The 72,089-nt window shown below is 38.9% G+C and overlaps 2 protein-coding genes and 1 pseudogene across 3 annotated transcripts in view; 2 read left to right on the top strand and 1 right to left on the bottom strand.

Annotated features, from left to right (window-relative positions):
* The first annotated feature begins 5,422 nt into the window (after positions 1–5,422).
* On the top strand, positions 5,423–59,991 carry Abcd3 (ATP binding cassette subfamily D member 3). 2 transcript variants are annotated; one of them, XM_027395630.2, is made up of 23 exons: positions 5,423–5,624; positions 18,243–18,279; positions 25,505–25,603; positions 26,413–26,501; positions 31,451–31,520; positions 33,104–33,201; positions 33,543–33,666; positions 35,199–35,255; positions 37,143–37,285; positions 40,257–40,326; positions 41,632–41,701; positions 41,793–41,890; positions 41,982–42,073; positions 43,398–43,489; positions 43,573–43,645; positions 45,217–45,280; positions 48,385–48,462; positions 48,560–48,625; positions 48,726–48,815; positions 49,248–49,367; positions 53,424–53,528; positions 57,556–57,612; positions 58,543–59,991. In XM_027395630.2, exons 1-23 carry the CDS (start codon positions 5,515–5,517, stop codon positions 58,618–58,620), a joined length of 1,980 nt encoding a protein of 659 aa, XP_027251431.1. In that variant the 5' UTR covers positions 5,423–5,514; the 3' UTR covers positions 58,621–59,991. The 2 variants fall into 2 exon arrangements, with proteins under 2 accessions (XP_027251431.1, XP_027251432.1); XM_027395631.2 differs by lacking the exon at positions 5,423–5,624 and adding an exon at positions 5,745–5,862.
* Positions 18,286–20,768, top strand: LOC100769178 (annotated as a pseudogene).
* An 11,113-nt stretch (positions 59,992–71,104) lies between the features above and the next one.
* Positions 71,105–72,089, bottom strand: part of F3 (coagulation factor III, tissue factor) — a 9,764-nt gene continuing 8,779 nt past the window's right edge. The window contains exons 5-6 of the mRNA XM_027395628.2: positions 71,936–72,089; positions 71,105–71,463 (exon numbers count right to left, since the gene is read on the bottom strand). The exon at positions 71,936–72,089 is cut by the window's right edge and continues 6 nt beyond it. Coding sequence (XP_027251429.1) covers positions 71,327–71,463; positions 71,936–72,089 — 291 coding nt within the window. The 3' untranslated portion in view covers positions 71,105–71,326. The remainder of the gene's footprint in view (positions 71,464–71,935) is intronic.

The following is a 72,089-nucleotide window of genomic DNA, read 5'->3' on the forward strand; positions in this document are numbered from 1 at the left end:
GTCCCTTACCCTCTTCTGCTGTGGAGTTCTGTCTTTCCTCCTAAAGCAGATAGTTTAGTACGAGTTAATGTATATAGACATTTCATTGTAAGACACTTTGTATGTTTATCTCAAATGCATTACTATAACATGTAATTTTATTGGGGAAACCATGGTTTTATATTTTTAGAAAGTTATAAAAGTGGAAATAATAAAGAGCCCATTGGACTTTGTATGAACTTTACTTTAAAACTGCCTTGCATCATTATTTATTTTATTTAGGCTGGGGATGTAGCTCAGCGCTTACCTAACATTCAGAAAGCCCCAATTTGATTCTCAGCACTACATAAATTGAACATGGAGGTGCAAACCTGTAATCCCAGTGCTTAGAAGCGGGAGGATCAGAGGTCCAAGGTCATCCCCAGCTACACAGTGAGTTAAAGCCAGCCTAGACTTATGTGATTTTTTTTTTTTTTTTTATTCTGGGAGTAGTGGTGGAGAATGTGGGAGTCAGATAATGGGCCCATGCCTTATGGAGACAGTGGAGCAGGATTTCAGCTGAGGAGGGTACTGTGCCAAGTTCTGTTTCTAGGAAGTTGACCTGCCATAGCTCAGTGAAGAATCCAATCACAGGTGGGTTGACTATAGCAATCTAAACTCTCAAAAGAGGATGATGATGTTGAACTGAACAGCTAGTCAAGCTGAGCATTATCTACTGATAAGCAGTGTTTGGTTGCATCACACAGACAGATGACCGGGCACTGAGTGGCTGGACAGAGCATGAAGACTAACTTCAATTTGCTCTGATTCTGACCGAGTCCACAAACGAAAGGAACTGAGCAAGCAAGTGCAGGCATGATGAAGTGAAATGAACAGAAAGATCACAGGAAATGTCTGGCAGCGTGAACTTGTTTCCTCACAAGTCCCTAGCCTGGGTTAGTTTCTTCTTGCAGATTCGTATATAATTTTGATTATATACCTAGCATAGCTTCTATTATGATTCCTTTTGTCATCTAGTCCGGATTGTTAATCGCAAGAGGGCAGGGCTGCTTTATTTACTTTTAGGTGTGTTCTCGATGTGTGACTCACAAGATAACTTCTTGAGATTATCAACTGAACATTTTCTTCTTCCCTTTCTCCTATTTGGACAACAGGCTCTATCTGTGCATCGATTGCCTTCACTGTTGGAGCGCTTCATGACTTTTTGTCAAAACTTGAAGTCTGAGATGACTCAAAGGGTCATCCCAGAGGCTGGATGAGCTGAGTTGGAAACAGGGACATCAGGGTAGAAAGGATCTGGTATTTAAGGCAGAAAGAATAGTATATTCCTGGGAGGAAGTGACTGGTGTGTCCAGGTACTTCCCGAAGTGGTGGGAGATCTGGAAAGGTAGGCAGAACTGCTCTTGCAAATTGCTTTGTGTGGGTGTTGAGGACCCTGGAGTTTATCCTGGTGATGAGAAGACAGTAGGGATTTGCTCATTTGCATCTCATTCTCCTTCATAACAAGTGGGTAAATATTATCCTCTCAACCAGGAGATATCACAGCCAATTAAAACACTTTCTTCCTACTAATTAACAATATCACCCACCCCATATCCAAATCAAAGCCACAGAATCCTCCTCTTGCTATTTTCGAGGTGCTCCCTTGACTCAGTTCTCATTAACCTTTTACCTAGCTATTTCACACAAGTGTGTAAACTGGTCCCTGGCTTGGCATCTCTTCCTTCAGTCTGCCCTTCATGCTCTACCCTAATGAAAAGCCAAGGCACTACTCTTTCCCTAAACTTCCATGTGATGTATATAATACTTACCCTTGCATGCATAATAAATCACACCTTGTTACCTTGGCCTTCCACAAATTTATACTAAACATTTCAACTTTTTCCCTCATTTCACACCCCTCCTTCAACCTCAGCATTTTATTTTTGTTTTAAAAAAAAAACAGACCTCCTCTGTTTTATTTTTGTTTCTGTGACTTTGATCCCATTCTGCTAAGTGTCCCAGTTTTTTTTTTTTTTTTTAAGGTTGACCCAAATCAATCAGTTGCAAAAAGATCACCCTCAATATTTAGTGTCTGAACACAGCAAACACGTATCATATTCCACAGCTTCTGTGAGTCGGGAGTGTAAGAGCATCTTAGTTGAGTTGTATGATGAGATCATTCATGAGAGTGTAGTTTCTGAAGGTTTGACTGCAGAGAAAAGTCTGTTTCTCAAGTGACTGTCAGGCTGGTGCTGGCTTCTCTAGGACTTCCAGAGAATTCTCCATGGCAGTTGGCTCTCTCTATAGCAGTGGTTTCAACCTTCCTAATGTAACCCTTTAATATACAGTTCCTCATGTGGTGGCAACCCCCAACCATAAAATTATTTCATTGTTACTTCAGAGCTGAAATTTTGCTACTGTTATGAATCATAATGAAAATATCTGATATGGGGCACTAAGGGGTCATGACACACAGACTGAGAACCATTGCTCTATGGAAAGCAGTCCTGGGGATTAAGGCAGAAGTCATGATGCTTGCTGGGATCTCAGACAAGAGTCACATACCATCAAGTTAGTCTTCATACCAGCTCTGAAGGAGAGACACAAAGACAAGGACACCACGAGGCAAAGCTCAGGAGAACAAGCATGGCCGCCACATTTTTTTCAGGAGGCTTTCTTGATTCTCCAGCTCCATATATCCCCTCCTTTCCGTTCTCAGTAGCTCAAATTCTTTTCCTGGAGACTGCTTAATAAAATCCTGTTTTCTCTTTAGTATATTTATTTGACATGATGAAATGTGAATCTGAAAAAAAAATCACATATCAAATGACATAGTGCTAAAGAATTTCTCCCCCCTCAAAATCCTAAACTTTGAGTTCTGATATTGTATCACTAAGAGGAGAAAAGTGCTAAGAGGGTGTGAACCACCTGAGACTGACTTAGAGATGTGGCCTTGTGCTGGATAGTCTTATGTCAGTTTGATACAAGCTAAAGTCATCTGAGAGGCAGGAACCTCAATTATCAAAACGACTCCATAAGAGATATAAGGGCAGTCCTGTAAGTCTGTAAGGCAGTCCTGTGGTTGATGCTGGAGGAGGACCCAGCCCATTGTGGGTGGTGCCATCATTGGGATGGTTCTATAAGAAAGTAGGCTGACCAAGCCAGTAAGCAGCACCTCTCCAGGTTCCTGCTGCTTGACTTTCTTCAGTGAAGGACTACAATACCGATGGACGAATAAGCCAAATAAACCCTTTCCTCCTCTACTTGCTTTTTGATCAAGTGTTTCATTGAAGCTATTGAAACCCGAACTAAATCAGGGAAAAATTTAGAGACAAGGGGTTTATAGACAATACTCTGCACTGATTTAAAATGTATGTTTCCAAAGGAATAGAACCTGGAGTCTACTTTCCAATTCAGGTGTAATATTGGAAGTAGATCTGATTTGCTTTGAGTCCCCCAAGCACTACTTTATTTAGATTTTATACTTCTCTAAGTATAGAAATTTCTTCATCCTTTTTGGGGGATCAGGACCGTGTCCCTTTTTGCACCAGCTTGGTAAAGCTAACTATGTCGGACTAACCCTCAGTGGTTTTTATCAGATGGGCGTATCAACAACTAGAAAACATTGCAGTTTGTATAATTTTCCTCCCGCCCTCCCTTCTTCCCTCCCTCCCTCTGTCCCTCCTTCCCTCCCTTCCTTTCTCCTCCTGCCCCTTAGAATCTTCTATGCTTCTTGAGCAAGGTATTTTGTAGAATATTTTGTCTGTGGATTATTCTTACCTTTTTTGTTTTTTTTTTTTTCTGAATGTTTGAAATCTGTTTCCTCAAAGATTATGTTTTCAATCATTTCAGAAACACTTCTTTCATTATTACAAACTCATTTTCTCCCCAGGTTCCCAACACTTTTACACTACACTGTTCAATAGCATTCCCTCCTCCCATCTGCTAGTAGACTCCTTTGGCCTTATGGTGTAACTTTGAAATCATCATATTTGTCAAGCCTTAAATTAGAAGCTCTAGACAAATTCTGAATTTTCTCATTGGTATTCTCATAGCACCTGGTTCATTTCTCTAACACAGCACTTAACTCATCCATATTTTTCTTCCTGTTTTTCTTCTGTACCAACCTCTGGAGAATAAGGGTTTGATTGTCCATACTTGTATTCTCTGTGCCAGGCATACTTAATTACCTAAATGACTCCCTGGGTAATGGGAAACACACCAATGGCTTATGGAGAATTTGGTAGAGGCTCTACTTTTTTGTACTTTAGACTTTTGACTCATTGAGTACCTGTACACAGCATACGCCGCTGCGTCTGGTCTTTGCCATTCTCATAACCCTTCATACAAGCACCCTTTCACACAGAGAAAACACCTAGGGCACCACTGTTTCATTGGTTACTTTAATGCGTAGGCAACATGTAAGTATTGTGAGAAGTTTTGTGCGCTTCCTTTCTGACTGACACTTGCTTCTCTAAGTTGCCTCGACTGAAAACAGCCATTCATTAAGTTATTGTGCATGGGCTAGACTAAATGCTCGTGATAACAATTCCTGCATGATAGGGGAGGGACTGGAGAAGAATGCTGTAATCTGTAAAGCCCTTATGCTTCTGGGAGTAAGGCCAGCATTAGTACAACACACAATTGTTATTCCTGAATGTCCCTTTGCAAAGAACAGCGTTTCTCAAACTTTCTTTGGCCAAACCTAACATAAAGAAATACATTTTAAAAGTAGCCATTCCTGGCACATATCTATTAAAAAAAAAAAAAGAATATTTTTTTTTTCCTTAAAACTCCTTTTTGCCATGCACTCTGAGCTTTTTTTCTACTACATATTCTTATTTAAAAATTGAATGATGGGCCCGTTCTCCACAGAACTCTAGAGATCATAGTCCATGACGACTTGGAATAAGGTATTTGATCCGTAGTCTTTCTTCCCAGGTCTGCCTTCATTCTTTAAGATGCAGATGAAGACCGTGCCTCCGGCCTCGCAAGTGCTCGGTGATGGGGCCGTCGTCGTCACCCCCCCCCCCCCGTAGCCCCGGCTTCTTTAAGAGGGTGGCACCGACTCCTCCAGGGGATGGCGGAGGGGCCGGGCTCACTGAGTCTGCGGCGCAGGCCTGGCTCGCTCTTCCAGGTCTTGTGAAAGCTAGGGTGTGTGCACGCGGAGCTCACAAGGCCGAAGCGGGGGCAGCGCGGGACCGGCGCCGCCGAGGACCCGGTGCGCCTGTCCGCCGCGTTTCCGGCGAGTCCGCGGGGGTCCGCGCGTGCGCAGAGCGTCCCCCGGGGGGGGTGTGCGCGCGTGGGGGACCCTGTGGACCTGCCCGCGCCCGCGCGCGCCCGCCGGAGAAGCCAAAGTCCGCGGTGGGCTCGGGCGCGGCGGCGGCGGCGGCAGCGGCGGCGGCGGCGCGCGCCAGGGGGCGTTCCCGCGCGGCCGGCCCCGCCCTCGCTCGGCGCCGAGCTATCCTCCCAGTTTCCCCCGCGCTTCCTGCACTGAGGTAGTCGCCGGCGCGTCCCCTATCCCGCGGCTCGCTCGCCCAGCCGGTGCCTGCCATGGCGGCCTTCAGCAAGTACTTGACGGCGCGGAACTCCTCGCTGGCGGGGGCCGCGTTCCTGCTGCTCTGCCTGCTCCACAAGCGGCGCCGCGCCCTCGGCCTGCACGGGTGAGGCTCGCGGCCGCGCCGCCTTCCCGGGCCCGAGCGGGCGCTCCTGGCGCGCGCTTTGCCCTTTCCTCCGGGTCCCGAGCTGCGCGGGTGCCCGCGGAGCGAGGCCAGCGGTCCCCAAGCCCCGAGGCCCTTGGCCTGGTGGCAGACGCGCTATCCCCGGACCGTGGGAGGGAGGAGGGCACGCCGTGTCCCTGCGTCCCCTCTCCACCTCCCTCCCGTGTGCCAACTTTTCTGGGTGCGTTCTGGTTTTGCCATCTCATCGCCACAGAGAGCGCTAAGGATTTGTTCGCTGGGACGTTTCATTTGAGCTCAGGATGGGCATTTTACTCGCCAGGCTGCACGCTCTTGGCTAAGTCCCCGGGACCAGCTTTGGCTGGACCCCGGAGTAGTGGCGGTGCAGAATCGCCAGGGCGCTCCTGGGGTGGGGTGGGGTGGGTCGGGGTGTGTGTGCTCTGGGTTCACTTGGCACGACTGTCCTGTAAAGTGGTGCCCTCCTCTCCGGAACTAGTCAGCGAACGTCCTGACATTTCATTTGGAAAAGCTGAATTGGCTCCGCGGTGTGGAGGACAAAGTTTTCTCCCTCGGCTTTATAGGTGAAAGGTGAAAGTGTGTTTTAGGTGAAGATCACTTGTCGCTTACACCGTACTGCATCCTGCCTGGAAGGAACGTTAACTTTTACTTTCAACTTTTGGGAGATGCGGAAAGAAGGGAATTGGGTTCTGGTGGTGGGATTACAGGCACAATTTTATTTCTTGTGCATTTGATTTCAGCGAGTAAATGAGAAAAGATTACTTCCTAAGCGTTCTTGCTAGTCTTCGGATATTTAATATTCAGTCTTAGAACAATGCTTCCATGCATTTTATATCATCAACCCTCTGGGCAGGTACTGTTGCCTCCTGCTTTTGATTTGTCTGAACTGTCTATAATGTGGTCCAAAATATCAGCACGGAGTTCCTATTACCCTTTCCATAAAGTATTTTCTGTCTGTCTCCTTTAACTTGCCTGTTGCCTGCAGCATTGTACTTTTTCTTTCTAAACCAGCTTTACAAAATAATGATCTGCATCACCTTCATACACCAACGATTCCTCTTTTTAAAAAATATTTTTTGGGGGAGGAAAGGATTAACTCTTAAGTACTTTTTTCTGTTAGATTGTGTCCTTTTTGAACTACCATTTGCAATTAGAAGTTATTTGGGGATATGCCGATAGAAAATATTAAATGCTTTATCTTGAATTATTTTTTTTCTTTTTTCTTTTGCAGAGAAGCGTTTCTGTGCATAGAACAGGCATTTTAATAGGGAGGGAACTTGACTGCTAACGGCTCTGACAGTTTAAAAACAGTTCTCTTTACTAGGACATTACATACATACAGAAAACAACACACAGCATAAATGTCAGGCTTATAAGACTTCCAAAAGTAGAACATACCTGTGTAATCAGTGCCCAGATCAAGAAGCAGCATATTATCAGCACCCTAGAAACTTCTTCATGTCCCTCTCCAGTCACAGTCTAATCCAACAGCTCTACTGATTATTTATGATGCTGTAAATCTACATTACTCCCTGAGTACAGGAAATAATGGAAATAGCAGTAGAGGTGGCATAATATAATTCATCTTCCTAAATAATTGAAACTGTTCATCTACCCTGCCAAAAGCCTTTTTGAGAAACTTTGCGAACTTTCTGAATAGAATTATGCAACAGGTAATTTAATGAACAAAATAGTTGCTAATCTTTCATATTGGGATGAGTAGCAAAATCTTTGTTGTAGGCATTAAATATTTTGAGGGGTGAGAATGCAGATTATGGGCAGATAAATGTGAGACATAAATTCCTGAGATAAAATGATTGAACTTACAAAAATCACTAAGAATGATATATACATATGAATGGTATTCTTAGTGATATATATGTATTTAATAATGTATTAGATATTGTGTACTATCTTTCAGTCCCCACTTTTGGTTTCACAGTTTGGAGGTTAGAAAATTCTGACCTATTTTACCGGCCTATGCATGTGTTTGGTAACAGAACTAATTATTTTAAGGTCTGGTGCTTAACTAAGGGATAAGTGGTTGCTAGACCTTATTTTGTTCATCGTGTGAATAGTAGGTTTTTTCTTAGAATATATATTCTTTTGGAATTGGATAGGTAACAGAGCTAGTAAAACCACTTCAGGAGTTATATTGCAACATTAATCTAAATATTAGAGTGGATAAGATTCTGTTACTTTAAAATTCTGTTCATATACTTTTTATCACCCTATTAAACCACACACACACATTCTCTTTTATTATGGAAAGTTTTACATATATACATATAACATATAAATATAACAAAGTTAATCTCCCGTTAACTTTACCCATATTGTTTCATCTATATCTATTTGTTTCCTGCCCCTTTTTTATAGATTTTTAGGTAAAACTTATATTCATTGAAATGTGCAATTCTTAGTTACACTTTTTTCAAACAAATAGACACATTTGTATTACTTTGCTATCTTTCAAATTAGAACATCTCCATCTCCCCAGAAAGGTCCTTTGTATTTCTTTCTAATCATTTTCTACCACTATTTTGCAAACTTTTCCCACTTTATTCTTTTTTTTTTTTTTTTTTTTTTTGGTTTTTCAAGACAGGGTTTCTCTGTGTAGCTTTGGAGCCTATCCTGGCACTCACTCTGGAGACCAGGCTGGCCTCGAACTCATAGAGATCCGGCTGCCTCTGCCTCCCAAGTGCTGGGATTATAGGCGTGTGCCACCAACGCCCGGCTTCCCACTTTATTCTTAAACAATTTTTTCCTCATGGACAAGAGTCATTTAATCACTAAGAAGGAATTGTTTAGTGTGTTGTATTTTTGTGCTGCATGTTGTGGGAGACAGGTATGTGTAACATTTAATAAAATGTGAGCCCTCTTAAGGAACTTACAGTCTTGTTAGGGAAAGGAGACTCGAACATGAAATGTTAAAAGTATAAGATGATACAGTGGTGCGTACAGTCACTCTCCTGTCTTAGCTTCCCTGGGTTAGATTTGGTCCTTGCTTTCCTGTTGTACTTATCCCACCATGTGCAGTTAACTTGTAGGCTTTCTTTGGAGGTCTCATTGTGATCTATGCAGTTTCAGCCATTTCTCTCCACTGTGTTAGTTATTTTTCTTCAAAACTTAGCTAGGTAAAAAGCTTTCTGCTGGGTGTTTTCTGTCTTTACTACCCCGACTGATGTATTTGTCCTTTGTTTTTCTGGCACTGTAAGATTCCTCTTCTCTAGTACTGCTCTTTTCTTGGCTTCTGCTTATACCTGACTCTGAATTTCTTGAGGCTTTGGACTGAGTCATGCCTATTTTTCCAGTTTACTTAACTTTTATTTTTTGCTGTGCTGGAGATCATACCTAGGCCTTGTGCATGCTAGGCAAGTGATTGACTACTGAGCTAGGGAGACTTTGAGTCATATTTAAATCCCTCATTTAGATATATCCCAGGATAGACACTCGGTAAGTGTTACAGAGGGAATCCATGATGCAGAACTATAGAAGAACTTTTAAGAACAGTTGGCAGGTGTTGGAGAAGCAAATAGAGGTCTTAGAAGTCAGGAGTGTACCCATGTCTGTAATATGATCTGAATAGTGGGAAATCAGAAGGCTAGTTCTAATGCAGGGAAAGGGACCAGTCTACATTGCCACAGTATTTTACAATGCTAAATAAGTAAACCATCAAAACAGAAGGAAGCAGTTTCCCTTCCCATCAGTGCTTGTGAAATAAAGTTCAGATTTCTCATCCTAGGTTTCAGAGCTTTCCTCTATCCAGTCTCATCTTACCTGGCTAATCTTATTGTGGTCTCCCCTGCCAGTTGGTACTCTGTTCCAAATAGGCCAGTTTCCACACTATTCTCTGCGCAGGCTACCCTCATTTCTGGCTTTGGACCTTTATCCATGTGATCAGTCTTGCTGTAATTTCTCTGTCTCCTTTGTTCTCCAGTTCTTTAACATACTTAAAGGGTTAGAGAAGGGTCACTCTGACCTGAAGTATTATCTGTTCTTGATGATCTCAGTGATGAGCACCCTGCTTTTTACCTTTCATTCAAGTGCCTTGCCTGCTGTACTCTGCTTTGCTGGGTGTAATCTAGCTGGGTGTGTCAAGTACACCTTCATCTTTTGTCCTTTAAAGTCAGTCTGTAAGTGGTGGGGCACAACTTCCTCCCCGGATATTTCTGCAGTTTCAGGCGTCGTATAATTCTCTTAATCACATCTTCTTTGCTTCTGCTCTATTTTAGATCCCACTCACTTGTCTTTTGAGTCTATCTCTACACTCTACATGCTTTCTCTATACTCTAAGCATGGTCCCCAAAGCAGCTATTTGTAGAAGAGTTCTGTTAGAAAATTGGAATTTGTAGCAAAGGTTGTATCTCAGATTAGTTAAGTGTTTATCTAAGATTACTTTAGATAAGTGTGTATTCCCGCTACTGGAAATGTCTTTGCCATTTCCCCAACCCGAGAGTCTTGTCTCTGCTTTAGCATTGGATGTGCTCCTGTCTACTTCTTGCACTCCTTTTTGTAACCCCTGGTGACTTTTCTGCAAACTTAATTTGTCCTTTCCTTATACCTGTCTGTCCTTTTCAAATCAAGCTAGGGAATGACTTCATGCTTCTTAGTTTTACAAGTTCACTGAGGGTTTTGTATAAGTATGAGTCCTGGGAGGGGCTGGGTCTGTATGACATCCTTAGAATTAACTGTTGAGTAAGAACTGTATGGCTGGCCCTGTTTGGGTTTCTAGACTCAAAGGAAATACCTAAGGAAACATATATTAAACAAAAGGGTATGTCATCAAAAGCAGCAGTGTATTGAACCCAGCTGGAGCAGTTAAGGCCAGAGCAGAGTGGTCTGCTGGAGCCACTGGATTAGGGTTGTCCAGTTCATTACAGCTCTCAGGTTTGGTACATTAACCACCTTGGCAGCCTCTCTGTTTCAGCACTCTTGCACTTGCTCTCTCCTCTGCCTGCAAAGTTGTTTCATGGATGCCACACTGCTTATTTCTTCCCCTCTTTCAGTCGTTGATTGGTTAGATCACAGTTAGACCTGTTGCTATACAATCTAAATAACATCCTTTGTGTGTACATATCTGTGTCCCTTCCTAGCTATACTTTTCTCCTTAGCATTTAACTATTCTCAGATGTGCTGTTTATTGTACCCTGTATATGTCTGTGCTGCTGGGATGTAATTTAGCTCCACAAAGGAAGGACTTTTTGTCTGTTTTGTTCATTGGTCTAGCCCTAGTGGGTAGAACTATACCTGGCACAGTGTACTCAGAAAATACGGTTTTTTACCTGTGATTAGGGCACAGCTACTGCTAATTTAAATAACAGTTTTCTTGCTATAAATGTATTTTATTTTAAGCTTGTTATTTCTTTAGGAACTAGACCTCATATGCCTTCTATTTGTAGGTTCAGAAACTTAATATAAATGATAGCATTAATTTACAGTTTTTTAAAACCAACTTTTAACAGTTAAGGAGTGGAAATATTGAAGATAATTGAACTAAAAATTACTCATATGATGATAAATATAAAAAACATTGTTTTATTTTTGCTTACTCTTTATGTATATGCCCTTTACATATATCTTCTTTGCTTCTGCTCTATTTTAGATCCCACTCACTTGTCTTTTGAGTCTATCTCTACACTCTACATGCTTTCTCTATACTCTAAGCATGGTCCCCAAAGCAGCTATTTATAGAAGAATTCTGTTAGAAAAACTGCATGTTTTACAGTTTTCATTTCAGGCATAAATCCTGTTTTTCTTTATGGCCTTTACGACTGTAGTTTGCATGACTTTATCCTATTTTATTTTATCCTTACATGTTGCATATTTTGATTGCCTGTAAAAGATGTTGTTTTTTCTTGTAGTGCTGGAAATGGAATCTAGAGCCTTGCTTGTACTAACAGGGGTTCTACTACTGATCCATGCCTATTAATTTCTATGGATAGTACATTTTTGTTAATAGACACTCAGATCTCTGCTGGATAATTTCTTTGGGCTAAATTGTAGAAATAGGATTAATAAATGGAAGTCTATGGATGTTATTATCATAATGGAAGGGCTGTGAACATTCTGAACTATGCAAATTGACATGCCTTTTAAAATGAGTCATTCAAATTTGTAATGGTTATGAATGAATGCTAGTATAATATTGTTGGGATTTTTTTTCTCGTTTAGACATTCAAAACAATGTTGAAAAGTTAGTTTACATGTGTTTTATAGATTGGTAAGAATGAGGTTTTGTTTGTTTTCATTCAGTAGCAGCATGTTAATCATGAGGTAGTTTGATATGGTTAAAGGACATGATCTTTGAGGTCAGCTAAGGGTTTAGAGGTTTACCTAGCCATGCCTTAGATCCATGGCTTCTCATCAGTTTCCCCACCCTTTGTGAGCCTCTGAAGAATAAGGATAATAGTATTTATTTAAGCCATCAGTTACATGAAGATTGAATAGGAAAACTTCTTAATCCAGTACTCAACTCATAAGCCATTATTATGCCTGCCAAAAGAAAACTAAAAAGATAACAAAATACTCTTTGCTAGCTTCTCAGAAATTATTGAGGCTTCCTGAAAATGCTGTCAAATATGTCAGTGAAAATGTTCTTAAATAAATTTTAGGTTGGTAAAATCCATTTACTATTAGAGTATTACATTGGTTTCAGAGACATAGTTTCAGGACTTAAATGTTTCCAGTTGCCATCTTCTAAATAGATACTCTGTATTTCTCCACCTGATAAAGAGGTGGTCTAAACTAACAGTATTCAAAGTGTGGTCTCATAAGTGTAGAATAGAACTATGACCTACTCTGTAGACTATAAGCTTTTGTTGAAATAGCATGAAGTTGTATGCATTTTTAATGACAACCACATATTCTACATGACTAGCTCTTTTCAAATTGTTCCTTCATTGTTATTGATATTTTTGAACCTTGGGTATTGATTGTTGCTGGTCCTTGTGTGTCTCTAAAACTTTTTTTTTTAATTCTTAGTGTTTTTTCTGTATATTTCCTTAGTAAATTAAAAGAATCAGATTAGAGTAAGTAGAGGTAAGGTGTAATCTTTTTGATAATAGGCACCATTTGAGAGTTGTTTTGGTTTTTATCTGTAACTTACCAGCACATTCTGGTAACAGATTTGCCATTATCTCATCCTTACTGAGTAGAGTCCTCCTTTAGCATTTTTCAATTGGAGCCAGAGGGAAGGGTCTTTCTGTTTTGGCCATGGAGCTGTCAGGATGATGCCATAGAGCCAGTGGTTCTTTTACATTGAAGAGGGAGAAAAATCCCTGATCTAGTCTAACATTAAGTGCTGTGTACAAGGACATTCAACTCTTGGTTAAAAAAAAGCAAGACATCTTGTTAGAGTCACTTTTGTTGTAGACATCTGTGTCAAGAGGTAAGCATGAGGACACAATTTATATGTTTGTTAGTGGAAACTAAAACACATTAGGATATTTTTACAGGTCTTGTTAGGAAGAACCATGAATTTTTTGTTGTTGTTGTTGTTAATGCTATAATTTTTTTGAGAGAGGGTCTTGTGTAGTCTAGGCTAGCCTTGAATGCTGGGTAGCTGAGGATGACCTTAAATTCCTGAGCCTCTTGTCTATTTCCTAAATTTGGGGGTTACTGGCATGTGCTGCTATGGCTTTGTATTTTTTAAAAATAACATTTCTTAACTGTTTGCTAGTGTAGCAGACCTGAATGGATACAAATGAATAAAATATAAATCGGAAATGAAGCTTACCAGAGCATCATCAGCTATCACGATGCCTATAAATGGGCGTAGAAGCCTCAGCATTGTACTGTTAGCATAAGGCAGACATTAAAGTGGATTGTATGATTACCCATGTATAAATCATCTTGATGACTCCTTTTTATTATCTATCTATCTATCTGTCTGTCTGTCTGTCTGTCTGTCTATCTATCTATCTATCTATGGCTTTTGGGGGCAGCTTTGTGTAGCTTTGTGTATCTCTGTGTAGCTTTGGATCCTGTCCTGGAACTCACTCTGTAGACCAGGTTGGCCTCGAACTCATAGAGGTCTGCCTGCCTCTGCCTCCCAGAGTGCTGGTATTAAAGGAATGCACCACCACTGCCCAGCTTCTTTTTGTTTTTTAAGCAATGCATAATGGTGGGTTGTTTTTTTCAGACCACAATTTAATATTATTTATTCACACATTTTGAGACAAGACCTTATGGAATACAGGCTGGCTTTGAACTCAGCTATGTAACCAAGGATGACCTTAATTGAGTTTTCTGCCTCCTCATTTCTCAGGTACTGAGACTGTAGGCATGTGCTACCAATTCTATCTTAATAGCTCACACCTGTTGGCATTAACAAATAGATGCCCTATGAGCAACAAAGTAGTCTCTTAGGTATATAATAGTTTAGATAGTATATTGTGTTTATATGCCACCCACTGTATGTTCTCATTTTAAAAATATTTATAAAACTTAAACTTGTGAAGTAAGCAACATGGTGTCTTTGAAGAAAGAAGTGATTCTTTATTTTAATGTAGTGAGTAGCACTAGATCCAAGAAATAGCTTTAAAATTATTCTTTTAATGCTTCATTATTTCAAATGTTAAACATTTTTGAATAACAAAACTATTTAATTAAATTTGAATACTAAGCAAAAGGAGAAAGTACTTATCGTTTATCATTGCTACATTGTATTTCATTGATTCTAAAATCTACTTTTTTCACGTTATAGCATCCATTTTCACATTTTAACTTCTGAAATTAAGTAGCAAAAGATAACTGATATATCTTAGCTTTGACTAGAACAATATTTAGGTTGTTGCATTTCCTCTTTATTATGCATGTTTTTATCTTGTTTGTAAAAATACTGTATAGCAGCTTATGTGGAGGACTCTTAAGTTCAGAGTTATTACTGTTCCTCAGTATATCATAAGCTTAGGAAAACAAGAAATTGTAAGAGAATCATGTATTTTCCTCATTCCAGACCAAGAGTTGGAGGAAGCAGGCTGACCTGAGATCATCAGTAGGTAGATACAAAACCAACTTCTCAAAGGATGCTGAGGTTTTAGCCTGTTAGTAGATTATCATGGGGTCCTCTTCTTGAGAAGGGGTATGGGCTAACTTTGAACCTTAGTATATGAGAATATAGTGATCAAGGAAGACACTGGCATTAATCTCTGGCCCCCCTATTGTATTTAGGCCAGCTGAAGGTATTGTAAGGTAATTGCTGCAAGCAGAGAATGCTGTGGAAACTTAGAGGAGGAAAGTAATAGGGAGAGCAATAGGTAGAGGACATGCGAGTACAGGCCCAGGGAGAGGCGATTGACAGTGGATTTGAGAGTATAGGCTTGGGGAGAGCTGATTGGGCAGTGAAACCAGAGTACAGGCACTACTTCATGGTACTGATTTCTTGGGTTAAATACCCACAAGTAGAATTGCTGGGTCATATGGTGATAATTCTTCTTTAATACTTTTGAGAAATCTGTATCTTCTCTTTAATGACCTTATTTACATTCTTGCTAGCCATACGAGAGTTCCCTTCTTTGCACATCTTTACCATCATTAGTATCTTTTGTTTTTCTGGTAATGTCCTACTAGGTATTATGTAGATCTCATTGCAACCCTAGACAAGTAATTATTTGTTTATTCATTGATTCATTTTTATTTATGTATACGCACCTGTGTGAGTTTATGTGTACCTTGTGTGTGCAGGTCAATGGGGAGAGTAGAGGGCATCAGATTCCCTGAAGTGGAGTTGTCGGTTTGTGGGCTCTCAGAAATGAACCGGGCCCCTTGAAAGAGAAGTGAATGCTTTTAACTGCTGAGCCGTTTCTCCAGCCCTCATTGTAGTTTTTATTTGCATTTTGTTGATAAAGAGACGTGAACATTTTTTGATGTGTTCATTAGCCATTTGTATGAGTTTTGATTAATGACTAATGGTTATATCTTTGATAATTTTTTAACTGTTTTCTTGCTTTTTTTTTATTTTTTGGTTTTTAGAGACAGGGCTTCTCTGTGTAACAGCTCTGACTGTCCTGGAACACTCTCTGTGGCCTCATAGAGATCCAAATGCTTCTGCCTCCCAGGTGGTGGGATTAAAGGCATAGGCCACCACTGCCCTGTGGTGTTTTCTTTCTTTTTTAGAAAAGTTCTTTATGTTTTGAATGCTAACTCCTTACTAAATTAATGTTTGCAGATATTTTCTCTCATTCTTATGCTGCCATTTATTTCTGTTATTACCTTTGCTGTGCTAAAAGGCACTTTGAGACAACTCTATAGTTTGTAATGTGTTTTAAGCAATCCTATAATATACTAAATTAAGAACAATAATAACCCTAGGTGCTGTTTTCTTTAAACTATGTATTTTTGTTTTATGTGTCTAAGTGTTTTGCTTGCATATATAATAAGTGCACTGCATGTGTGCCTTTGTGCCTGTGGAGGTCAGAAGAGGATACCAGATCCCCTGGAATTGGAGTTACATTTTTGAGCAACCATGTGGGAGTTGGGAACTAAACCTGGGTCTTCTGCAAGAGTAACCAGTGCTCTTAACTGCTGATCTATCTCTCCAGCTCCAACTCAAGCTGGAAACATCTTTTGACTTGTCATTAGGTTTGTCTTTGTAGCTTTGCTTGGTCTTGTGTATCTTAATGCGGAAAATGAAGTCTATAGATTCATTGAGCTCATGAGGCCTTGAGTATACATGGCCCTTGAAAAAGACTTGGAGATGTGCAACAAAGATTCCCCTTTAAAGAATGACTTACAGCCTGCCTCTGAGGAATGTGTAAGCCAGGCAACCCCCTCTGCCCATGCTTTGGAGCCAGTCTGCTTCAAGCACACAGACTCTCAGGTTATGACTTAACAAGAGCAGCATGCATTTGGATAAGCCTGAGCAAAGCAGAGGTCTAAAGACAAATGTCAGTTTATGACAGAGCATTCTTGACAGTACTTACTGAGAATATGTCTTATTTTGTTCTCTACTGCTGTGATAAAACGTTATGACTGAGACAACATGTGGAAGACCTTAATTAGGCTTATGATTCTAGAGGCGAGTATGGCAGCAAGTGGCAGGTACGATGGCACAGGGACAGGGAGCTGAGAGCTTACAGAGTGAATTGCTAGCAGGGTGAGGCCCTAAGTTCTCTGAGCCTGCCCCCAGTGACATGCTTCCTCCAGCAAGGTTGCCTTTTCCAATAGTGACACAGAGGACCAAGTATTCAGATGCCCAAAACTATAGGGGACGTTTCTCCTTCAAAGCACCACAGAACATCTATCTGACCTGCTGAAATTTTGCTGGGTCTGTTTGAGTTCTACCTAAACTTGTTTTTCCCCCTTTATTCACCAGTACAGATTTCATTTTCCAAATATGCTGTACCATTAACTTGAGACAAACCAATCTGCATTAACTTGTCATCTCTTCAGACCACTTGCCTGGGAAGAAGTACACATGAAACAGGATTTTAAACGTGGTTCGTGTTTCATTGAAGAAGCACAAGGATAGTGTGTTATAACAGGTTGTAAGCCAGGCTAATGATGCTGTGTAAACATGGACTATTTATTAATCAGATCATGAACCTGAGCTACTATTTCCAGGCCACTCTCCTCACTTGTAATACGAACATGACAGATTCTTTTCCTTGACACATCTAGTTTAGATTTGGTTACTCATGTGATTGAGGGGTGCAGATTATGAGCAGCATTCAGGAGAACCCAAATTAGAAAGGTTTTGTAGTGTGATGGCTAATCTCAGTTGTCAGTATGAATCCAGAACCGTCTATGATGAGGGTTTCTGGAGGAGATTCACTAAGTGGGTGGACCTTCCCTGAAAGTAAGAAGCACCATCTAGCAGACTGGGAGCTTAGATGGGGTCCAGGAGTAGGGAGATGGATGCTCACTGTCACAGGCCCTCTGATAGCTTCATGGTACATGCTGTTCTGCTGTTGTGCCTCTCTGCCATGGTGGACTTGAAGCCTCTGAGACTCTGAAACAAAGGAAATCTTCCCTCCAGCTTCCTCCCAACCCCCAGTGTTTTAAGTCTCAGCACATGTCAGTTGTTAAAGTTCTATTGGCTAAAACAGTTAATGTGGCCAAGCTTTTATTCAAGAATGGAGAGGTAAATTGTCATCATTCTGTGGGAAGATTTATAGGAAGAAGTATACATAGTGTGTGGGAGTTTATTCACATACACACACACACACACACACACACACACACACAGTATTTGTTTATAATACTAGTAAGCTAATATTCATTGATTACTTTCTCTAAACAATACTTAGTACAGGTTAAACATGTCGGCCTTGAAATTATCTGAAATAATGCAACTTCGAGCACCCTAGGTTTTTGCATCTAGTGAAATGTATGAAACAGATGTTCCAAATTTTGAAAAACTGTGAAATCTGGAACACTTCTGGGCCCAAGCATTTCATGCAGCAGACACCTGTAAAGAGGCAACTGAACTATTATTAATGAATGAATTTTGCCTCTCTAGTTTACAAATAAAAAAAAGCAACCATTTGGAGAGTTTGATATATTTTTTGATATCTTAGAATAATTTTTAATTATAGAATCATATAGCAAATAAAGTAAAGCTCTTTTATTTTTCCTTTGCAGTAAGAAAAGTGGAAAACCACCATTACAGAACAATGAGGTAAAAATTTTAAATCTACTTTTGGGGATGGTTAGCATTATTTAGTTAATTTTGTTGGGTAATTCTGAATAGTTCTTCTTTAAGAGTCCCACCTGGTGTCTTCTAGTATTACTTGTATCTGTTCATGGAAAGCAGTCTGCTGAGGAAGCAGTCAGAACCCTGTTAGATATAGCTCATGGTAAAACTTACTGCCCATGAAGCTTTGTTTTTCTTCTTTTTATTGAGACAGGCTCTCACTATATGTATCGACTTGGAAGGCCTCAAACCCTTTATCTTCCTGCCTTAGCTTCCTTAGTGCAGGATTTAACTTACGTCTATCACTGTGATAAGAAACTGTTTCTTTAAATATTTATCATATGGCATCATTTTTATCTTTTTAAAATTCTGTAAACATGCTTCTGGACTTATTCTAGAATTTCCTTAGACATTGTGCTTAAAATAGAATGTAGTTACCCAAAGGAGGTTTAACTAGCATGAAATACATCAACTCTGTTAAATTACTTGATGTGAACACCATATTGCTAATACTTAGCCTAACATTGATACTATTTTTTAAAACTATTTTTCACATTAAATTATTGGTAAATTATAATCTTTAGGTATCTTTTGATGTCTCTCTGATCCTCTATTTCTGTACTCACAAATTGATATTTTAAATAGCTTTATAGTCCTTATTTTAATAGTCATCATTTAAGTGTGCAAGTCAGTTATTAATATATTCATCACAGAGTTGAATGGTTGTTACCACTCTCTTAAAATTATTGGTGGTACCAAGTGGGCCTTGAGGTCATGTCTTTTCCAGATGGGTCTCTGCAGTCCCCATTGCCTATCTGTGTGGTCCTACCACATCTTCCTGGTATCCACAACGCCTGTCTCAGCTCCAACTCAGCTGTGCCAGTCAAGTGGATTGCAGCCACTATATTTTCTGTGGAGACAGCTATACTTGGTTACCTGGCTTATATAAAAAGTTCTATGTTAAAGATCATCACACCAAAGCTATGGTGAACCTTCAGGTCCAGAAAGACAACACCAAGGTTGTACATGCCTTTGACATGTAGAATCTGGGAGATTAGGTCATGTATTAGTCCAAAAAGTTCCCTTTCTGTCATGGGGCTCACATAAAACACAATGCAGAGATTAAAGACAACGTGGGATCTCTGATCATCAAGAAAATAGAAACTTAATGAAGTCCTGATGCTGCATCTCACTGTGTTATGATGTCACCTGATCATTTAATTAGAATGGCAGCCACTCTATCTGATTGGCCTCCCCAGGTTCTAGATGTAGAATCTTGCAAATAGCAGCTTTCATATTCATGGCATCAGCCTTGGTATTGAAATATGTTGAACATTTGTTGAAAGAAGAGAAAAAATAGAAGGTTAAACCAACCTCATGGTATATGAGTTATTTTGGTCTTGTAAGGATACATTCCTTTAAAATAATGGTTTTAGAATACAGTTGTATCTTGAGGTTAACATAGAAGATTATTTTCAAAATCATGTACCATGTCCATTGTACTTGTAAATTTAAAGAAAAATCACCCTTTCATATTACTTAGTTAACCTGAAAAAGTAAAGAGTGTGATGAAGTTGCAGTGATTTATTATAGCATAGGAGATAGACGATGTGACCTTGACTGTCCTTGTGGCTGAGGTGATGACATGAATTCAGCTTGAGTGTTTTAATGTTTTCAATGTTTCAGAATTAACTGAATGTTACTCTCTTTAAAGCCTGCCAGATCAGTTCAACAGTAAAGGAGCAACAATTTAAAAAGAATTCTTTTTGTTAACTTCCACCCCTAAATCTCATGCTTAGTAGCACTACTCTTTGTTATCATCCTCTTCCAACCCTTAGCAACCACTGATCAACTGTTAGTCTATTAGTCTGCCTGCCTTGGGGCATTTCATATTAATAGACTCAGGCTTTGCATTTAGCAAGAGGTTTCTTCATGTTGTTGCTGTTTCCATATTCCATTCCTTTAATGCTGAATAGTATTCTATTATATAGGTTATAGCACCAGTGAGGGACTTTTACATTGTTACCATAAACATAAACATTTATGAGTAATGCAGCTGTGGACATTCATGTACCAGTTTTGAGGTAGATGCATGTTTTTATTTCTCTTGGATGGTCTATAACAGACCGTAATTTATTACTGTGTCAGTTTATTGGCTTTAACTGTCTGTACTATTAGTATTGTTTTGTATATAATTCTTATACCTAGTATGTTAATACAAGCTATTATGTACAAGTTTAATTTGCCCTCTCTTTCTTCCTTAAAATTATTGCTAGAATTGATTAAGCACTAAAGTGATTATTACCCTGTTAAATGCCTTAAGCTCTCCCCTCCCTTTCTCTCTATCTCAGTTTGTCTTTCTGTCCACTGTGATTGTATCTAATTGTATCAAAGCTTGTATTACTCCATTAAGGTCACTCTTTGTCACCTCCCTTTTTCTTTTGAGACAAGGTCTCACTTTGTAGCCTTGGCTGGCCTGGAACTTTGTGTGTAGACCAGGCTGGCCTTGAACTTACTGTCTGCCTCTGCCTCCTGGGTGTTGAGATTAGAGGCAGGTGCCACTATGCCTGACCTTCTTTTAAGTGTTTTAAGAGAAGGATGGAGTTAGGAGGACAACTTGAGGGAGATGGTTCTCTTTTCCACCATATGGGGCCTGAGGATTGAACCCAGTGCCTTTACCAACTGAGCTGCCTTGCTTGCCCTCTTTTAATTTTTGTGTTGTTTGTTTTTGTTTGAGATATGGTCTCACTATTTGCCTAAGTCTGGTCTTCTGATACTCTGTCCCCATAGTCTCTCACATCTAAATTATCTATCTGGAATGTATCTTAAATTCTAGGACAGCTAATTTAATTCCACTTATTTTGTATCCACCCCCTTTTTTCTTTTTGTTACAATTTTGTGTTAATATAAATTAAATAAAATAAATTATTTGTAGGTTGTATAGTGTAACCAAGGTAGATTTAAGTTAGGTAAGTGATTGGTAATGGAAATACACATGTATCACCTTCTTCTTCTTCTTCTTCTTCTTCTTCTTCTTCTTCTTCTTCTTCTTCTTCTTCTTCTTCTTCTTCTTCTTCTTCTTCTTCGTCTTCCTCCTCCTCCCCCTCCTCCCATCCTCCTCGTTCTTCTTCTTCTTCCTTCTTCTTCTTTCTTCTTTTTTTTTGCAGTGATAAAAAGCCATGACCAAGATAATTATAGAAGGAAAAGTTTATTTAGGCTTATAGTTCCAGAGGGGAGTCCATAATGGCCAGAAGGCACAGCAGCATGTAGCCAGCACAGGAAACTGTCTGGTAATGCTTTTGTCAAATAGGAAGTCAAAAGAGAGCAAATCGGAAGTGGGTTGAGGTTATAAACTGTCAAAGCCTGCTTCCAATGACTACTTCCTCCAACAAGGCTCCATCCTTTGCAGACTTAATAGCTTTCCCCAAATAGTACCACCAACTAGTTACCAACTATTCAAAACCTTAGTTTATGGGAGACATTTTTCATTCAAACCACCATAACACTGCATTGACACATTGTTAGGAAGTGCACAGATACGCTTAAAATGAAATGTGATAGGAAACATTCCAAATATTAACAGTTGAGAACTGCAGATGGTAGATACAGATTTCTTACTTTGCTGATCAGAATTAAATTTTTTTTGTACAGTGACTGTTACTTAGGAGAGAAAACAAGAATATTTTTAGTGAAATTTTATATATTACTCTTTGGGATTCGGATAACTAAGACAGTTTTCATAAGATGAAATTTAAGGTGTAAAGCTGTTAATTAGGGAGTTAGAAAATAGTACAGTATATTTTATTTTAAAATATTCATTTAACTTGATGTCATGTATAGTATAAAGTTAACGCTCTGCTGTGATTAGTGTTTAGCATTCTTTTGGGTGATTATTATTGTGTGGGTATGTATGTATCTCCAAACAATGTACATAGAATTATTTTACATATTTAGGAGATTTATGAATTTGCTTTTAAAGTGAAAAACATATCATTCTATTTTTTCTTGTATAATGCTTTTTTAGATCCATCCATGCTGAAAACAGTAGAGCCTAGTTAATTTTTTTGTTCAGTTTTTGAGTAAAGTCTTACTCTGTAGCCCAGGCTGTTCTGAAACTTACTATGTTGCTGAGGTTGGCCCTAAATTTGGGATCCTTCTCCTTGGCTCTCAGAATATTAGGATCACAAGTGTGTATCATCATGCTCAATGTAAGATCTACTTAATCTAACTGTCAGAACTCTGTTCTATGAGTAACTGATCTGTAACTTCCTGTTCTGTTGTAGAAATGTGAGCTGCTTCCCTTTCTTATAATGAAGTCACCATAACTTGTGTAGTAATGACGTACATTTAGATTGTTTTTAATTTTATTATATAAACTATGCTGTTTTCCTCATTAATGTTGTTGAGTGAGTATGTATGTATGTATGTATGTATGTATGTATGTATGTATCTGGAAGTCAAAGTTGTAGGAGTCTTGTCTCACCAGCCAGCTCCCAAATACTCACACAGAGACTTCTTATTAATGGTGAAAGCTTGGGCAGTAGCTTATGCTTGTTTCTAATTAGCTTTTAAACTTAAAATAACTCATATTTTTATTCATCTACATTCTATCACATGGGTTTTACCTCGATCCCATTTTGTGTGTCCAATTCATTCCATATCTGTCTGGTTTCTCCTTATCTCCACCCTTCTTCTCGATAGTGTCCTCCCTCCTCCCAAAATCCTGTCTAGCTGTTGACTATTCAGCTTTTTATTAAACCAGTCTGAGTGACAACTTTTCACAGTGTACAAAATGATTCTTCCACAACATAAGTTTCTAAATAAATTTGCTGGATTGTTTTACATATTGATAAATAGTGCATAATTGTTACATTTACATGTTCACAACAATGTGCAGGAATACTGTAGTCATTACCAAAATGCTTCTTAGCTCAGTGTTTCAAACATCATTTGCAGTTTATAATTCACTTTTCTAAGTTGGGTGACTATGAGGAGGGGCTTCTCATTGCTCTTTGACTTTGTTGCCTCCTGAATGTTTTTCCTAGTTTTATTTTCCTAGTTGTGTGAAATGTATTACTTCAACTTCTGATCTTTATCTAATGCTTCGTTTTCTTTTTATGATTCCCATGTTAAATATATCACTGTTTAATTTATTTTAAATACTGAAAAATAGGCTAAGGTAGGTGTGTGTGTGTGTGTGTGTGTGTGTGTGTGTGTGTGTGTGTGTAAATTATAGAACACTGAGGCTTTACAGTGAGATCCAATTAGCCACTACTTCACTACTTTTAGTTGTTTATTAGTATTGCTGGCAAACTTCTGAGTGCTGGGAGCAGGCACCACCACACCTGGCTTAAACTTGTGTCTGCCTGTCATTGTCTTTCCCTCTCTCTGTTGTGCAAATTAATTAGTTTAGCTATTGATATTCTTCAAGTGCTTCAATATTACTCTCATCATAGTTTTTTAGCTCCTTCATTGTACAAACCATTTCTTGGGGTCCGTTAGAAATAGGTATTTCTAAGTTTTTCTAGGTAGATGGCCATTTTAACCCAAAATTCTGCTTAAAGTTCAAGTTAGAAATGGAAGAGGATATTGAGATAGCTCTGTAAGCACATACTGGCTATAAGTGGACGACAGAAGCATGATTTGAAAGTAGTCATTTCACTTATGGTGGTTATGGAATGCTTACTCTGTTCACTTCCTGTATTTTCTTAGTTTTGGTAAATAAAAAGAGATTTAGGTTGAAATTATAAAGTTAGGCTTCAAAAGAATGATCTAGCTCAACTGATAGACTGAGTAGGGTTTTGTCTGTCCTTTTTACTAATAATAGGTCATCATTGTTTGGATTAGTGCTTAGAGAAAATGTTGAGTGAATGAATGCAGCTGTGTGCGAACAAAATAGACTGGGTCTGTAATTTACTGGGAGGTGGTTTGAGACTGAACTAGTTACTTTTCTTGTTGTGGCAAAATACCCAACACAAGCACCTTAAGTACAAGTTTAGTTTGGCTTACAGTCTGAGGGTAAGTCAGTCTTCTAGAAAGAGAAAGAGGAGTCATGTGAGGCACTGGTCACACTGCACTTGGAGTCAGGAACAGACAAGTGGGTGCTAGGCCTCAGCTCACTTTCTCCTTTTTCTTCAGTTGAGGAACTCAGTTCATATAATGGTGCCACCCACAGTTAGGATGGGTTCCTCCCCCCCAGATAACCTGATCAAGAAGTGGAGGCTAGGTTGTAGGACTGACTGGTGGTGGTGGGGGTGGTGGTGTACGTGTTCACCATGAGGCCCCGGTTTCAATACCTATTGCTACAAAAAATAAGTCAGTAAATACTTGACTACTTACTCTGCACTCTCAGAGCTTTATCCACACTGACCACTTTGTTGTCCCTGGTGTACTTTGACATGCTTGACATGCTTGTTACCACTTGCTTTTCATTCAATTATGCTCTTCTCTCAGAGAGCACACCTCATTTCTCTTTTCACCTTTTAGGAAATTGTTTTCTTGGAATCTGTTTGAATGTAGAGGGCTGCTCAAGTGTGCACTCTTCATACTCCTCTATGTAACTGTCTTAAGTGGTTCTGTAATCATTGCATTTGTTGCAGCTTTCTTAAATATGTTTCTGTAATCACTGCATTTGTTGCAGCTGTCTTAAGTATGGATCTGTAATTACTGCATTTGTTGCAGCTTCCTTAAATGTGGTTCTGTAATCACTGCATTTGTTGCAGCTTTCTTAAATATGTTTCTGTAATCACTGCATTTGTTGCAGCTGTCTTAGGTGTGCATCTGTAATTACGGCATTTGTTGCAGCTTTCTTAAATGTGGTTCTGTAATTAGTTTGCATTTGTTGCAGCTATCTTAATGTGCCTCTGTAATCACTGTGCATTTGTTGCAGCTATCTTAATGTGCCTCTGTAATCACTGTGCATTTGTTGCAGCTATCTTAATGTGCCTCTGTAATCACTGTGCATTTGTTGCAGCTATCTTAGTGTGGCTGTGTAATCACTGCATTTGTTGCAGCTTTCTGAAATGTGCTTCTGTAATCACCGCATTTATTGCATCAGTCTTAAATGTGGTTCTGTAATTATTTTGCATTTGTTGCAGCTGTCTCTAGTGTGGTTCTGTAATCACTGCATTTGTTGCAGCTATCTTAAGTGTATCATTGTACATATTTTGCATCTGTCATCCTAAAATGGTCTTTTTCCTCTTTAATGTAGAAAGAAGGAAAGAAAGAGCGAGCTGTGGTGGATAAAGTGTTTTTATCAAGGCTCTCACAGATCCTGAAAATCATGGTCCCTAGAACATTTTGTAAAGAGGTAAGCCTTCTGAAATTATAATACTATATTTTCAATTTTCCATATTCATAAGTATTTAGAACAATAAGTCATAGCAATTCAGGTAAGATATTTTCTGTGTAGGTAAAGATGACTATTAAATTTGTCTCTAAATTAGCACCTGTATTGCTGATGTAATACACCTGTTTTACTTAGTAGAAGCTTATGAAAATTATATATTATTTGGATCTGCTATATCAGCACACCTTCATGCTCCATGTGGTTTTAATCTTTTTTCCTGCCCTTAGCCTACATCCTCTCCTGTTCCCTGTGATCTGTTTAATGTATTTCTCATGCCTCAGCTACTTTTGATAGTATAGACTTTCCCATCCTCTCACTTCCACAAAGTTACACAACTCTGACTAAATTTGTTGCTTTTTTATGTATAACTCTTGCCTTAAACACTCAAGTTGAAAGTCCTAAGAAAACATGGACAGTGTTAGAGACTTTTTGTTTAACAAGTCAATGTGTACAAAATTTTAAGCTTCGGTACTTATTGTTAGTTAACACAGTAATCATTACCAGTGTTCTTTATTAAAGTAGTATATTAAGAATAAATAAGAAAATTACAAATTACCAAGCCAGATAATTATGTTACATGTCTAATTTCTACCATTGACTTTTTGTGGGGTATAATTTTAAGTTTCTTTTAAACTTTGTTTAAACTTTATTATAGATAAAATACACATAAAATACAAATGAATATTGTTAGAATAAAACTCCTTCGCCAAGTTATTGTTTCTTTTCACATTTTGAAATGCATTTAGTTTACTCTACATGGTTTATTTTAGACAGGCTACTTGATACTTATTGCTGTTATGCTGGTATCTCGAACATACTGTGATGTTTGGATGATTCAAAACGGGACACTCATTGAAAGGTACTTGTTCATTCATGTTTTTCTTGTGTGTGTGAAATAGTAGTTTGCCTTGTATCGCCTTTATAAGCAAGATTAAAAGAATGGGGTAAAATATACTGGTCTAGTTGTGTGTTTATTCATTTACTGTAAACAGTTTTGGGGATGCTCCCTGTGCATTAGGCACTATGGTACATGATGATAGGGGTGTGTACCAGTGAATAGGAGAATTCTGTATCCAGCCTTGCTGAGCTGACATTGTGTAAAGGGGTACAAGCCAAAAATTAAAACGCAGCGTAGCAGGTGCTGTTATTGAAGCTTAAAAGAGCAAGCAAGTATTGAGTGTCTAATAGGATAATGTGGAGGGAAATGTCAAATTGCTGAATCATGGAGTGTGCCTTTTTCTTTTTAATAGGAAAAAAATCTTAGACTTTTCTGATTTTAAACTTAATTTTTCATGTTTTTTATTATATTTCTGACATATCTTAATCACTGCAATTGAAAATTTTGGATTTAATATTGAAAATAGCAGTTGGGATCTCTCAAGTTGCAGCACACATTTGTCTGTTAAAGAATTAACTATTATAATGTGAATGACAATGTGAAAATTTTTATTGGAATTCTTTTTGGTAGTATGCAATGTATATTAGATATGTATTAAAATACATAATCTAACATTTTGGATAATATACACAAAGTTTTGAAATCTTTATTTTGAAAAAATAAAAAAAAATTTTCATTTATATCCTTGATCTGTAGGAAGTATGCTTTATGCCCATGTTTTCCTACTCATTTGTGAAGGAAAAGTGAAGAAGTGATTGCCTAGGATAAAAGCCCTTTGTAAACATGTATGCATAAATTATGTAGGCTTTCAAATTCAACAGGGATCTCCCTGAATGTGTATGCATTTATTTTTGTAGACAGTGTAGATTTAGAGTGTTCCCTTCTTTGAAAGGGGAGAAGTTACTTTCGCTTATCTTCTTGGTGTCGTTCTCTGGTGTTTGGTTGTCTAGATTTATTGGTTACTTGATACTGTGTGTTGCTGGGAGCTAAGCTGCAGGCTGTACTTTGGTATTGCTCTTTCTGTAAAGCATCTTGTTTGTCCTGCCATTTATTAAGTACAGGTTTTTGTTTGACTCAGTATAAGGTTTTTGACAGTACTGTAAAATCTCCACAGTACACATTATGTAATATAATATTGCCCAGCACACCAGGCAATCTAGTTTAAGTCCGTTTTCACCCCCACCCCATGCCTCTGTAGTTTCCTGTGTGCCTGAATCTTTGTTGTTTTTCCCTCTTTATCATTTTGATAGACACAGTCTTTTTCTGAGAAGGAGCCAAGGAAAGTAAAGTTTTGAGACCTTGTGGTTCAGAAAATGTCTTCCATGCTCACACTCAGTCAGTGATTGTGTTTAAACATTCCAGTTTGAAAATCATTTGTCATCAGACTTTGCAAGTGTCACTCTGTGGCTTTTAGTTCTCAAGTTGGCTGCAGGTGTAGAATCATCAGTACCATTTTGAGTTGCTAGGCCTCATCAAGAGTTCCAGTTTAATTAGCTGTCCCTGATTGAGATATCCCAGGTGATTCTAATTTGCAGCGAGGTTTGAAAACTACCTCTCATGTCTGACACTTTAATTCTATTAGCTAGAAAATTTCTCCACACTTATTTTCCAGAGAATCTTTGATATAATTTTATTTCCAAGAACCATCTGTTGTAGGGATCCTCATTATTATAGTAGTCATACTTTCAATTAAAGTTTTTTTTTTTATTTCTAAAGCTGTCACCTTTATTTCTTAGTTGTCTTGTTTGTTTTGCCGTTTAGTTCCCAGTATTATTTCTGTGTCCTTAATAGTCCTTGTTTATGTTAGAGGATTTTCTCAAGGAGCTTTTGACTCTTGTCTTGCTGGTTAAGGCTTATCGGTCATGTGGTTCCTGTTGAAAGGTGTCTGTTAAGTGTGTGGATATGTGCGAATACAATAATATTTTTGGTCATGCTGTTTTATAAGCTGTAAGCCCAAGTAGTTTGAGGCCTTAGTATGATAAATACACAGAAGACATTTCTAACCTTCCATATGATTTGTAAAATTTCATATAATTTCATCTATAATTTTAAGTGTCTCTCCAATTATTACAGTTTCCACAAATGATATTGAATTGATTTTCTTACATACTTAGTAACATGGAAAATGCATTGCTGAGTGTAGGTAGTATATAATTTTATAGGTGATGATGGACATGAGTCACTTTATAAGTCTGTTAGCCTGTTGGATAGCAAGTTTTACATTTTAATTGTGAAACTAAAAAAATTCTTTCCTATAAGTTTTCTTGAAGTTTTATTTTGTTGAAAACAATTCTTTATGAGTTGGGTGTAGTGGCATACACCTGTAATCCCAGTTCTCAGGTGACTGGGGCAGGAGGACTGCATATTTGGGGCCAGCTTGCACTTTATTAAAAGACCCTATCTAAAATAAAATGAAAAGGTTAGTAACTTTTCACTGAGAGTGGGCTTTGAGGTTTCAGTAGCCTTCAATTTTAGTTAGTGCTCTGCTTGCACTGTCTCTGGTCATGGCATCTCTTCACAGGAGCAAGTAACTAAGACAACTTTCTCTGCAGTATACTTCTTGAGCTTCAGTAATATATGGGACTTTGACAGTTGGTTAAATAGAAATATTTATTAGTTGTTTAGTTTAAAATAGTTTAAATATTGCAGGACAGTTTTATTTGAAAAGTCAACACTTTTTTTTTCTTAGTATTCAAGTTATACTGTGAACTAATTTATTTGTCTTTTCCATTTTGCCTCTTCTAAGTAGATTTAGAGTTTCCAGGAACTTTGTTAGTGTTATTAATGTGCTGCATTTTATTCTCTTTCATATTTAAGACTTATTTGTTAATAATGGCCAAAAAGTGTGTAGAATGAGCAAATTGTAGTAGACCAGACATTTGTAAGGTGGAAACTGGAAGAGGACCTTAATTGTGGCAGGTTTATCCAGCCATAAAGATTTATTTTATTTTCCATCTGTTTGGTTATAAGCATTATTTTTAAAGTATCAAATAGTCTTTCATAAATGTCATTATATCTTTGGAAGTAAAAGTAACTAGATTACTCGTTGTTAATTATTTTTCTTTTGCAGTGGAATAATAAGCAGAAATGTGGCTTTATTCGAGGAACCATTTTTTAAATTTATAGCAGCTACTCCATTGGTAAACAGTGCTCAATGACAGATGGCATGCCCTGTACCAAAATGTTAGATATGGTTTTAAGTGCCTCACAGCTTGGGCAGCGCTAAAGCATTTTGGTTTTCTGTAGTTTAATTCAATTTTAACTGAAACTTAGAAGCTTTTTGCACTGCCCTAATTGCTTCATATTTCAAGTAGAACTGTTGCTATAAACCGTATCTTGGAACTCTTCCATTTTTCTCTTATACTTCATCTTTTAAAAAGACCAATATTTCTTTCTCTTCAAGAATTATAGAAAAATTGCACATTTTATTTTTTCCATTAATATAAAATAACATTTCCTAAAAGGTTTGTCAAGAAATAGAGCATGCTCTAAAGCCCTTTTAGAGTTTTATATATTAAAATCTTTGAGAAGATTTGTAAAGATGTTTGATAGCTTTGTTTAATCCAAATTTTCCCAAATTTATTTACCTGCTCCTATTCCCTCATAAAAAAATAAATTATTTTCTTATCATATACCAATCAGGTATTTGGGAGAGCTAGGCAAATTATTTACTGCTTTGTTTCTCAAAAAATTATATAGTCAATGACATTTGGGAATATTAATAAGAATTCTCAGAAAAGAAAGTTCTGTGAACACACATTTATCTCTTTAATAAATACATATACATAGTATACTCCTATCATAATGGGTTTCAAACTCCTATTAGGATTTATTTTTATTTTATGTATATGGGTTTTGCCTGCATGAATGTGTGTCCACCACATGCATGCCTAGTGCCAGCAGAGACCAGAAGAGAGTTACAGTCAGTTGTGACCTGCTGTGTAGGTGCTGGGAATGAAACCCAGGTCCTCAGTAAGAACAAATGCTCTTTACGGCTAAGGCATCTCTCTAGCCCTGGCTTTCAAACTCTTAAATAATGTAGTAGAATCCTTATTTTAGATTCATAATATGTATTTTAAAAGCAGATAAATACGTAAATCAGAACATAAGTAGGTAAAGAGAGGAACTGATTTTGTTAACTGTGTCAAGGGACCTTAAGCTTTTACCAACCGATTTTGATGTTTCTCTCATGTGTCAGCCAGTCCCAGGATTGGCCAACCAGAACCTGCAGGTGATGATTACTCACCTTTTTAAAACAAGAGACAGGGTCTCAGTATGTAGCCCTGGCTGGCCTGAATTCCATTATGTAGACCAAGCTGGCCTAAAACTCACAGAGATCTGCCTGCTTCTGAGTGTTGGGATTAAAGGTGTGAGCCACCACACTCAGCCTCAATCTTAGGTTACTGATACTCCATGAGTTGGAAGCATTAAGCAACAAGAACTTGGACCCACAAAGCCTGCACTCCTTACCTCTACCCTTTCAAGCTGGCTAAGGTATACACCCTCTTAGTCTTTCTGCTGTCATTAGTTCATTCCATTGAGAATCAAGGATGATACAATCTTTAAAACAAGCAAATACTACTTTGGTTTATCTGTAATATCCCAGAATTCCAGGGTTCTGTAACCTAGAACCTTGTACATGCTAACTAAGCACAGGTTCTATAGTTCTTACCTTGAGTACATCTGTAGCCTGTAGTTACCATTTTTACTTCATTTTATCATCTGCAGAGTCAAGTTCAAGCAAGCTGTTAAAATGTTTCAAATTTTGCAAACATGTTTCTAAGATTTTTTTTTCTTATAACTTAATGATTCAGTAGAAATTCTCAAGAGTGATTTTAGAGCTCTATGTTTTCTAGCATGTTACATTTGGCTTCTTTTGCAACTAATACATTGCATGTGGTGGTTTGCAGTGGCATCATTGGTCGTAGCAGTAAAGATTTCAAGAGATACTTATTCAACTTCATCGCTGCCATGCCTCTTGTAAGTGCACTTCTTTAGAGCTCTTATTTGGGAGAACTTTACACCTCATTAAATTCTGAATTTGTACTTACTAACTCAAAAGATTTATCATACTACATTCTGTAGTTTATGACCTAGTTTTTCAGTGTAAGCCTTTACACTTTAATTTAAAATTTTTATTTGGTTTGATTTTATTTATATTAGTGTGTGCGTAACACACACACACACACACACACACACACACATACATGTATGCTATTTTTCTTTCTCTGTTTTCTGATTGTTCTCTCTTTTTCTCTTTCTCCCTTCCCTTCCCCCTCCTCTTCCTTCCCCTCTCCTCTCCTCTCCTCTCCTCTCCTCTCCTCTCCTCTCCTCTCCTCTCCTCTCCTCTCCTCTCCTTTCTTCCCCTCTCCTTTCTCTTCTTCCCTCTCTTTGTCTGTCCCTCTTTCCCTTTCAACTCTCTCCTGACCAGATTTTCTTCAGTGTTTAACCACATTCTGTTAAATGGCAATAGCACCCCTCTCCCATTTGGGACAACTGAAAATATTTCCAGGTTGTGAAACTGGGAGTAAGATGGGCAAACCACCCAGGAACTATTGATTGAAAACAAACAGTTGCAACTTGAACCACTGTTAAACTGGAATCTACTATCTGAATTTACTTAGCCTAAAGCCCAAATGATTTTCTTACCTTGATTTTCAGTTTGATTTTCTTGTCTTGTTTATTTATTTTCTGTAAAACTTTTAATGTCCAGATTTGGGAGGAGAAAAGAGAAGTTTGCTTGTGAAATATATTTCAGTTCTAGTTTAATACTTAAGGATGGCATGCATAATTTTTAGACCTTTTCAATTAAAAATAAGATAGGTAACAGATATTAAAGGTTGGAAGCACTATATGGGAACATTTTTAATAAGGTACATCTAAACAGAACTGTGGAAGGATTGATTTAATGGTGGGATAGATTAGTGAAGTGGTTCTAGAATAATCTGGATAGTATTATATAAATCTCACACTTTAGCCTGGTGGTGGCAGTGGTGGCGGTGGCGGTGGCCTTTAATCCCAGCACTTGGGAGGCAGAGGCAGGTGGATCTCAGTGAGTTCAAGGCCAGCCTGGACTACAGAGTGAGTTCCAGGACAGCCAGGACTATTACACAGAGGAAATCCTGTCTTGAAAAGCAAAGCAAAACAAAACAAAACAAAAACCTCACACTTTACAAACAAAGACATGGAGTGTGACTAAAATCTACTGTCTAGGTTGTAGTGTTACTAGTGGAGCAGAATGTAGAAATGCACTTTTGAACTTGTAAAGTTTCTATCAGAAGAAATTGGGAAAATTTGCATGCTTTATTATCCAGAAAATATCTCATCATAATATTTTAAAATTAAGCTCCCAGTAAGAGTCCACATAGGGTAATTAAATAAATGCACATGGCTTAGCTTACTTTTGCATTTTATAAACCTAAGCAAAACAGAACTGAATTACTTTATGGCCTGTGAGGTATGAAAATCAGAACTTGTAGATACAGAAACTGATAGAGAAGTAAATTGCAATTTAGTAAGTAGAAGTTGAAGCAAAATCACTAATGCTTGCTTGTTTGTTTTAGATCTCTCTGGTTAATAACTTCTTGAAGTATGGGTTGAATGAGCTCAAACTGTGCTTCCGAGTAAGGCTCACCAGATACCTCTATGAGGAGTATCTCCAGTAAGTGAAACACAAAATATTTTTAAATATTTAAATTGGACAGTAATGTTTATGATAGCAGATGTTTTTCTTGTTTACTGGATTGTTTTTAAGAAAACATCTTTTAGACTAGGAGCACATTAGGAGGAGTGACCTGTCAGTGATGGGGTTCTAGCCCTAGTTCTCCTGTTAGTCACCTAATCACCCTTCTCTGGGCTTGCTTCCCCATGGCTGACATAAGTTAGGACAGTTCTTAGGGTGTCTAGACTGGTCTGTTTGTGTGTATACAGTGGGTGGTATGATGTAAATGCATGGTGTCCGAAATCACTTGTTTTTAAATCACTTTTTAATTGCTGTTTCAGAGCTTTCACCTATTATAAAATGGGCAACCTGGATAATAGAATAGCAAATCCAGACCAGCTGCTTACACAAGATGTAGAAAAATTTTGTAACAGTGTAGTTGATCTGTATTCAAATCTTAGTAAGGTAAGTTTACCTACTTAAAAAAATTTTTGTTAGATATGTTGAATTTGAATGTGAGCAAATTCATATAGAATTGATTGTGTGGATAGGAGTAGCATGTAAATAATTATTTTAAAAGAAAAGTAGAATAACTAATTGTTTTAATTATATAATTAATTTAAGAATCTTATTTCTGTGATGTGTTTGGCTTAGAATTGAAATTAATGTCTTTTTATATAAGTTTTGTAGACTGATTTCAGCTAAGGGGTCTCCTTGCCTACTTCTACACTTGTTACAGGTTGAGTTTTCAGTTTATATTTCAAATTACATGTCCATAAAATGAGACGAGACTTCCTGCTTCTCTTTTTCAATATCATCCTATGTGAAGTGTGTGTGTGTGTGTGTGTGTGTGTGTGTGTGTGTGTGTGTGTGTGTGTGTGTGTGTGTTGAATGTGTTCATGTGTGTGCAGTGCCACAGCATGCGTGTGCAGGGTCAAGGACAACTTTGGGTGTCAGTTCTTGCCTTCCACCTGTGTTGGAAATAGTGTCTCTCTTGTTGTTCACTGTTGTGTTTAAGCTAGCTAGCCCACAAGCTTCTGGTGAGTCTCCTGACTATTTCTCATCTCCAGAGAGGTGCATCCTGGGATTACAGATGCTTGTACTATGGTGTTCTAAAGATCAAGACTTAGATGTCAGGTTTTCATGGCCAACAATTTATCCAGAGTATTTTCCCTAACACCTCTCTTCAGTATTATAAATAGGTCTGTTAATCTGATTTTGTAGAGAAGTATTACATACTCTTCCTCTTGGCACTTGAGCAAATCTATTGTACTATACCTGCAATAGAGAAATATTCTGAAATTAATTATACTGTTTCTATGGACTATAGTGCATTATCTATTTTAAACATCAATTTAATTCCTGACTTAAAATTATGAATATTATTTTTGGCCAGTAACCTTTACATATATTTTAGTTAAATTTTAGAAATATTTTAAGTTTCTTAATAATATGCAAGACAAAGAGAAGGGGAAAGATTCATCTTTGTATGAGCCAATTCATAAAGCAGACCGTTTGTATTAGTACTCATGTATTAGACTTTTTGAATAAATGAAGACAATTTGGGTTCCTTAGAAAACATTAAAGTGCATGCTACTGTCAGAACACTGGTTGAATTGGTTCTCAGGAAGTAGTAGTACTTTAATGTGTAGAAACTGGAGAATTGTGTCATCAGATAAGCTCCATAGACTCACTTGATTATTTCATTTATATAATTGTTGTAATAAAGTAATAGACTCAAACAGTATTACAGAAGACCCTCTCATCTTACAGATGAAATTATATCAAAATCAGAAAAGTGCATAGCAGATTTGGAATTATAACTCAAGTAATTTTGTTTAATGTCCTAATATTACTGTTATGAATAGGTAATTATTCTAATAGAGCTTTTCTTAGTGATGAAAATAGCTCTTCCACTTGATGGTCAGTAGCCATTATTTTGAGATATCTCCATTTCAAGAGATCTAATTCTGTATATTCTAATGTTTATTTTACAGCCATTTTTAGATATAGTTTTGTATATTTTCAAATTAACAAGTGCAATTGGAGCTCAGGTGAGTCCATTTTTATTCTTCTTTCATTTGTATACAAATGAATGCATATATACTAGTGCGTGTTCGAGCTCATGTGTGTACACACGCATGCATGCATGCGGAGGTCACAGAACAACTTGTAGGAGTTTTATTCTCCTTCCACCATGTAGGATCCCAGGGATTGAACTCAGCCTTGGCAAAAGTGTCTTTACTCACTGAGTTATGTTACTACCCTGTTCTACATTTTAAAATCTACAGTACTGTGTTTTGGTCATAGTGAAGGTCTAAGAAAAAATGTTTTTAAGCTTGGGAATATCTTCACATTATACCTAACATGACCTAGTTGTAAAATAATACTATACTAGAGGCTTTAAAGTGTCATAATTTGGCTTTCTAATATTTTTTAAATTACTTAAATTTTTTTCTGGCAATAACAGCTAGAAATATTTAAACACACATTACATATATTGATCTCACATGTACTTATTGTTCCAAAGTAATGTCTAAAGAGAAATTTGACAGCAAATCATTTTAATAAAAAGTTAGAATAAGATCAGTAATATACTCAGAATGAAATACTCATTTTAGAAGTGTTTTATAATGATAAATGGTTGACTAGTCCATGAGCCTTATCCTCTTGTTTGTGATATTTGTGGTGACAAGAATCTTTTTGAGTCTTATTGATGTCTAACTTGAATAATTATTTTAATATTTGTTAAAATTTACAGCAAACTATGTAACTGTGTTAGTTTTATGGATCAATGCATATGTGTTTTTTTATTCATTTTTGTGGTTGATTAATATTTTCCTGGTTGTTTTTATTGCTTTTCTGTTGTTTGAATTACCTGCTTTTCTCTTTACTGCCCTGTGGTTCAGGTTTTATAGCTAACCACTCCATAAGAGTGATAAGACCTAATGTACCTAGTCTCTATACCGTAATTTATATTTTCTTGTACTTTTCCATATTGATATGTACAATTCTGCATCAGCATTTTAAAAGCACAGCACCTCTGCTCATTTGCTGTCTTTATTAAAGTGTGTTCAATCAGTCAGGTACAATTTTGAAATATCTTGGTACATACATCCATATGCATTGTACTAGCTAAAAAGATTGAGTCAGTTCCTGCAGAAGGGAAATTACAATGTTTAAAGAAGTAGTTATTCAGACAATTATAATGAAGTGAGAAATGTCCACTAATGGAAGTTTTAGCAAAGTATTTAGTTCCTGGAAGCATTGGAGCTGACGGTTAACTGTTTTGAAGAGATACTTGGATGTCCATTAGATAAGCTAAACTTAGCAGATGGAAAAACAGCCCCACTGAATGACATGTTCAGGAAAACAGTTTTGATTGGGACAAATTTGATTTGAATATGAGAGATACAAAAATATAGAGTAGAAATGTAGAGTGGTTTGGGAACTGGTTGAACCTTCCTAAGGGCTATGAGGTTATTTACAGAGTTGTAAAGTATAGGAGATAAAAGATTAGTGTACAAGCTGGGAAAGGCAGATGGCTCGTTAAGGAATTGTCTTGAGGTACCTATACACTGTTGGGGTGAAGATATATGGCACATACTTGGCAAAGTATCTTGTGCTCTAAAAATGATGGGAATAGAAGTATGAATTTAGGATGAGACCAGAGCTAAGGAAGGAACCTAGGGAAATATTAACTTTCAGATAGGAGCTCTGAGAATTCTGTTGACTCGGGAGAACATTAAGAGGGTTCCAGTGGAACAGTGTTAGATGACCGAGAGGGTAAGTCCTGTGAGAGGTTTTAGGTGAACAGTTGGAGACGGGAGCTACAGGAGAAAGAAAGAAAAATAAGCAAAGGCTCAGCTTTTCTCCGAGTCTGTTACTTACAGACCTTCTACATGTGGGTTTTGTGCTTCATTCTCTTTCATTAACCACAGGGCCCAGCAAGCATGATGGCCTACTTGCTTGTTTCTGGGCTGTTCCTAACTCGACTCAGAAGACCCATCGGGAAGATGACAATAACGGAGCAGAAGTATGAAGGAGAATATAGATACGTTAATTCTCGACTTATCACAAATAGGTAAGGAGAAACATTCTAGAACTATAATGAAAATTTTTGTGGATATTGATTTCATTTATATTGACTTGAAAGCCTAATAGTATAGTTACTGAAATAGTGTAGTATTTTCTTGTTTTGAAAATAAGCATTGTGAAGAATATTAGTTTTATAAAGTAGAAATACTGTATGTTTCAAGCACCCTTTGTCTTAGCCTGTAGTTTCCTTGATACACCTCTTCATGTCTTCTATTGACTGATTTTATGTGATTTTCAATTTAAAATTTAGTCATGATATACTTCAAATTTGTATTATTCAAAGAAACTTTGCCTTATCTGTAGAGTTTTTAAAGTTGCAACTGTTTTGCAGTGCTCAGTGGTTTCTCTTTTTCTTTTTTGGGGGAGTAGAAGGGGTGTTGGGAATTGAACCTCAGGGTCTTTTGAATGCAGGCAGGCACTCTTCCACTGATGCAATGCCTTAGACCTCTGGACAGTTTGGAGATCTAAAACAAGAAGAAAAAATGTAGGCATTGAAGCCATCCATAATAGATTCAAAATCTACCCTTTCAACCTATCAATTCTGTTTTATTACGTGATTTTAGCAAGTTAGTCATAGCTTCACTTTCTTGTAGATAGATAATGGAGTTGTTATGAGGAACCAGCTCTACATGCATGCTTCTGGCTCACGTTTTGATCAGGAGCTAGGATGCTCTGTAAATTTTCTTGTGTCCATCTGCCAACGTGAAGTCAATCTTGAAGGTTCTAGTATTTATGTAATACTATGTAGGGTACTCTGTAGAAAATTACAGAATTACTTAGGAGATTGTACTCTTAATAGTTTCCTCTTCCAGCCAGCCTTTAATCCCAGCACTCAGGAGGCAGAGGCAGGTGAATATCTATGTGTTTGAGATCAGCCTGGTCTACAGAGCAGGTTCCAGGACAGCCAGAGCTGTTACACAGAGAAATCCTGTCTTGAAAACAAACAAACAAACAAACAAAAAGTAGTGTCCTCTTCCCTTTCTTCCTTGCTAAAATCATATGAATTTTGTATGTGGTGTTTCATGCTCTAGGGAGGCAGGGGAATAATAGTGGGTTTAATTAGTGAAAAGCTTTTACTAGAAAGCAGACATGCTCCATAGTAGAGACATCGTCTGTGTCACATAAGAATCCTTAGGACAGAGCAGTTGAGTGCACAGCTTTTGCTGGCTCTTCTTTTGGCTCTGCCCTGTCATGTATACCACCCTGTCTTAGGTAGGGTTTCTGTTGCTGTGAAGAGACACTATGACCACGGCAGTTCTTTTGAAGAAAAACATTTAGTTGGGGCTGGTTTATAGTTCAGTTTAGTTCATTTCCTCATGGCAGAACACAAGGCAGCATGCAGGCAGACATGGTGCTGGAGTGGTAGCTGAGAAGTCTGTTTGGAGCCGCAGGCAGCAGGAAGTAACTGAGACATAGGCCTGGTTTGAGCCTCTGAGACCTCAAAGCCCACCTCCTAGTGTAGCACTTTCCCCACTTTCTACAACAAAGCCACACCTACTCCAATAAGGCAATACCTCCTAATAGTGCCACTCTCTATGGACCTAAGGTGGCCATTTTCATTTCATTTTCTTTAGGAGATTCTTCTCTCTCCCTTCCCCTCCTCTTCTTTTTCCCTCCTCTCACTCTGTCTTTGGTCTTATTTTTCTTTCTTTTTCTTACTATGTAACTCCCAATTCTCCTGCCTTAGTGTTCTGAATATTGAGGTTTTGGGTGTCCACTGTGATTAAATTGTGTGTGCAGGCTCATAGCAGTACCCATGTGGGGGCCTCTGTTCTGTCCTGCCACCTTGAGTTCAGAGATGGCATTTAAGTTTTCAGCCTGCATGCAAGTGCTGTCTAGCCATCTCACTAGCCCCACATACATTCTCAGTGTGGCCAAGCCATGGTATTTGTAGGGGCTGGAGAGATGACTCTGCAGTTAAGAGCAGAGGACCTAAGTTTGATTTCCAGCACCCACATGGTGGCTCACAGCCATCTGTAACTTTGCTTGGATGGTTTACATCATACTTACAGGATAGAAAGACTGTAAGCTTTAGTTTGGACAAGAGTGATAATTTTAGCTGCTGAACTCTGCTAGTTACATGACTGTAAAGAATGTGCCTAATTACATTGAACCTTGCTTCATCTGTAAGGTACTGGCTTCTAAAGAATTTAACTAATTACACTGAGCCTTTCTCATCTGTATGGACCTGGGTTTTCCTGCTGAAGATCTTTGTGGGCATTGTGAACCCCTTGACACTCTCAGGAAACTGTTACGAGGAATAAATGAAACCTTTGGTGCATGTAGCCCTGAGGGCACTGCAGCACTGTCAGTCAGGACTTCACTCTTCGCTGTTTTCCAGAGGTTGTATATCAAAACCTTACTACTTTTATTTTTCTGCTATGTTTGTCTTCTCTCTCCTTTATGTCTGCAATTTAACTTGTGGTCTATAATGTCCATCCCAGCCTAATCTTTCTTTATATCAAAGTGTCTTCCTCTTCTGCCTCATTTACAATTTATGAGCATTTGCTCACTGCATCTTTAACAGCTGGGCTACATGCAGGTAGCTTATGGTTCAGTCTGTGATTCAGTCGGGTGTGTGCTCATGTACTCCTAAAACTTTGCTAGAAACAGGATCTCAAGTACAGTCCCTCACTTGACTTATGCCACTTATGGCTATTTATCTTTATTTTATTTATTTGTTTTGTTATTATTGAGGAGGGGGCCTGCTGCTGAGTGCTCTTGGAAGTGAGAGGACAGTTTTGTGGCATTTGTTCTCTCCTTCTACCTTTATGTAGGTTTAGGATATGTTACCCAGATTGACAGGCTTGCACAGCAAGCATTTTACTCCCTGAGTCATCACACTGGACCAAGATGTCCATGCAAATATAAATATTCACCCATTGAACACTGCATTTCAGTTACATTTTAGGGTGAGATAATATTGACATTAATTGCTGAATTATTTTCTTTAATAGTGAAGAAATTGCCTTTTACAATGGGAATAAACGGGAAAAGCAGACAATCCACTCAGTCTTCCGAAAACTGGTAAGATAAACACTTGAGGGTCATCAGGTGGTGGTGGCTCACCGCTTTAATTCAGCACTTGGGAGGCAGAGACAGGAGAATCTCTGAGATAAGGCTAACCTGCACTACAGAGTGAGTTCCAGGCCAGCCAGGACTACACAGAGAAACCTTGTCTTGAAAAACCAAACCAAGCAAAACACTTGAAGGTCACATGCTTTTTTTTCTGTATATTTATACATGTATAAATGTGTAAAGATGTATTTTAGCAAGTCTGTATACTGTGTTTTAAACTAAAAATGATTTTTAAAACTTTTATATCAACAATAAATTCCCTATTTACCAAATGGGTTGATTCACTAAAATAATCTTGTACATTTTTGTGCTAGTTGTTAAAGAAGTCTCATTGGATGATTAAGTTCATGGCTCCCACACACTAGTGGAAACTATCTTACAGACAAGATAGTATGTATATATTTTAGGTTTCCTGCCCATATAGTCTTTGTTGGGACTGTAATGCATGTTTAGGTGGCTATGGCTATGCTAATAAAACTTGATTTACAGCACAAGTGACCTTTGATTTGGAATATAAAGATTTTTTAAAAACAGTTTTTCTTTATTCCTGCTTGGAAAATTTTAATTTAAATAGCTTTACTCACTCAGAAGATGTTAAGTACCAGGTCGGGTGCTTGGTGGGTGCCATCATTAGATGCTAATGACAGTTAGGTGGTGAGCATGATAGGTAAAATCTTGCCTCCAGGGAGCTAATATTTTAGTGAAAAACTGTGATATTAAGTACATATTTTACAAATACTAAAAAGTTGTCGTAGGCTATATCAAAACTTGGATTTTAGCCATTTACCACACTTGAGTTTTTAGAGTGCCCGCTGATAAGAGGGGTCTAAAGCTCTTTCCAGAAGACTGCTGTCCACTCACCAGTTTTTCACATTGCTTCTCTCAGCCAAGGAGTTTTCAGCCCAGATGCTAACAACTAATTACAGCCTTACCTTCTCTGACAAGCCTATTTGAAATGGCTTCTCATCCTTCCTTTTAGCTTTGGTGACTGATAAGTTTGGGTATGTGTCTAGCAGTTTTATAAATAGCATTATACTATTATATGTACTATATTGTTGTTAAGTAATCAGTGTTGTTAAGTAATGGTTTGATGGTGTGTGTGTTGGGAACCTGCTTTCTTCTTAGTGTTGTGTTCCTTGTATGATGTATAACAGAGTCAGAAATCATAGCTACTCAGTACCTGTTTATAAATTAACTGTGCTTTAGCCTTAGCAAAATTAGTAAAAAATACATTTTTCTTTTGTTTTCTGTTAGGTGGAACACCTACATAATTTCATTTTCTTTCGGTTTTCTATGGGTTTCATTGATAGCATCATTGCCAAATGTAAGTATGTTTTAAAGAGATGGTGTGACATGATTTGTGGAAAAGGTGAAATGATACCTAAAATCCTAAAATTGTAACTATTTTGTTGCAGATGTTGCCACTGTAGTTGGGTACCTGGTTGTCAGTCGGCCTTTCCTAGACTTGTCTCATCCTCGACATCTTCATAGTACACATTCAGAGCTCCTAGAGGTAAAACAATACTAATGAAGCAAACATTCAAAATTAAGGCTTTGTTTTTATTTTAAAACTGAGCAAAATCTAATACTTGTTTCCCTTTAAGGACTACTACCAAAGTGGAAGAATGCTTTTGAGGATGTCTCAAGCTCTGGGTCGTATAGTTTTGGCTGGGCGTGAAATGACTAGATTGGCTGGGTAAGATTTGTAAAATAAGTAAATGCATAGAACAGTTTTTAATCATATATTGTTCTTAAAATGCTGGCACAAAATTGAGATTGAGATGAGGGAGCAACTACTCTGGGGAGCTGGTTTTGGTAGAAAGTTAAGGAAGTCCTCTCTCTCAATGAATTCATGCTTCCCTAAGACAACTATTTTGAGTCTTAACTAGAGTAGTGTGATGTTTGCTGTGTTTCACAGACACTGCCCTGGATAATTTGGGAAATTATCATTGTTGGCAGCCCATTCTTACAGAAATTTAAGTTAGTGAGTAGGTTTACATTTAACATTTTTGTTCTCAGCCATAGATTTTCATCTCCTAAGGGTTTGTACTGACAAGTTAGGTAAATAAATGAGTAGAGGTTGATTTTAATGGAATAAACCTTGTGGCATCTGTAGGTAGTTGTAGATATATTACCCAGTAGCAAAGTTGTCTTAGGTCATGGGATGGGATTAAACACCTCAGAAGCTGACATAGAAGGCAGAAACCGCAAACAATACCGGGGTGTGAAAAATGCCACAGACTTTGGATTGCCTAAGGGAATTTGCTGCCCTCAGGTGTTTATAGGTCTGTGTCTGTTCCTGTGTTCTCTCTGAAGTCATAGCTGCTAGGGTTTCATAACAAGACAGCATCAACACTGTGAGGACTTGTTCTTGAGAAGCTGATATGTGCTATACTCTTTAGTAACTTCCTCAGACTTGTATAAGTTCATGCACGCTAGCTTTCCTTCCCCACAAAAAACCATTTTATTAAGGAGTGATTGGTATATTAAAAACATCATATTTAATGCACACGAAATTCATGGATATAGGGACAACTCCCCACCTTCTTGTCACTGGATTGACTTCTGTTGTCCCATTATTTCCATCATATATTAAGAATTCTTCATCTTCTCCCTTCTTCGGAATATGAGAGCATATTTTCCCATTCGTAGAGAGGCAGTATGCATCTAGTGTATCCTTCCCTCTGATACAACAGGGTCACTCCAGCAGCTCAGGGCCCAACCTCCCTGTGTCTGCAGAATGTACTAACAAGAATACTTGACAAAGGGAAACACTGTTGTCTTGCTTCTTAATGCGGTGTTGTTGAGATGAGGATCCTGTGAAACCTCTTCCCTTATTTTCCTGTTCTTTCTCTTTTACTGTAGCAAAATAGGACACATGTGTTATCATTAATATTTTATGCTGATGAGACGTCTTTTATGTCCCTTAAGTTGTTATAATTTTAGACACTTCAGTTAAAGTTGTACAAAAGATGTCACAATAGCCTGGACTTTTGATTATGGTTTCTGTTAAATTTTAGTTTTACGGCTCGGATTACAGAATTAATGCAAGTACTAAAGGATTTAAATCATGGCAAATATGAACGCACAATGGTGTCACAGCAGGAAAAGGGTAAATATAAACATCATAGTTTGTAGTTACAGTTTTAAATTTTTCCTAATATATGATGTTTTAATAATTGTTTTCCATTTAAGGTACTGAAGGAGCACAAGTTGGTCCCTTGATACCTGGTGCTGGAGAAATCATCAATGTGGACAACATTATAAAGTATGTACAGAAAAGGCTGTACTGTACTGTACGCATTTGTTACACTTCATGGCAGCCTTTCTCTTCAGCTTGTAGTTACTTGTGTAACTTAAAATTGACATTTTAAAAATTTTAAATAGCTTTGGCATATCATTGACATAAAAGGTATATATATATATATATATATATATATATATATTTAAGGTATTTAATTTGATGTTTTGATATTATATACACACTGAAAATAATGTCCATATTCCAACCAATTATTTTATCTGTCTCTTCATCTGAATGTGTGTATGTGTGTACATGCCATTTCATGTATGTAGAACATATTTTTAGCTGTTGTCCCGGTGCTGCTGGTTAGATCTCTAGAACTTACTCATCTTCCTTCATGATCAAAGCTTTTATATATTTTGAATGACATCACTTCCATTTTCCTTTTCCCCGGCCCCTACAATTACTACCATGCTCTCTTCTATGGATTAAACTCTTTAGATTTTGCATATAAGTTATATAAGAACTGCATTTGTTTTTCTGTCTCACTTTGCCTATATGGCAGCCTATTTGCCTATATGCCTATTATGATGCTCTCTACCATCAAAAATGACTGATTCAGTCCTTCTAAAAATGTTTGTGGTTAATAGGAGTTTAAAAAGGATTTTTATTTTTGTGCTTGTGTGTGTTCCTGCATTGTCCATCTGTCTGTGTACCATGTTTGTGCAGAAAAAGGCATTGAATCCCCTGGAACTGGAGTTACAAAAGGTTGTGAGCCACCTGATGTGATTGACTTGGCCCTTTGAAAGAGCAACAAGTGTTCTTACCCATGGAGCCATCTCTTCATTTATAGTTTATGTGCAGTGGTGTTTTGCCATGGGTGTTAGGTCCCCTGGAACTGGAACAACAAACAGTTGTGAGCTGCCATGTGGGTGCTGGGGATTGAACCCTGGTCTTCTAGAGGAGCAATCAGCGCTCTTGACCACTGAGCCATCTCTCTAGCCCCAGGTTTTGTTGTTGTTGTTTGTTTGTTTTTAAAAGGCTGAATAATGCTCCTTTGTATGTGCTTATACATGATATATTCTTTATCCTTTTATCACTTGAAAGATATTGAGGGAGTTTCCCCATACTGCAGTAGTGTTCAAGTGCAGATACTACTCTGTGAAGTATTTTATTTCCTTTGAATATCACTCTGGAATAGGGTTGTCTCTCTGAAGCAGAGAACTTAAAGCAGTAAAATCTTTTTTTTCTTGAGGGAACTCCATACTGTTTCCTCTCATTGCTGTTTAATTACATTCTTAGCAAGTGGTTAAGGGTTCCCTTTCCTCTGCATCTCACCAGCATGTACCTTGTCTTTTGTGAGAACTGTCATCCTTAACAGGTGATACGAGTTGCCGTTTTCATTTGTATTTCTCTGCTTGTTAGAGATCTTGAGAACCTTTTCAGTTGTATTTTGTCTTCTTAATGTATTCTTTCATGAAGTATCTGGATGGTCTTTCTCTGTATTTGGCTTATTTCTATCTGGGGTATTGAGTTATTTGAGTTCCTTGTTTTTAATTTTTTAATTTCCCTCTTTTTTATTAATGCCCTTTTAGGTTTGATCATGTACCTTTAGCAACACCAAATGGAGATATCTTGATCCGAGATCTTAGTTTTGAAGTAAGTTTTAGAATGTTAATATAAAAGCTTAAATTATCTTCAAAGTATGAACTGAAAAAATGAATATTTAAATTAACTTTAAGGTTTGAATTGTCTCTATCTAAACCCATACTATTACATTTGAAACTAATCTTTGACCATATAGAAATATCATTTTTTCTTAAAATTGGTTGGACTTTAAAATCTCAGAGATTACTGCATCAAATTTGTTCTGTTGGAGAGATGGCTCAGCAGTTAGAACCTATGTTCCCAGCACCCACATGGCAGTTGACAACTGTCTGTATCTCCAGTTCTAGGGGATCTGGCATCCTCCTCTGGTCTCTGCAGGCTCCTGCATGGTACACATAAACTTATGCAGGCATGCACATACACAGATGAAAAGATAATCTTTAAAATGTTTTTTGCAAATGAAGTCCATGATAAGAAGGTGCATCTAATTAGAATTTCCACGTGTAATGAAAACTTAAGCATGCAAATACAACTTTAATCTCCTTAAATAAAAGAACTCTTAAGTCAACACACACCCCCCCCCCCCGGTTGTTCAGGAAGATTTATATCCATACAAACAATATAAAGTCATTCTCTTTCTCTTTACATTTTATTTACATATTTTGTGTGTTGTGTGTTGGGGGTGGAGCACATATCATATTGAGTATGTCAATTAGAACACAATTTGAGTGAGTAGGTTTTCTTCATCTACTATATGAGCTCCAGGGGTTGAATTCAGGTCATCAGGCTTGGTAGGAAGTGTCTTTATCAACTGACCCATGTTACTAGCCTCTGAAAACCTGGCAGCACAGTTGCACTTCATGTAGATTGTAGGATGGCTGACAAATAAACAGTGATGCTGATTCAGTATGTTTTCCCAATTAAACTGGTGATATGATGGGCTGAAGTAAAATGAAAAGGCAGTCCATGGCTGTTTTTGTGGGATTTGTGTCTTGAATTTTGAGGATTACTGTTTTAGGCTATTTGTTGAGATTTTCTGAGCTAGAAGTCTTAAAAATTAGTAATATATTCTTATCCTACAAATGGTCTCTTAAGTACCAGATGCCATCCTGTAACAGCACTACCCAGGAGAGTGCTGCTGCTCTGTGGCTGGTGGTGTTGAACACTGAAAGTGTAGCAGGTGCAGGATGACTCGATTGTAGAGTGCAATTAATTTTACTTAGCTTGATTTATACAGCCATGCATGACAGTATTAGACAGTCTTGCTCTGTGTGTACTCATTTGTATGTGTTTAATGTAAAGATTGTTTTTTAGCTGCTTTCACTGAAATGTTTCCCAATAGCTTATAAGGAATATTGTTAGATTTGTTTTTAAACTCTTATAGTTTTAGGTTTTCTTTAGTTTTCTGCTCTTACTAATTTATATTTACTAAATATATCTATTGTCTTAAGTAAGAGAAGTAGAAAGTGTTAGCTATACAAGGTGAGTATTGTATCATCATACTTCCTTTAAAGCCAGGAACTGTAACAGGAAGTAGAAACTGTACTGAGGTTAGCAAATATTGACAGGCCTAGGGTGAGAAGTACTCCTCTCAGTCACCGGGATGCTGCCTTTGTAAGGCAGCCACTCCTCCTTACCTCCAGCCAGCCCTGAGCTCCACTCAGACAGTCTGTGCTCACCACTGCTTCTTTTGTTTTAGTTTCATTGGCCAAGTCTTTCTGAGTCCCTGGTTTTCCCAGAATTACTGTGGCTTCCTTTTTTCCCCTCATAGCTGTGTTCCCCTGTATCTACCTTTGGTCCCTGGTTTCTCTTTCGTTGCATACGAAGCTGTATGACTTCCTGTCCTCTTGGTCTGCTGTTAAGACCCTTTTCTGTCTCTTTTTGACTTACCGCTAGGTTAGATCAGGCCTTTTCTTGTTTGTCTTCCCAGGATTTTCCTTAACACGGAGTTTCTTTCTGAAACAAACATCCCTCAATTTTTTTTTTTTTTTTTTTTATCATTTTCTGTTAGTTGTGCCCACCTGGATTACTTTTGAAAATCAGGATTCCTTTCTTTTGGAAAGTTGTCATTAGGCACACTTGGCCACCACAAAGCACATGTTTCCTACTTGCTTGCATGTTGTGTTACATTATAGCTAAACAAGCAGCTTTCTGCAGACTGAGATTGTAACCCTCATCCTTTGTGAGCTCTCAGTACAGGCATAGTTCATTCCTTTTTCAGCAGAATAGTAGTCATTGTGTGCACTTACTGCATTCTGTTTACCCCTTCAGCTGCTTGGGCTGTTTCCACCTTTCCGCTACCTTGAATAATGCTGGTGGCTGTATATTTTATCCATTAGTTGGCTTGTGCTATGTTTTAGAATTTGCCAAATGCTACCTACAATTCCTACCTCTTACCTCTCTGAGCCCAGCCTACTGTTCTCTTTTGCTGTCTTCTCTAGCAGAACCAGTCTGTCTGTCCCATGAGGTGAGGCTCATTCCTGTCCTCATGCCTGCTTGCTGTGGGTGGACAGGAAAGGTTTCTCATGATAAGCTCCTAAGACACCTTTGGAAGTTTTCCCAGTTGTCACTTGCAGTGAGGTGTACTTTGACCTCTGTGGCTTTTCTCCACATACTTAGTCTGTAGTTTACAATTTAATTTACTTATTTATTATACATATTCTTGTTGACACAGAAGTTATGCACAGTGTTATCTAAAAGAGCAAAAGAAAAGATGACCTACATGTTTAATCATTGGGGAGTTTTTAGGTAAGTTATGGTACATTCTTAGTATGTACTACAGGCATTAAAAGAATGGACAAGAGGGACATAAATACAATGACCTGGAAGGATACTTGTGACATACTGTTAAGTAAATATAGGCCTCTAAATAAAAGAATCTACTCTACAGTTAAGTTAAAATTTTACATTCTGACTAAGACTGCATTGAACAGTCTAAATCAATAATGGTTTTTAAATGAAAAAAGGAAACAATAAAAATTGAATGTAAGCAGAAGTAAAACATTCCTCCCTACATCACTCCACAGTTGTATCCGACACCACATTTACAGATAAAATTAGATGCTAATAATTAGCAAAGACCCCTTTGGCTCTAAAGAAATATACTGGTTAATTTAGTTAGTTGGTTAATTCAAAGACTCACTATTGTCTTTCAGGTTCGATCTGGGGCCAATGTTCTCATTTGTGGTCCAAATGGCTGTGGAAAGAGTTCCCTCTTCAGAGTTCTTGGTGAAGTATGTACATACTGGTCTCCAGAGCTTGCCATCTTATTTTGTTATCTGTTAGGTTATGAATTTCATAGTCACTTTTGTCCTTTCTTTGTGTTAATAGTTATGGCCTCTTTTTGGAGGACAACTTACTAAACCTGAGAGAGGAAAGTTATTTTATGTTCCCCAGGTAAGACTTTGTTTGAGCTATTTTGTAACCTTTAAGATCTTTGGTTTAATATTTTAAAATGTACTTTTAGTGACTCTTACTCTATCATTATGACTACTAGCGACCCTATATGACCTTGGGAACACTGAGAGACCAAGTGATATATCCAGATGGAAAAGAGGATCAGAAGAAGAAGGGGATATCTGACCAAGTAAGGAGTGATTACATCCTGCATTCACCGAGCATGCCCCACTTCAGATTCTTTGTCTTTTTAAATGCCAGATAGTGTTGCCTAACGTAAGCCTTCCAAACCATTGTAAACAACTTTCCAGTCAGTGGTAAGAAGATAGCTGCTTTACTTAAGTATTACTTATGGCATGTTTTAACCATCGTGACAGTGCTATATCCTCATTACCCTCATCCTGTGGTTATATGATATTGTTACCATCTTTAAGCTACCAGACATTTTGTCAAGGGTATGGCTAGAGACTGGCAGTCAGGCCAGCTTTGTGCCATTTCTTTTCTGAAGAGCACCTAGCTATCCAAGTGGTTAGACATGAAGTTACTGAACTAGTCTAAAAAATAAGGTAAGACAGGACACTAGCTTCTCAACCATTTATTCGGACTTTAACTTTGCATACAGGTGCTGAAAGAGTACTTGGATAATGTGCAGTTGGGTCACATCCTTGAACGGGAAGGAGGCTGGGACAGTGTTCAGGACTGGATGGATGTACTCAGTGGAGGAGAGAAACAAAGGATGGCGGTCAGTATCCTCAGAAGACTGGTACCAAATGCTTGTTTAGAGTCACTGCTAGAATCCAGAATTTGGCTAATCCTAACACAGGACTTTGTCTTTACTCAGCAGCTATCATTGTATTAGTTAGTTTAAATTGCAATAAAAGTGCTAGGAAATATTTAACTTCATATAAATTTGGAATTCTGAAGCATGTATTAGTAATGTGGTTGCTCTGTGAAAGGGCAAGCTGTAGATCTATTATATCCTTCCAGTTCATTTTCCTAGAAGTTAGGGAGGAGACTTTGCAGCCATTGGCCCTGTAAGGATATGATTGTAGGTTACAACATCTTTCAGTAGCTTTTCCCAATAGATGGCGCTTTCATCTCTTCCAGATTGCTCTCCCTGCACAGCTGGAAGCATTAGAAACATTAGTTCTTCATTCTGCCCTTCATTGTTACATATAACTTTGTTTCTCCACTCACTAACCTCCTAAAGTTATTTAGAACTTTAAAACTTTCCTAATATAAAAAGAATTGGGAAGACAGTTTGATTTTTTTTTATATAATAACAGAGTTATCTTGAAAAAACAGATTTTCCCCCTGCTTCCAGCACTTACTCTTCTAGTACACCATCCCTTCCTTATTTATTATTTTCCAAGCTCCCACAGAACAGCCCATTAAGCTCTAAGCAACAAGTGGCTTTTCTAGTTCCAAGTTCCAAATGCTTCCACTATCCTTCCAAAAAACAACATGGTCAGGACCATTGTATCAAAACCCCACTTTCTGGAACTATTTCTGTCCCAGTTTGCTTTTGAATGTTGTGATAAACACGACCAAATCCAATTTGGAGAATTAGTTTATTTTAGTTTACATGTTACAGATCATCAGGAACAGGGCAGGAACTTAAGGTAGGAACTTGAAGCAGAAACCGCAAAGGAATGCTGCTTACTACCTTTCTTGCAGGTTCACATTGAGCTGCCGTTTTTTTTATTCAGCACAGGCCTGCTTGCCCCAGGATGGTACTGTCCCAGTGAGCTGGGCCTTCCTATATCAATTAGTAATAAAAAAAAAAAAAATGGGCTAGAGAGACCGCTTAGTAGTTAAGAGCACTGTTTGCTCTTCTAGAGACCGTGGGTTTGATGCCTATTAGCCACATGGCAGCTTACAACCAGCAGTGACTCCAGAGGTCTACATCAGATGTCTTTTGCATTTACTTTTTGAGACAGGGTCTGCCATTGAATCTGGAGTTCATCAGTTGGCTAGGGTGGCTGGCCAGTAAGGCCATGGGATCAGTTTTCTGCCTTTTAGCACTGGAATACAGGTGGATACCACCATGCCCGCCTTTTTTTTTTTTTTTTTTTTTTTTTTTTTTTTGTTAAATTTTTACACAGGTGCTGGGAACTTGCTCAGGTCCTCATGCTTACCCAACTAGCACTTTACCCACCGAGCCATCTTCCCAACCCCAATCTTCAGTTTTCTACCATACTACTTTACCTCTCTGCAGAAAAAACTCATTTGCTACTTGAAAAGAAGAGGCTATTATTCAGAGCAATGACAGCTAATTTTTGAGTGCTTAGTAGATGTTAGTCAATATGCCAAGCAGATTACAAAGGCTAACACACTGTATCTTCAAATGGTCGTAGGAAGTAATCACTGTGACCATCCCACTCATCAAGGAAACTGCAGTTTAGTGATTTAGGGCTTGCCAAGCAGACAGTTAATGTTAGAACTGGTGAAAGGTAGCTTATTAAGCTTAGCTTAGGCAGTACATTGGTTTTGCATGTTTGCTTTACAACTTCCTTGTTTTGTGGGGACAAGTAGCTGACAGCATGGAGGGAGATGGAGACACACACCTCCACACACACAATGAGAAAAGAGAGGCACTTGTGAAATGCCGTCAGTGTGTATCTATGTGATAGTGTCTGTTTGCTGCTTCCTCTTCCTCACCTCATGCACATAGGTGTAAACCCAAGAAAGCAGCTTGTTCTAGTTATCCACTTGGTACATAAATGAATAGCACAGTAGTGTAAGCTTTGGGTATATTATAGTGGCTTAATCGTGGTTTTATTTTCGTGACTCTTACAGCTTAGGCAAGCACACAAAGAAATAGGAAACTCAAGTATACAGACAATTGCAATTCCATAGAGGGTCCACTTGGACTGAGTGACATTGAGCAGACACTTGAAAGATGTCTGGACCAGAGTCAGGCATTGGGACTTAAGAAAAAAAGCTTGATGGGATAGCACAGGGATGGTTCCAGCATTCCAGAAGCAGAGGCAGGAGGATTGCCATGAGTTTAGGCCAGCCTTGGCTACGTAGTGAGTTCTGGCCCATCAGAGGTACAGAATGAGAGCCTCTGTCGAACAGAAACAAAGAACACAACAGCAAAAGCAGAAGGAAAGAAAGGAAAAAGTGCCGTGTGAGTCTAAGGCCTTGTGACATATGGATGCTTTATCTTAGTAGTTGAGTGATGGGAAGAGACAGTGCTGGCTGGCATGTGGAGATCAGAGCAGGTGGGAGGAAGACTTTACAAGACTTTGGAGATGAAACAGGATAAGCTGTGGAGAAGGTTTAAGTTGAGTGAAGTTCTTTGATTTCCGTATGTGATAGATTCTCCCTGGTTACCCAGAGAATGGAGAAAAGCAGAGTGGGAGCTGGAGATTGTGTAACCCAGGCAGAAAGTAAGTGTTCTCTGGGATAGGGCACAGCAGAGGTGAGGAACAGTGAGTGGAGTTTAAACTCTGAATTAAGAGTGGCTGAGAGGGAGGGTTAAGACAGGGTTAGGCCAGGAAGATTCAGCTTCTAGCTCTAAGGGAGAAGGAAGAGGATCTGGGATTTAGTTCTGAGGAGCCCACAGATAACTTAATGGCTGAGTGGGAAGGCACTAAAAGTAGTGAGACAGCAGAGAGGGGGAGGACTCCCCGTGGCTTTTTGTTACTTTCAAGGAGGGAGTGGTTCAAGTAGAATGTTTCACAGAAGGAAAGTTGATTGGGCTTAGGAACATGTCTTTTGGTTTTGCAACATGACCATCTCTGTTGGGGGCAAGTGACAAATTAGAGTAACTGTCCAAGACAAGGACAGACCATTTCTTTTTTTTTTTCACATTTTTTTAATTTGAATTAGAAACAAGATTGTTTTACATGACAATCCCAGTTCCCTTCTCCGTCCAGTCCTCCCCTACCACCACCACCCCCAACTAAAACCCTGTCTATCACATATCCTTTCTGCTCCCCCCTGGATGGTGAGGCCTTCCATAGGGAGTCATCAGAGTCTATTGTATCCTTTGGGATAGGGTCTAGGCCCACCTCCGTGTGTCTAGGCTCAGGGAGTATTCCTCTGTGTGGAATGGACTCCCAAAGTCCACACCTATGCTAGGGATAAGTACTGAACTACTACAGGAGGTCCTGTAGATTTCCGAGGTCTCCTCAATGAAATCCACGTTCTCAGGGTCTGGATCAGTCCCATGCTGGTATCTCAGCTATCAGTCTGGGGAGCAAGAGTTCCCCAATGTTCAGGTCAGCTGTTTAGGACAGACCATTTCTAGAAAACAGAATACACTTGGAATGTAAGTAAGAGAAAAAGAAATGTAAGGGTTAGTGCTTCCTGAGTCCTTTTACAAAATCAGAGGACGCTTTCAAAAGCTGTGCACACCCAGGACCAGCAATAGAGACTTGGCAGGTGCACGAAGAGATGCTTGGTTGAACTCTAACAGGTGTCATTATTTAAGCAATATCTGAGGCATCTGTAATCTGAATGTTAAGGTTTAGTTAAAACACAAAACTTGTTTGTATGTGTACGTTGATTATTTTAAAACTCAATCACATCTTGCACCAGTTTTTGTTTTTCTCTTAGCAATAAATATTTCCCACATACTCTATTTCTCCCTTTAAGATGAAAGTAAAACAATTTCTTATTTGTATTATTTTTATCTCTTGGAATGATGCTTTTAGTTAGAATAATTTTCATATTTGAGTTTTATAAGACTTCAAAAAGCATATTTAACTGAAGTAAAATTATCTTTCGTTATTAGTTTTATTTTTAGGCCTGCCTCCATTTATATAGACTATTTCCTCTTGTGCTTTAGATGGCAAGATTGTTTTATCATAAACCCCAGTTTGCCATTTTGGATGAATGCACAAGTGCAGTGAGTGTTGATGTGGAAGACTACATTTACAGCCACTGTCGAAAGGTAAGTGCCATGCCACAGGTCTCATGTCCAACCACAAACCCATACCAAAAGGAAATTACAAGTAGTGACATTGCTACCAAAAGGTAATGCCCTGTCTTCTCTTTAAATTGGTAACTAATAGGTATGAACAGAGGACAACAAATTATCAGTGTCTTCTAAATATGTTAGATATGAACAGAATACGAGGAATTTTCCATGCATTCTAAATATAACTCTCTTAAGCAATTTCTTAGACATGGTACAGTGTTTAAATATATCCACCTTTTATCTCATTACTTATGCTCAAAAAATTTTTATCACTCCTTTGACCCATTAACTTTACCTATGTTGGGTGGTGGTGGTGCACACCTTTAATCCCAATACTTGGGAGGCAGAGGCAGGCAGATCTCTGTGAGTTCGAGACCAGCCTGGTCTACAAGAGCTAGTTCCAGGACAGCCTCCAAAGCCACAGAGAAACCCTGTCTCAAAAAACCAAAAACCAAACCAAAACAAAACAAAACAAAAAAACCCAAAAACAAAAATCTTTACCTATATATCACTTTTTGAATCAAGAAAAATCAATTGTAACCATTTGGTAATCTAAATGTTTTTCAATTTGTGTGTGTATGTGTTGGTGGCATATGTGCCTGTGCTTCTGTGTGCTTGCATGTGTGGTGTACATGCATAAGGTGCATGCTGTAACGATAAGTCTTTACTCCATCTGTGCGAGCCCCGCCGCCACGTGGGTGCCCAAAATAACCACAGAGTCTTCTATTAGTTTACAGTGCTGCTGGCCAATTGACTAGGATTTCTTATATGCTAGCTCAGTCTTAATTATCATAAATCTATATATTTTATAAGATGTATCTTATTGAGGATGCCTTCCACTCGTGTCCTCCTCCCGGGATCACATGGAGGCTCTGTAGAGAAGAGAGCAGGAGGAATAGAAATAGGAAGAGCAAGAGCAAGAGCAAGAGTGTGATTTCCTGCTTATATTCTAAGTCTGCCTGCTATGTCACTTCCTGCCTCGATTACAAGACTTATCTTTACTACATTTCCCAGAATCCTCCTTGACTCCTAGTCCCACCTAACTTGCTTCTTCATTGGCCAACAGTACTTTATTCAGCAACCAATCAGATAGACATACACAGAAGGACTTGCCCCATCAGCATGTGGATGATACAGGTTGATTTTTGGTATCCTTAATAGTACTTCTATTCATTTACTGAGGCAAAGTTTCTTCTTGCACCTGGGGCTGTTGATTCCATTAGTTTAGACCTGTCTTTGCTCCCTGAACACTGGGATTCCAGGTGGGCCACCACACCTGCCCAGCTTTTACATGGGTGCTAAAGAGCCAAAATCTAGCCGCTATGCATGCATTGCAATTGCTGTATATCTTCTAAGTCCTCTCCCAAGCTGTTCTTTTGGTAGTTTATTTTGTCTGAACAGTATTTTACCAAATTTCTTTCAGTTGACAAATGTGAGGCTGGCTATACTGCCATTATTTAAGTACTTGTTCACTAGTCCTGGTGAGATTTTTGTGTTTAGGGATTGCTACAGCAATCTGTAGTATTGTTAGATTTGAAAAATAATATATTCTGTTTTAGAGGTCCTGTGTGAGTAAATGAGTTACGGGAGTATTTTAACACTTTATCTATATTTGGGGTGTTTCCAATAAATAAAAATAGTCATGTTGTACATACATGCTCACATGCGCGCACGCGCGCGCACACACACACACACACACACACACACACACACACACACACCAAATTCCTGCCATTTGGAGGATAGCAGCATTAGCAGTCCCTGGGAATTTGTAAGAAATACAGTCTCTGACTTAGCCAGATAGAATGGCATAGTAACAGAATTCCCACATGACCCAAATGCATATGAAAGGTTGAAAAAGATGGTGTGATAATAAGAGTCTTCAGTAGTCTTCTCATAGGATCATTTAAACATTGTATTTCTGGTTTTTTGATTTTGTTTGTTTTTCAATTTTTGAATCCCCTTTAGTAATTTGTATGTGGTTTCCAGTTGTATAGGTATTAGAGATGCTTATAATGCTTTCATTGCATAAGGTTGTTTTAGACTTAACAGCTTTACCCTGTCAATTCTATGTTGTTGCCTGTTTTGTTTTTAAGATTGTCTAAATCTATAAAACACATTCCATTTAAGCGAAGAAAGGGCACTTGAGTTTTCAATTTCAATGTTAACAACATTGCCATAATAGTGCTGAATGCAAAGAAGCAGAAAGTGAGGGAATGAGTCCTGAAGTTTAAAACCTTTTAAAACCATTTGTTTGTAGATATAGTATATGTGTGTGCCATGCTGCTCCTGGTGTAGGTCAGAGAACAGTTGTGGGAGTCAGTTCTCTTCCACCATGGCAGTCCAGAAATTAAACTTCGCCTTGGTGGCAAGTGTCTTTACCCACTAAGGGGTCTTGCCAGCCAGAGAACTTTTTTCTGACTGCAAAGTGTAAATTTACAAATGAAATAAAGCAACACTTCAGCTCAATTCATAATGTTTAACATTAAAGAGAACAGTGATGCTTCTTGGCCAAAACTAAGCCATGAGCATGAAATTTAATTATGGAAAAGGTAGCATCTGTTGTTCAGATCTCAGAATTTAAACTTTGCTTTTGTGTTTTGGCTTAAGTGATTGTAATATACCGTATGCCAACTCTAATTAAGGTCTAATCCAATTACAAAATCAGGAACAGAAAAATATGTCTAAGTGGGCTTTTGATGCAGTTGGAATGTATGTTTAACAAAGCTGGTGATAATGTGCTTATCTTCTTATGCATGTCCTCACTAATTTACACATGGCAACCAAGCTCATGATACAGTTTAAGTGATATCACTTGGTGCCAGCAGAATAATTTAGTCGTAAAATGTCATGGTAGAAATTATCCAGAATTTACTTAGGTTAATCTTTTAAAACTAATACAAAATAAAAATAAAAATAAGGTCTGGAGAGATGACTCAGTGGTTAAGAGCACTTGCTTCTCTACAAGAGGACCTGTGTTCAGGTCCCAGCATTCACATGGTGGCTCACAACCACCTGTAACTCCAGTTCTAAAGAATATGACACCCTCTTCTGGCCTCTGAGGGTACTTTATGTAGATGGTAGATTTACATTCATGCAGGCTAAACACTCATATACATAAAAATGAGTAAGTCCTTTTTAAAAATAAAATGAGTTTGAAAAATCATGGTGGAAATTTGCCTCATGTCCCAAACATGAGAGGTGTGTGTTGAGGATCTGACTTGAGGTAGTGTTTCTCCCCCTCCTATCTATTGGCTGGATCACTCCTAGACAGTTGTACAGTGCTGTCCTGGGCATTACACTATGTTTAGCAGCAATTCTAGTGTCTACTCATTAGATGGCAGTATTGTTCTCAATATACAAAAAAATAAAAAATAAAAAAAATAAAAATTCTGACATAACCAAGATGTCCACAAGAGAGAGCTCACCCTCAGTGGAGAACCATTGATCGCACTGATCCAGAACAATTGCAGTTCTGTTGTCAATGCTCCTCTGAGAGTCTGAAATGCAGTCAAGACCCTGATAGCAGGATCAAGATGGAAATATTTTATAATTTTATAGCAAGCTTATTGGGTAACAATACCTGATCCAAACTTATAAAAGATATTTAAACTTTTTTGTCTCAATGCCAGTATTTGTATATGTTACTGCAGACACATGCAGAATTTTGCCTTACAACCTCTAGAAGAGAGGGAATAATCACACTTTAGATGTGTCTGAATTCCATGACACATTCCAAAATAAGACTCTACAATGGGGAATTATAACCCTGCATTTGAAAGCAAATTGACTGTAGACCATTTATGCCATTTTGTCCTGATTTTAACCTTTTGCTATTTTTATCTTACTAATTTTCATAATAAATTAAATGTAGGGATGTGTGTTTTGATATTAATTCTTAACTGTAGCCGATGAATATGATATCCTAACAAATTAAATGTATGTGTAATTTGTAGCTTGCTGTTAACTGATGTAAATATAAACCTTTTCTTTGCATTAGGTTGGCATTACCCTCTTTACTGTTTCACACAGAAAATCACTTTGGAAACACCACGAGGTTTGTATTTCTTTCTTTGTGTGGGGTGATGAATGTTTGTCTTACATTAAAAAAAATGTGAGTTTTGGTGACTGATTTTGGATCTCATGGTGATTTTGAGTTTTATAGTATGCAGTAGGACTTTGTTGGGTATTATTGTCATCAGTTTTGAAAGCTATAATGTCCATAAACTCTAGCTCTTCAGAGATTAAAGAGCAGTTAGTTCTCTAGAGTTATAAGTGACTGCTGTATAATAGCTATTGGTTAATGAACTGTGTCCTTATCACTCAGGTTAGACAGAAGACAAAGTCTTAAGTTAGATTGCAAAATTTTAGGAACATTTTCAGCAGAGGTCAGGACTATAATGCCAGCCGTGCTTGGAATGTAAGAAAACGGGATCTGTTATATAGTCATAGTAATTTACAAAGATACTTTGCATTGGTATAGAAATCCAATCCATAAGGTTGGTAGGGTAATGTTGAGAACAGAGTTTTTTCCCCTTCCCTCCACTTCTCTCATCTTACCCTTCTCTAACTTTCCCTTCTGCTTCCCCCCCCCCCCTCCGTTCTGGGATCTAGCCCTAGGCCTTGTGTTTGTGAAGGAGGGGAACACAAATAACAGCTAAGAAATAGCCATACAGAAAATAAACAGCAAAACATCTTTATATATAAAAGTTCACTAATAAAAACAGGAGGCATTGTTCTGTGTCTTCAGAAGGCACATGAATAGCTAGCTCCTTTTTCTCCCTGCTGAATCTAAACAAAAGACTTTAGAGATTGGTAGCTGAGCAGTGACGAAATCAGTGCTGCACTGGTGAGCTGTCCAGGCTCTGGCACAGGACATCCTGGTAGCTCGGAGCTGCAATCCAGAGCTGTGGAGTCATCATCCTTAAAGGTAAGAAGAGTGCAAATGTACCTGTTCTTAGTTATGACTTTCCCTTTTCTCCCATAGTACTACCTGCATATGGATGGCAGAGGCAATTATGAATTCAAAAAGATCACAGAAGATACAGTTGAGTTTGGATCATAGAGACGATCTTGAGAACTTCACCTGCTTCAATGAAACAAGAATGCATTTGTTAATGCAAAGTGCATTGTAAAATAAAGTTAAGCTTGTTTTTTTAAAAAAACAAAGCAACAAATTGACTAGATACAGGATAATTGAAACATGTTAAAACACTTAATATTGTATAGGATATTGCTAATTGTGTATATGTTGGTTTAATTATTAATTATGTACTAAGAATGTCCTTATTCTTGTGGTTAAAAAACCTGCCTGAATTAAATTGGGCTTAAATCAGTGTAACCTGATTCATCCTGGGATGTAAACCATTTGAAGTCAGCTAATTTGACTTTTATGGCTCTATCTTTTCTTTTAATGAAGAACCCTATTTAAAACTGGGGTCATTAGCTGCTCTATTCTAACAAAGTCTTGAGTTTCATTTCTATGTGCCCCATGGTAATGGGAACCAACCAATCACAATGTATTATTAAAATGTATACCATCGGTACAGGATAGCATTTATTACACAGTGGCAGATTTCTTTAGCTGCTACATTTATACTCATTCTTCATACATGCCTTGAGCTATTTGACTCCAAGAGAGCCATTTGGATTTTCTTTAGCTAAATAATAAGTGTAACCCTCTCGGTCTCTTAGACTGAGTTGTTTCGAAGGTTTCTTGTGGTGGTATACAACAGTGTGTGCATTTGTGCTTACAGATTGTGGTTACTACACACTACACTCAGTCTTAGCAATGTTTGGAATATCTAGGCATGATCCTCTTGTGTCAAGGTCTTACAAGAAATTTAGATTTTTGTGACAAGAATTGGACAGGTTCATCAGAAATGTGGTTGTATAATGGTGAACACCTTATGACTGTAGAGGCACTACATGAAGTAACACACTGAGCACGAAATGTTACTGCTGTCCTTGACTGTAGTTTTATGTTTTTAAAAATGCTAAACATTATCATGCACTTGGGTGAATGACATTTCCTGGAACGGTCTCTGACTCCTGTACAACTGCTTTTGTGTCTGCATTACCATGTTGAGAAATCATCTCTGGTGGCTGAGCACCATTAATGGCTACATGTGGTGTTTGCACAAAGCAGAGCCAAGACTGGACGTGATCAATAGGTGGTTGTGAAATTAGTTTTACCAAATGGGTTCAGAAAGGGGCATTTGATAGTCTTGTTTCTGCATAACTCAGAATCACTGACTACCCAAATAACCTGATGTACTGATTCCATAAATACATTCTATTCAGTTTTACCATGTCTCCTTAGCAAACTTGTATACTTATTTTCTGTTCAGATTAAAAAAAAATGGATAAACCTATACAACCTTTGTGCATTCTTGTTGACTCTTGTGCTTAAATAAATGCTGACGTTCAGAAAGTGCTTTTAGCACCCAGATGGTCTTTTTACAAAACCTTATTAAATGAGCTTTAAATTTTTTTGTTTTCTAGTTTTAGACAGGGTCTCACTCTGTAGCTCTGGCTGGCCTGGGACTCACTATGTAAATCGGGCTGGCCTTGAACTCACAGAGATCCATTTGCCTTTGCTTCATGAGTGCTGCACACTCGACTCTGCCCAGCTAATTACATTTTTAAGGTGTATTTCTTAGAAAAGAAAATCCTTACCAAATGTTTATACCTCACAAATGCTACCAGCTAGCCAGGAGACCTTAAAAGATGGTCCACCCTGGGAAAGGCTATAAGGCATAGGGAAATTATAAGTTTTCAGATTCCTAGGCTACCCCAAGGCTGCTAACAGAAGTATTCATCCTCTTGTCTGCCTCCAGATTCCTTCCTTGTTTTAGTCTAATAACAGAGTGCCTCATCGTTTGAGGCAGAGAAGAAAATCTTCCAGGAGAATCCCAGTGTATTCTAACATTATGGATGGTTTTCTTAGGGCTGGCTATAGCTGTGTTTCCAAAACATGAATGATTATGCAGTCATTCTCTGCATAATTATCACACACTACACTGAAAAATGCTAGTTTACCTGACAGTAAATCAGAAAGTGAATGGAAGAACTTTATGGATTGTGTTCTGCAAATCAAGAATGTGTGTCTGGAAATTCTTTGTATCTAATGAGAACATGTGTAAACAGTGTTGCTAAGCATCGCTGACATGAAGTGTGTGTCTCCAGGTGAGTGTCGGTTGCCTTATAACTATGGGCCATTTTCTTAAAGTGATTTTAAGCCTTTAAGCTTAGTTCTTAAAACCTTGACCTGTGCCTGGTAACTGGGTTCTGTGGTCAGATTTTGACATTACTAATTTTAAGAAGCTTCTCACAGTGTTTTAAACTCGTATCATTCATTATTTATTTATTAAGGATCCACAATGTTTTGACCTTTTCCATAAATCACATTAGAAAGAATGTTAGTACCAGAAAACTGAAACAAACACACATACTCCCCAACACCAACCCATCCAATTCACTCTGCCCCCATGGGGACTATTTTTCACCCTTATTTTTAAAACAATATGACTAGTTTGGTTTTTCAGACATGGCCCCACTGCATAGCCCTGGTAGATCTCAAACTTGCAGCCATCTTCCTGTCTCTGCCTCGCCTCCCTAGTACTGGGATTATAGGTGTGTATATCATACAGGCTTTGGATGGTCCCTACCACTTATCTTCCTGCTGCATCCTCCTCCCCATATAGCTAAATCATTTTAAAAACTATTACAGCATATGTACAGAAAAGTCCTTAAATTGGAGCATGGTGATTTTTTTTTTCATGTCACAGTTCAAAAGCCTCATGTACATCTTTCCCCAATTATTACCCCTCTACTTGTATCCTATAGTCCAACTTTACCCATTTTTAAAACTTTTTACATACAAGGTACCCTTTTGTACATGACTGTTCTCTCAGTACTGAGATTACTTTATGGTGTGTTAGCAGTTCTTGCTCATTGCTATATGTAAATATCTGAATGTGCTTTTTTACTTAGCCATTACTGTGTGTTGGGTTGTCTTCTGTTTGGGTCCACCAGGAATAAGCCTTATAGATACTGCTAGGGGTGTCTTTTGCTGCATTTTGGATTGGGGCTTGGGTTCTGCTCAAATTGTCTTTAGTATGCTTCCACTGTATTTGTAGAATCGCTGACATTGCTTTCTGAATCCTCAGACAAGCTTTAATAAATCATAAATAATATATCACCACAGTTATTGGCTGTGTCTATGTTGTATAATTTTCCCATTTTTGCCATGATAAAAAAAATGCAGCTGGGTTTTATACATTGACCTTAGTGGTAAGCTACCTTTTCCAAAGATGGTCCCGTCCCATGTGTTCTTTATAACAGTGTAGTTTCAACATCATCCATGGAAAGGGAGTCCATGCTACCTCTTCTTGAATGTGTAGAGCTTATTGTGATAAATTTGGAGATTTGAGTGTTGATGCAGAAAGAGATTAGGTCTGGAGGAGCTTGACATACAAGTTTTATCTGGATAGTGTATAGATAGAGGCTATCTATTCCATATATGAGAATTTGCATTTGATACCAGTAAGCTAGTGGTGCTAGCTCACTGTGGAGGAATAGACTATGTGGGACCATCCCTGGCCCACTCATTCACTTTTATGTAGACTGCAGTAGAAGTTCTATTTGAGTGGTTAAACCCTCAGCAGCCTTTGAACAATCCTGGGGGGCATGCAGAGCCAAATAGAGCACACTTTTTCTTGCTGACCTCCCTCTGGAGTCTGATTTCACCATTTTGTTAGCCTTATCCTGTCAGCCAGCATTTCGACAGGTACTAATCCCTTTTTTTTTTTTTTTTTTTAATGACAGCTACATTGATGTCAACTTGACACAAGCTAGAGCCATCTGAGAGGAGGGAACCTCAATTGAGAAAATAACTCCATAAGATCAGGTTGTAGGCAAGCCTGTAGGCCGTTTTCTTGATTAGTGATTGATGTTGAAAGGTCCAGTCTACCATGGGGGAGTGGGGGCTGGTGGTTCTGGGTTCCATATGAAAGCAGGCTGAGCAAGCCATGGAGAGTAAGCCAAAAAGCAGCACTCCTCCATGGCCCCTCATCAACCCCTTCCTCCAGGTTCCTGCACTGTCCTTACTTCCTTCAATGATGGAAGTATACACTAAATAAACCTTTTCCTCCCCAACTTGCTTTTGGTCCTGGTGTTTCATCACAGCAATAGTAACCCTAACTGAGACAACTTCTGACATATCTGTGGCCCGCTGGGGATGCTCTTTCAGGCCGCCCATCCATACTCCAGGCTGGTGGTGCTGTAGGCCAAGCTCATAAAGTTACATATCTTCTGTCTTTTATTTTTCCCCTCATTTAGCAGAATGTGTCCTACCTACAGTGGCTTCCTGGGAAGAGTGCAAGGAGGGTAAAGTTTTGTATGTCTAAAAATACCTCTATTCCATTATACTTGTGAAATGTATGGGATAAATTTAGTAAGAACTTATTTTAAGCTGGGCGGTGGTGGCGCACACACCTTTAATCTCAGCGCTCAGGAAGCAGAGGCAGGTGGATCTCTGTAAGTTCAAAACCAGCCTGGTCTACAGAGTGAGTTCCAGGACAGCTAAAGCTTCACAGAGAAAATCTGTTTTGAAAAAACAAACAAAAAGTTGCATGTGTGTGCACACAAGTGTGAATGATTGTGTGGGTGTGTGCATGTGTGTGCATGCACACACACACGCACTAGGTCAACCTCAGAGCTGTCCACCTTATTTTTTATTTCTAATGCATTTATATGTGTGCCCTTATGGGCAGATGCATGTGCATTGTAAGCCAGAAGACAGCTATGGTGTCATCCGCAGTCAAGTGCTCACTTCCTTTGAGACAGGGTCTCTTGTTGGCTTTCGGACTATCAATTAAACTGGATAGGCTGGCTAGCAAACTACAGAAATCCTGTCTCTGCCTCCCTCCCCAGTGTGGAATTACATATATGCACTGTCCCGTCAGTTATTTTCATGTGAGTTTAGGGACTCAAGTCAAATCCTTGTTCTTGCAAGGCAAGCGCTTTACTGACTGAGCCATGATACACCCATCCCTTCACCTGGTTTATGTGGGGGTTTTAGTTTTTGATGTTTTTGAGACCTGGTATCTCTCTGGGACCTGGAGCTCATCAATTAGGCTAGATTGGCTGGCCATAATTCCCCGGGTACCCTCTTAACTCAGCCCCCCACCCCACCCCCGATGCTGGGATTAACATGTGCATGCCACCACACCCAACCGTATACTTTTATGGTGAATATCAAACTCAGGCCCTCATGCTGGCAGAGCAAGCACTTTACCCATGGAGCCTTCTCCCCAGTCCTTTTCCTTAAGATGTTTTTGTATGTGGTGTGTGTGTGTGTGTGTGTGTGTGTGTGTGTGTGTTTGTGTGTGTGTGTGCATGTACCACCTTTGTGCAGTGCAAGTGGAGGCCAGTCAAAGCGCTTTGGGTGCTTTGGGGCTGAAGTTAACGGGTGGTTGTGAGCAGCCTGATGTGAAGCAAGTGCTCCTAACTGCTGAGCCATCTCTCCAGCCTGCCCTTTACATTTTTGTGGCCATTGTTGTCTTGAGTTTGCTGTTGAGAAGAGCCGATGCTCTGATTTCTTTCCATGTGACAGTGTCTACTGCTTTTTCTCATTTTTTATCCCCACTTCTGTGCCCCCCCCCCCTTATTCCCAGAATGTTCTCTGCACCATCTGGCAAGTCTTGTTGTCCCAGCCTCTTGTTAGCTCTGTGGTGGCAAATTGTTCTCCCTTCTTCTATGTATACTATGGATAAGAAGTTAAGAAAACTCAAAATGTTGGGACCATGACTCTGAACTGTCCTTTAGAGCATCATAGACTAGGGGTGCTTCTTAGATTGGAACAGCCTGCTCTGTGGTCTCATGTGGTCATTATGAACCTCTTTCTAAAAAAAAAAAAACATGCATCCTAAATTTTAAACATTCTCAATACTTAAAATTTTCCCAACTTTGTTGTTTGTTTGCCATTTTTTGAAATATTAGGTGGACCCACTTGTGGTTTTTTGTTTGTTTGTTTTTGTTTTTTGTTTTTTGTTTTTGTTTTTGTTTTGCCAGAGCTTCTTAGGACTAGGAATTCTGACTGGGGATGTGCAAAATAACACAGAAACCCAGATTTGATGAGATGTGTTTACATGTGTGTTATCTGTCCCCAGGGTGCCATTTGGATGCTTCAGGTCAGGCGTTCCCTCTTTCTGGAACATTTGCACCCTCTTCCCTTTCTCCTGGTGAACTCTGTCTTCAAAATGAGATATTAAAACACCCTTACAAATTGAAGCTAAATGTCTCTTGCAAGCTCCTTCACTCTATTATAACATTTACACACTATTATGATGGCTTGTTTAACATTTTATCCTACACTTATGCAAGCTCTCCAAGAACTGGCATGATAACCTGTCATAGTTCAATACAATCCATAATGTCTGGCACATAGCGGTTAGTCTGACAATAACGAATAAGTAAGTGAATCTGAATGCATAAGCCTGGCTCTTGCCAAGGGGACTAGGGTCTATAACAGGGTTGCAATAGCTGACTAGCTCCCTTCACAACAGTGAGAGTTGTGTGAGCACAGTGAGGCTGCAGGGAGTGGGGAATAGGGGCACCACAGAGGAAATCACCCAGATTTAACAAGCAGGAAAAGCAGGGTACCCGCCACTGAGACTGGAGCAGGGAAGCCTGCCATTCACACAGCTGTGGGTTAGGGCAGAGGTCTTCAGTGTGTATGGGAAAGCAGTTGTGGTGATAGAGTCACAGCTTTGCTGGGAGCATGCACCAACTGCTTGCTTGGGGTTTAATAAATGGCCTCTCATTATGTCTGTAGCTCTGTCCTTTTCCATCCCAAGTCCCTAACCCAATCTTTGTGAATGACATTGGGAATCGTGAGTTAATAGAAGCCTCAAACCTGAACTATTCGAATCGTTTTCAGAGCTTCTTGTCAAAACAGATCACTAACTATTTCTTGGGTGACACCAGAGCTGATCATCTGGGGACTATACTTGGAGCACAGCTGGGTTGGCTGACATTGGAAGGAGGTGACTGATGGCTTGGAAGAGTGCTGGAAACTGAACAGGATTGATCCAGACAGTCCAATATGTACACAAGATTTCATCGTGGCCAGCACGCAGTTTCCTTTTAAAAAGAAATGGCATGGCTTTTCTGATACGGGGAAATGAGGTAAAGTTGAGGACAAGTGGGTATCTGAGCTCAGAGCAAAGGACTGCAGGACGAAAGGGACTACCAGAAAGACAGCCTGCACCATGTAGTCAATGCAGGAGTAAGGCGCCTCCTGCCTGTCCCTCTAAAGCTTTGAGTTGGGGATGAGCTGCCACCATTACTCTTTTAAAACTCGGGTTATTTAAGAGCACAGATGAGTGCTGATGAGTCATGAGCATTTTGATGCGAATGATTTTTAAATCCTTCCCTTGGTAAATGGTAGAATGACAGCTACCCTTTGAGATCTGAAACTCATCCGTCGTCTCACCCAGTCAGCTCAGCAGTTCTGTGATCCTTGTCCCAGAAAGGGATATGGCACCTAGGAGTGGAGTTTCCTATGGCAGGATAATCAGGACTAGGGCACAGACAGGAACTGGAAAGAAGATGACATCAACTAAGAAACATTGCCCCACCTGCATCCACTCACCCTCAGACGAGGAAAGGATTGCCTGAGCCGAGCAAGAAGTAACTGAGGAGAGGAGTTAGAGAGAAGAGGTAGTGGTCATGGTGGAACTCTGCCTCCTGAGTCTGCTGTCACTGTTGTCAGATTAGCACAGCAGCAACTGTGATGACCTGCAGGGGATCTTAACAAGACTGAGGCCACTGGCACTCTCTTGTGGAAGGGGGGGCTCTTCCCTCCTTAATGACACATCGTTCGATGGGCATTCTTTATCAGTTGTGAAGCTGCCACCAAGCTGGCCATATTTCTGTGAGTAACCCCTCACCCACACTGTCACCCCACTTAAATTCTTTGCTTCAGCAAACTATATTTAAGTGTGTCTTAGGGTTAATATTGCTACGAGGAAACACCATGACCAAAAGTAGCTTAGGATGTGGCTCACAAATCCTGAATCATGGTTCACTGAAAGAAGGCAAGGCAGGAGTTCAAACCAGGTGGACCTGAGGCAGGAGCTGGTGCAGAAGCCATGAAGGGGAGCTGCTTACTGGCTTGCTCCCTATGGCTCACTCAGCCTGCTTTCTTATAGAACCAAGGACCACCATCCCAGGGATGTTCCCATCCACAACAGGCCGGGCCCTCCCACATCAATCACTTATTAAGGAAATGCCATGCAGGCATGTCTGTCTTTGGCCTGATCTTATGGAGGTGTTTTCTCAGCGGGGAGTGGGGGTGTTCTTCTCACATGTCTCCAGGTTCTGTCAATTTGACAAAGCTAGCCAGCACAAGGTGAAATTGTCCCTTTGGTCTATCATGGTGTCCTCTCTGCAGTGAATAGACATTTGCTCATTCTCCAGGGAAACACACAGCAGTGGGGCATCTCCGGGTGCCTGGGATGATTGTTGCCAAATAGTAGGGGAAAAAAGAGGGGGAGCTTAAATTTAAAATCAAGTCTTAGGGTAAAAATCAGCATGTATGGTAATTGTGTCCTTGGGCCTTGTGACCCTGCTGTGCTGTTGAGACTGTGTGTGGTCATTGTGAAGATCGTAGCTGGGGCAGGGAGTGAGGAGATGAGTGACGAAGACAGGGTGGCTTGAAAATAGCTTTCAAAGCCAAAGTTGCTTGAAGTGGGGTCAGGGGAGGTGACATTTGCAACTGGGATCTAGTTTAACCAACATGCTGGCCAGCTTCCCTTAGATTGAAGGGTGCATGGGTAAAGGAAAGAGAAGTTAATGATTACACCAGGGTTTGGGGTTGAGCCACTGGTTTTATCATTTCCTGAAATGGGAAAGATGGGAGAGAAATAGGTTTGCAGGGGGTAGGGAGTTAGTTTCTCTTTGGATGGTTTGAATAAGCTTCCTGTTAGATATCAAGTGTGTTGGGTAAGTACTGCATCAGCTCTGAAAGAAGCCGGGGCTGCAGAACCTGTTCGGAGTTAGGTGGGTGTGCAGCATGGGAGCTCCATACAAGACCTCAGGCTTGGACACAATTCCAGAGTAACTAACCGCTAGTGAACATAGGTTCAAGCACTAGGGCATCTCAGCACTTACAAGCTGGAGGGCAGAGGATGGCATCTGAGGTACAGGGCTTTTATAGTGCTGAGTGGTTTTTGAGACCGAAAACAGTATGCTTGTATTCTGATATGAATAACCAAACAAGGGAGGAAGGTCATGCTGGAAAAGGATGATTTCAGGGGCAGTCTTTAGGGAGTCATGAACTCATGGAAATGGAATTCATTTACGTTAGGAGTTCTCTACATCTTAAGTGTCCATTATAGGTGCTGTCTTAGTTACTTTTCATTTGCTGCGACAAGGCACCATTTAATCTGTGGCTCAGTTCCAGAAAATAGGAGAGTCTATGAACACCACGGTGAGGAGCATGGCAGCAGGCAGGCAGGCTTGGAGCTGGAACAGTAGCAAAGAGCCTATGTCTTGATTCACAAGCATGGGGTAGAAAGAAAGCTAACCCAGAGAGGCATGGGCTTTTTAAGCCTCAGAGCCCACCCCAAGTGACACCCTACTCCAGCAAGGCCACACCTCCTAATCCTTCCCAGACAGTTCCATCAACTGGGACCCATGCATTTGAACACATGAGCTTATGGGGGCCATTCTCATTTAAACAACCTTGGGTGGCTTCTTCCTTTATGCTTAACCTCTGTAATAGTGATTACACAGTGTTAATTTGGGTGTTTATGACTACAAGAAACAGAAAACCTGATCATAGATAACAGAAAATAATTAGTTGCATTAGTTCTCATGAAAAGTCCATGGTGGGGTAAAGCATATTCCAGAAGTCTGTGTCACATCCCAAAACTGTCTTCTCAGTTTGCTACCCAGATCATCTGTGTGCAACACCTAGTTAGATCATCCTTTTGTACAATTAGCAAGAGTTCTGGCTGTGTTAAACAAATTTACACGATAGTCATTTGAGAGCTTTTCTCCTTAAATGGGATTGATTCTATGGTATTAAATCCAAGATTAAATGATAAAAAGAAAAAGGAAGCCAGCAGTTGGAGGAATACAAAGAACACGTAGGAACGAGCTTTTCCTGATGTAGCAAGATCATTGTTTGTTTAAGGGGTAGGTACTCAAACTTTTAGGAGCTGATGGATGTCACTGTCTTCGGAGTTCACAAATTCTAGTTTCTTACATATATGCAGAACACTAATTTATGATGGAAACGATAACTGTAGAAAACACTCAAGTTCTGTTTAGTAATTAGTAGTAAGCTTTATCAATAAGCACAGGAAAGGAGACTTTCAGTTTGCCCACTAGAGGGCAGCAAGTCCTGGTGTCTGGTTTCAGCTGTAGCGGCCCTGGCAGTGTTGATTTAAGGGGCCGCTGCTTAGTGTCAGCAATAATGTGGCTGTGTGCAGTAGGTAACGTTTGGAGTGGACTTGTCTGATCCTTGCATTGCTGCCTCACCAGATCTGTGAACAACTAGGCACCTTATTTATATCCAGACCTGCTTTCAGTCTGCAGATAATTCAAATTCCTTAGATTATGAAGGAAGGGAATTACATAACGCTATAATTATTCCTGGCAGAGAAACTCAGGGCCAGGCACGAGCTCCTGCTTTGCCCTTCACGTGGTACATGGAGCTCTTTGTCCTGGGCAAGACACGTGAGCAGGAACTCGAGACAGGGGCAAAGGCACCCTTCTCCGAGGATTTGAATCCTCGCTGCACACGGCTTTTGCTGCTCTACCAAAAGCTGCACCGGGTGCAAGCAGCCTCAGCCCCTGCAGTGGGGGCAGACTGAGTATGCTTGTTACTGGGTAAACAAAACCTACCAAGTTAAGTGGGCCACTGGCAACTCCCTTCCACGGAGAGTGGGCAAAGCAAGTCGTGGTTCAGCCAGCTCAGAACTTCATCTTCTCATCCTGTTCGAATTTTCTTTCTGTACAGCAAAGACTTTCGCTGCATCTGAAGGACTCACTCAATTTCTCCATTTTAGAAGTCATCAAGTCAGCTTAGTCCTTGTGCTTAGTTTCCTTAAATGAGGTCTAAACCAAGAGCTATACTCAGTGGTCGCCCACAAAGAGCTCTCAATCTAGAGACTTGGTTCCATCTATCTCACTCTGCTTTTGGTCCTTCTAACTTTTGTCAACATAATCAAAAGCAGTTTTCTTTTAGGCTCATCCACAACGCAAGTGAGTGGCTATGGGAAGAAATTCTCTAAGTCTGTACTAGATTACAGCATTTTCTTCCTTCTCTGTAAGATTATATATCTGCCCATCAACTTGTGACTTGTGGTCCTCAGAAGGTCAAGTCTTGTCAGGTTTGGTCACATGACTTATTTGACCATGTGAACCAAACTATGGACCAGTAGTTTTAAGACCATGAGTTTGAATGAGATAAAGGGCCAAGGGTCAAGGTTACATGGGAGGGACTGCAGGAAGAAAAGGGAAGGAGGAAAATGATGTAATCATTTTTATGTATATATAATCATTATGTATATCATAAACTAAAAACTTATTTTTTAAAAAAATGGCTTAAACATTAAAGGTGCAGCAGCCTGGGTTTTGTTTTGTTTTGTTTTTGGTCTCTCTCTCTCTCTCTCTCTCTCTCTCTCTCTCTCTCTGTGTGTGTGTGTGTGTGTGTGTGTGTGTGTGTGTGTGTGTTCACCTTTGCTCTGATCCAAATGAAGACCTCTGCTTTGTTTTGGGCCTTGCAATGAGAAGACACTACAAGCAGCTATTATCTACTAAGACTTAACAAATGTAGTGTAAGTGAAAACTATATGTTATTATAAGCCACTAAGATCTTTAGGATCATGTGTTACTATAGCAAAGTCACATAATGCAAATACCAAGTAGTAAATGATAAATGGAAGATAATAAATGTGATAGTCTCAATTTCCATTCACCTTTATTTATATAAAAGTATATTAAATAAATAATCTCAATATATACAAATAGAAGCTATATACATAGAAATCCCATATACAAACCTTTAAAATTTATATAAATATACGCAGTGTTAACCATAGACACTTTAAGTACCTTAAGTCATAAACTCAATGTAGTTTTTTTGTATAGTAGTCTTATAAAAATAGAGTTGGCTACCAAATATTTAATCCCCACCATTGTAGTTAAAGTGCTAAATTGTAATACATAACAGAAAGATGCCCCATGCAGAAATATACTGCATTTAACACATTAATATGAAAGTTTGCCAATTTCTTTGAACTTTCAACAGTACCTAGAAGGGGGAAAAAAAGAAACCAAATACCACTTTACAAAAGGACAGCTGTCAGAAAAGTCTACCCAATTTCCATTTTAACTGTTCTATAGCCAATGAAATCAGCTTCTTAAAGGCTCTCCCAAAAGTCCACCCCAGTTATACGAAAGGCATCTGTCCCCTGGTGACCTAGTGTCTTCCTGAGTGTAGAATAGACAATCTAAAGCATTTGTGCAAAAGACTCTGTAGTGTTAACCTGTCTGTACCCTTCAGTACACTCTAAAGTGACAAATGCTAGTGTTGGAATCAGAGTGTTGGCTGGAATATCAGGTCGCAAAGGGAACCTTTCTGTACCAGGATCATCAAGCTCTCTGCTCCATATCCTTGGTCCCCATTAGAGGTCTTGGTAACAGTGCCCTGCAGGTAGTGCAGGATTTAGAGGCTTCAGACTCCTTCCTCTCCTCTATGCTGAGCGAAGTGGGGAGTTCTCCTTCCTTTTCTGCCCTGCTCTGCCCTTTCTGTGCTTGCACAGATATATGGACAGGAAGATGACAAAGAGGATGAGCACAAACACCACTGCTCCCACAATGATGAGTGTTTCTGAAAATAAAAAATAAAAGATACAAAGTCAACTTGGAGGCTCAAATCCCATTCACAGGTGGGCATGACCCCAAACTACACCATCCTTCGTTTTTTCAACCGAAAGTCTATTTCTTTTACCCTTTCTACCACTCTTAGACTAAGAAAGAATTTACCTGGCCTCATATGCTTGAGAGAAATGACAATGGTTAAGCATTAAATGAACCACTCCGTGTTCCTGGCTAGAGAAGACTGTGACTTGGTACTTAAGTCTGAATTGCATACACAGTGCCCCATAGAATTTGACCCATTGCAATTGCCTAGGGAAGTGCTTGCTAACTAAGGGAACCATGTGGAATCATTTCTAAATTTTCCCAAAGAGAACTCAAAAAGAAACCCTAAAACACCCTAAGGTGGCTTCTCCCTGGTGTTTGATCCAAAGAGATACATGTTGTCTCTGCTGTGGGGCAGCCAATCCTCCATGGACACTTACCTCCCATTATACTCTCCCATTCGTCCGAGCACTCGGTGTCGCTTTGTGGGCTCTGCTGGTCATCTTTCCTGGAGTTAATCAGAGCTTGTACAGAGAAGCAGTAGCTTACTGGTTGATCCACAAGAATGGAGAAATCATTAGTTTTTGTATTGGC

Source organism: Cricetulus griseus, assembly GCF_003668045.3.
Source record: "Cricetulus griseus strain 17A/GY chromosome 1 unlocalized genomic scaffold, alternate assembly CriGri-PICRH-1.0 chr1_0, whole genome shotgun sequence".
Classification (NCBI taxonomy): domain Eukaryota; kingdom Metazoa; phylum Chordata; class Mammalia; order Rodentia; family Cricetidae; genus Cricetulus; species Cricetulus griseus.

Excerpts from the sequence above, each read along its gene's own strand:
- Abcd3 (XM_027395630.2), top strand. The coding sequence starts at position 5,515 with ATGGCGGCCTTCAGCAAGTACTTGACGGCGCGGAACTCCTCGCTGGCG. Across the intron at positions 43,646-45,216 it reads AATGTGGACAACATTATAAA|GTTTGATCATGTACCTTTAG; the intron begins GTATGTACAGAA and ends ATGCCCTTTTAG. Across the intron at positions 45,281-48,384 it reads TCCGAGATCTTAGTTTTGAA|GTTCGATCTGGGGCCAATGT; the intron begins GTAAGTTTTAGA and ends ATTGTCTTTCAG.